Source organism: Lolium perenne, chromosome 5, assembly GCF_019359855.2.
Source record: "Lolium perenne isolate Kyuss_39 chromosome 5, Kyuss_2.0, whole genome shotgun sequence".
In the NCBI taxonomy this organism is placed as follows: Eukaryota; Viridiplantae; Streptophyta; class Magnoliopsida; order Poales; family Poaceae; genus Lolium; species Lolium perenne.
Window position 1 is genome coordinate 238,819,955 of NC_067248.2, and position 72,089 is coordinate 238,892,043.

Below are 72,089 nucleotides of genomic sequence, written 5' to 3' on the forward strand. Positions count from 1 at the left end.
CTCCATTGGTTCAGAACCATCCAATGCTTTCGCAGCTCTATCCCAGGCTGCTTGTGGAAGTTGAACTCTGACACGTGGTGTGGGCCCGACATATTTAGTGCCCAAACCTCTCCTTAGATCTGAGGGATCGACATAGGGGTTTCCCAAATCGTCGAAAGCCTCTGATGTTTCCTCTTGATCGCGACTTGCTTCTCCAATGGCATAAACTTGGTGATATTTTGGAGTTTTCACTTTGCTTGGTTTAGTGACACCATCATAGAGATTGGTGAAGACCTTCCCAATAGAGATGGATTTGTCGATGAAGTCGAAGTTGTCGGTGTCGCTTGAATCATCGCTTATATAGGAGTCCGCAGATGACTCGAAGGACATGTCGCTGAAGATCTTGGCGAGTTTTTCGCTTGCTCTGCTGCCGATGAAGCATGGCGACGAAATCTCCTTGTCGTTTGACTCGATGGATGATACTGAGTTTGAGAAATCAGTACCAACCGCCGATAATCCCGACGAGATCGGAACTTCGAGACGATACGCTCCTTCTTTCTCGACGCGGAAGTGGAACTTTCCAAACGCCATCTTCATGGGCTCCTCCAGATACGCATATGCATCCAAACGGGAGGGCGGTGACATAGGCACCCCAAATGGGCCTATCGAATATAGTACCCGGGGTTTACTGAAGGCCCACTACCCGAAGAATAAGAAGATTCGAGAGCCCAAGATGTATTTAAGGAAAATATGAGTTGTAATAGGAAGTGTTGTTTGTAATCTGGCGGGATGAGTTAGAAACCGTCTCGGACTCTGTAAACTTGTATAACACGAATCCCTCGGCTCCACCTCCTATATAAAGGGGGAGTCGAGGGACGAAGAATCAATCGAATCATTGTCTGCAAACCCTAGTTTTCATAATCGTCGAGTACTTTTCGGCTGAAACCTTCGAGATCTACTTACCCTCTACTTCTAACTAAACCCTAGCCTACAATCCATAGGCATTGACAAGTTGATACCTTGTCAATTGGCGCCGTCTGTGGGAACTAGAGGCGTAAGGAGCTGATCTCGATGGCACGCTCAAGATCTTCGACATCGTCAACCGCAAGCAACACAATGGATCGAGGTAAACAGATCGCTGCTGGTCTTGTCGATTTTGTTCCTCACCCACCCTCCCGTTTGGATGCATATGCATATCTGGCGGAGCCCATGGAGATGACGTTCGGAAGGTTTCACTTTCGCGTCGAGAAGGAAGGATCGTATCGTGTCGAGATTCCGATTTCGTCGGGATCGTCGGTGGTCGATTCCGATTTTTCAAACTATGCATCGTCCATCGAGTCAGGAGAAGAAGAAACCTCGGCGACACGCTACGTCAGCACCAGAGCAAGAGAGAAACTCGCCAAGATCTTCAACGACATGTCGTTTGAGTCATCTGCGGACTCATATATAAGCGATGGCTCAAGCGATGTCGACAGTTACGACTTCGTCGACAAATCTCTGACAGTGGGCAAGGTCTTCATCAATCTCAACGATGATGTCACCAAACCCAACGTAGATCTGAGTACAAAGTATCATCAGATTTACGCCATTGAAGATCAAGAGGAAACATCTGAGGCTTTCGACAGTCTGGGAAATCCATACGTCGATCCCTCCAATCTGCGACAAGGCCTGGGCAACAAATACGTCGGGCCAGAGCCGCGAGATAGAGTTCAACTTTCACAAGCAGCGTGGGACAGAGCTGCGAGAGCTATGAACGGCACAGAACCAATGGCTACCACAGCCACACCAGAAGAATTGCAAGCATATCAATATAGGCTCGCACGAGCTGCCAGGGAATTGGAAAAACAGACAGCTGAGTTGAACAGGAGAAAGGAGGCAGCTTCTGCATCCAGCAGGAGAAGGGCAGATCTAAGTCGACAATCTAGAACTACGGGTGATAGCCATCGGGAGGCGCGGAACAGAGCAAGATCAAGGCTGCAACACATACCCGAAGCAGAAAGAGAACACTTGGTCCAAAACCTCGACATGTCCTTTATGTCGATAGATACAAGAGGAAACATCATCCCTAAGACACCAGAGGCTGGGTATATGGCGACACATGCCTTTATCCTTGCATCTAAACCACCTCCAGGTGATCCAAGGGAAACACTGTATAATATGGCGGTAGCAGGAGTTGGAGCTATGGGGACAGCGTTTGTATCAACGCCTCCCGAAGGAGCGGCAAGGCAAAATAGTCCACGACCCGCAGCAGCAACAGCGGCAGCACCTGAAGGGCCAAGTGGAGCAAGAGACACAGCAGCACAAGCAAGAGTCGACAGAGCGCGGCAGAGCAGAAGGGATCATCGGCAATCCCCAGAACTTAACGACGAAGATATGTGCGGCTTACCATGCTTCACGAGGAGAGTCCGAAAAACCCGAGTCCCCTCAGGATTCAAGTTACCCGATAATTTCAAGAAGTTCGACGGCCTTCAAGATCCAGAGGATTGGCTAGTCGACTATCTAGAGACGGTGAAGCTGACAGGAGGAACTAGGGCAACAGCCATGCAAAGCATCCAGGTGCACTTGAGTGGAGCCGCACGATCGTGGATAAAGAAACTCGCTCCAGGATCCATCGACAGCTGGGAAAGTTTCGAGGACGTGTTCGTCAAGAACTTCAGATCCACGTGCAAAAAGCCCGCGTCATTAGAAGAGTTGAGAGCGTGTCGACAAAAGCCAGATGAGCCAATGAGAAAGTACATCCAGAGGTGGAATATCATCAAAAACTCGGCAGAAAATATATCTGACGAGAGAGCAATAGATGCGTTTGTCGCAGGAGTCAGGCGTGGAGATTTTGTCGAGGACTTGGGAAGGACCAATCCAAAGACAGTATCCGTGTTAATGGAGATAGCAAATAAATGGGCAGATGGAGAAGACGCTGTCCACAACAAACGACACAGGTCGCCAGAGGAGGACCGCGGTCGAAACTATCAACCGAGGCGAAGATTTCCTCGGCAGTACCAGAACTACGACGCTCCAGGACAAATTTCGGCAGGTTTTCGGACAAATACAGGAGGAAGCAACAGAGATGATTACCAGAGAAGCAGTGAACAGCGAGGTGATAACAGAGACGATTCACGCAACAGGCAAAATAGCGGGCCTAGGTTCCCAAGACCTTTCGTGTCCCCTGAAGAGATGATGAACGGACCGTGCCAGATGCATTTTTTCCTCGACAGCAACGGCAAAAGACAGTCAGGGCACTTGCAGAAGGACTGTCGAAATTTTCAAGCAATGTTGCGGTATGCAGAGAACGCTAATGCGCGAGCAGCACAGAGAAATCCTCGAGAACCCAGAAGCGAGATTCACTTGCCGCCTCCTCCCGCGATTACAGACGACAATCGGCATCAGCTCAGAATAGCGGCAGCACCTGCACCACCACCTTATGTTGATCCTAACTCCAATGGAGTAGTGTCGATGATTCAGAAGGGAAGGCCGTCCAATAGAGCTCAGAAAGTAATCTCACGACAGGTGTTTATGGCAGAGAAAATGCCTCCACCAACAGTTGAGTACCTTAATTGGTCAGGACAAGATATCGGCTTCACAATAGCAGATCATCCGCAGCAAGTCCCTCGACCAGGGCAGTCAGCACTTATTTTGCCAGCAGTTATCGCGGGATTTGATGTCTCTCGAGTGTTCATAGACGGCGGCAGCAGCTTGAACCTTATGTATGCAGATACATTGAGGAAAATGAACATATCCTTAGCAAACTTGAAACCAACAGACACAAGGTTCCACGGCATCACACCGGAGAAACCAAGCTATCCATTGGGAAAAATCAATCTTGACGTTCAGTTTGGGACCCGAGAAAATTATAGAATCGAGAGGCTCGAGTTCGAAGTCGTGGATTTTCCGTCGCAATATCACGCTCTGTTGGGACGACCAGCATATGCTAGATTTATGGCGGTGCCACATTATACATACTTGTTGTGGAGGATGCCTGGACCCAAGGGACCAATCACAGTCAAAGGAAGCTTCGCCTTAGCTGATAAGTGCGACAAGGATTTCCACCGGTTGTCAGAAACTTTCGGGATGCAAGCTGAGTATTTGGCGTCAAAAAGCATGACTGATTACGACGTACTCCCAGACGTTGGAAGGCCAAACAAAGAATCAACTTTCAGTACCGAGAAAAATTCAAAAGAGGTGCAGATTCACCCGACAGACCCAAAAAGACGACATCTATCGCAAACGACATGGATATCGCATAGGAAAGCGCTCGTCGAGTTCCTCCGTGAGACCTGGAAAATCTTCGCATGGTGTCCAGCTGACATGCCAGGAGTACCCAGGGAACTTGCCGAGCACCACCTAAACTTGGATCCACTAGCGAGACCAATCAAACAACCTTTGCGGCGTTTTTCGGAACCAAACCACAAAGCCATGCTGTCAGAAATCAATCGACTACAAGAAGCTGGTTTTATCAAAGAGATATTCACAGAAGCCACATGGGTAGCAAATCCTGTGTTGGTACCGAAGAAAAACACTAAGGTCCTTCGCATGTGCGTCGACTTTACGTGTCTCAATAAACATTGTCCAAAAGATCACTTTCCCCTCCCGAGGATCGATCAAATTATCGACTCCACGGCTGGATGTGAACGTCTTTCCTTCCTGGATGCATATTCTGGTTATAACCAGATCAGATTGAAAGAAGAAGATGAAGTAAAGACCGCGTTTATTACACCTTACGGCATGTTTTGCTACAGAACAATGCCCTTTGGTCTAAAAAATGCGGGAGCAACATATCAGAGGATGATGCAGAAGTGTTTGGCGACACAGATTGGGAAGAACGTCCAAGTATACATTGATGATGTCGTCATAACATCAAAAAAGGGGGCAACGCTGATCGAGGATCTCAAGGAAACCTTCGACAACCTTGATAAGTTTTGCCTCAAATTGAACCCGACGAAGTGTTCTTTCGGCGTCCCAGCAGGAGAACTTCTGGGGTTCCTAGTCTCAGCAAGAGGGATTGAAGCAAATCCCGATAAAATACAAGCTATCGTAACAATGAGGAAGCCAACAAAGTTGAAAGAAATACAACAGCTAACTGGGCGAGTCGCAGCTTTGAGCAGATTCGTCGCGAGGCTGGGAGAAAAAGCGTTGCCGTTCTACGCTTTGATAAAACAAGGAGACAAATTCCAGTGGAACGAAGAAGCCGACAGAGCTTTCGAGGATTTGAAGCGCACAATTTCGACACCACCAATTTTGGTGGCGCCAAAAGAAAGGGAACCTCTCCTGTTGTATATCGCAGCCACGCCCCAAGTGGTGAGCACGGTGCTAGTTGTCGAAAGGGAAGAAGAAGGAAAACTCCACGGCGTGCAGAGGCCAGTATACTTCGTAAGCGAAGTTTTATCGCCCTCAAAACAAAGGTATCCTCAGTACCAAAAGATAGCATATGGAGTGTTCACGACAGCACGAAAATTGCGCCACTATTTTTCGGCACATCCGATCGTAGTGGTCAATGAAGCTCCTTTGTCAAATATATTGAACAACCCAGAAGCTACGGGTCGTGTCTCCCTTTGGGGAATAGAACTTTCCCCTCGGGACATCACGTATGAAAAAAGAAAAGCAATCAAGTCGCAAGTTCTGCCGGACTTCATAGCAGAGTGGATGGAGTTGCAAAACACAGGACCCCCAGACTTATCGAGAACTTGGACAATGAACTTTGATGGGTCCAAGAGACTAGAAGGGGCTGGCGCAGGAGTAGTACTCATATCACCTGAAGGCGACAAGTTAAAGTACATCCTTCGGATGACGTTCCCTAACGCATCTAATAATGAAGCAGAATATGAAGCTCTCATACACGGGATGAAGATGGCGAAAGCCTGCGGTGCAACTCGACTAAAAATCTTTGGCGACTCACAGTTGGTGGCACAGCAAGTTATGAACCAATGTGACGCAGTCAATGATAGCATGATGGCATATAAGGAGGTGTACAACGAGCTCGAGAAGTTGTTCGATGGATGCGAAGTAAATCATATTAGTAGATTGAGCAACGACGAAGCCGACGTTCTTGCAAACATCGGATCGCAATGCCTTGCAGTGCCGCCAGGTGTATTACGGAAGAGATAACAGAGAGATCCACTAAGTCGACAAAATCAAAAAAGAAGGAGAAGAAACCCTCGGGGGCTACCAAGGAAAAGCAAGAAGATGAAGAAGAAGACCAGGACCTGGTCATGGTGATACAGATACCGTGGATGCAGCCGTACATATCATACATCCTCAGGAAAGAAATACCTGACGATCCAGTTGAGGCAAGACGAGTAATTCGAAGTTCCAAAGCTTTCACAGTAGTCAAGGGAGAATTGTATAAGCGAAGTATTTCAGGCGTCTTGCAAAGGTGCGTCACACCCGAAGAAGGAAGAATAATTCTGAAGGATGTACACGAAGGAATATGTGGCCACCACGCAAGTAGTCGAGCTATCGCAGCCAAGGTTTTTCGAGCAGGATTCTACTGGTTGACAGCAATCGAGGACGCCAAGGACATAGTAAGAACTTGCGACGCGTGTCAAAGGTTTGCCGCAAAACCTCACTCTCCAGCAGCAGAGCTAGCACCAATACCATTGTCATGGCCCTTTGCTCAATGGGGACTTGATATGGTGGGCAAGTTACACAAATCCTGGCCAGGAGGAAAGGAATACATGTTAGTAGCTGTCGACAAATTTACAAAGTGGATAGAAGCGAAGCCGATAAATTCACCAGACGGAGCATCCGCAGTAAAATTCGTAAAAGGCCTCGTCTTCAGATTTGGAGTGCCCCACAGCATCGTCACAGACAACGGCAGTAATTTCACATCCCATGAATTCAAAGATTATTGCGAAGAGGTGGGTATCAAGCTAAACTTTGCGTCAGTCGCACATCCTCAAACCAATGGGCAAGTCGAGAAAGCCAATGGCATCATCTGCAATGGCATCAAGAAGCGCTTGTTAGGACCACTGGAAAAAGCTCGACATACCTGGCCAGAAGAACTACCAAGCGTGTTGTGGAGCATCCGAACAACACCAAACACAGCAACACAGGAAACTCCGTTTTTCCTGGTTCATGGAGCAGAGGCAGTACTACCAATCGAGATAGAGCACAACTCTCCACGTGTCGCCGAATATGATGAAGAAACGTCGAGAAGAGCGCTAGAAAATGACGTCGACGCACTTGATGAAGCTCGAGATGAAGTATTATCTCGGGTAACTAAATATCAGCAGGACTTGAAAAATTACCACAGTCGACGATTGCGCCCAAGATCTTTTCAGGTGGGAGACCTGGTTCTTCGGCTCACGCAAAAAAGTCATGAAAAACTCGAGTCACCATGGCTTGGCCCTTACATTGTCACGGAAGTAATCGGAGGAGGAGCATACAGGATAAAGGATAAGAAGACAGGGGTGGAGGAGCCAAACCCCTGGAACGTGGCGCAACTTAGGCGGTTCTACGCCTAGAGTCGAAATATAGTCCTTGTAAAACTTCAATGTACTGAAACGCCCGCGAGTTTTCAGACGCACTCTTTTCCTTTTTCGGGGCACCGAGTGGGGCCGGAGAAGGTTTTTGATGAGGCGGGCTCGCGGTGCTGCAATATAATAAAGATAGTGATACTATAACTTTTCTTCTTTATCGACATGATCAAAGACTTTGCTCCGACAAATTTCAATATAGTTCGTCGACAAAAGAAAAGCCTTGCCTTGGTATTCAAATACCTCGTGAGTCAGCAAAAATACAAAATAGTATTCAATAAAAAGCTCGGGGGCTCATATTCCCCATAAATATATAAATGCTTTGCTTCAAAATCTCGCAAATATACAAATACAGTAAAGAGTCACCGAAACACTCGGGGGCTAGACAAACAGAGAAATATAATGATTGCTTTACAATATAATCATAGTCATGGGTTACAAAGAAGAAATATCTACAAGGGGAAAATAACTAGTCTTGATTCAATATATCATCAAGAGTAACTCTGTTTTCTTCAGGAGCAGCGCCAAGAAAATCGGCATAATGGCCATCGGCAAAAAAGTCGGCGTCCATCCGAAGAAGGTCCTCAATCATTTCTTCGGCTATAGGCGTAACCTTCGTGTTAATCCTGTCAACACCAACTCTTCGACGTTTTACCTTTTGATGCACTTTCGCGACAACTTCGGTAAGGTCAAGTTTTGAGTGGCAGATACGGAGCATGATAAGAGCAAATCGGCGCCGACTACCGGTTGAGCTTTGACAAAATCATGGATACTGCGAGCATCCTTGAATCTTTCCATCAATTCAGGAAGAGTTTTTGGTTGGACGTTCCGAGGAAACATGGAGTTGTAAACCATGGACAAGGTCTTGGTACAGAATTCAAGGAAGTCGCGAGTTTGAGAGGTGCGATCTTGAAATCTGACAATTTGGCGGGTCCTCTCTGGGGTAGCCCAAAACAACGAACCATGGTCCACGGAAAGATTAACAAGGAGGTTTGTCCTAGCATTTACCCTCTCTTCCTCGGCAGCAGCATCAATAAAGGCACCTATCAAAACAAAGAAGTGGAAACCTTTAAGAGACAATAGCACGAAGATGAAAGATATCAGAGGATGAAACAGGCATACCCGACATATCTGCACTGGCTTCATTCATTAATTCGAGCATGAAATTTTCTCGAGTAGTCGCCTTTTCAGTCTCGGAAGCAGCAATTTCCTTAGCAGCCACGGCCTCGCGAGCTTGCTGAAGAGCAACTTTTTCGGCTTCAGATGACTTACGAGATTGCTCCATCATTACAAGTGTTTGCTTCTTCGCATACTGAAGTTGCTGCCGAAGTTCATCCAGTTCTTGCGACAAGGTATCGTCGACAGGTGCAGTATCAGCAAAAGTTCTCCTCGCGCGAGAAGAAGAAGGCGAAACATTGGAAGGAGCGGAAGTTGGAGTATAGTTATCAAATATCAACTGAAATTTAAACAGGACAACATCAAACGACAATCAAAGATAGAGTTTTTCATTAATCTCGTGGAATAATTACAAGAGCATTACAGTGGAACTAAGGAAATACGTGTCGCCAAATGACTACTTTGGCGACAAGAGCAAAAGAAACAGAAAGAAAAAACAGAGGCATGCAACTAGACCTCCGGCCTTGACGAGCTAGGAGTCGACGATGGCTTAATCCCAAGATAGGCCAAGATCTTCTTTGTGTTGGGCTTGGCTGCCTTAATCAGCGACTTCCACCGTGATTGCTCTATCTGCTCGGTGTCGCCAACTTTCATCCAGTCGATAGTCTGTCGACTGTCAGCAACCAACGCGACAGTGCTCTCAATGGCAACCTTCATATTTTCTTGGCGCATCTTCAGTCCAAGGTCTTCCGATGTATTGAACATCTTGGAAAGGTTGAGGAAAGTCGCAAGCTCCTCTTTCTTCGGGAAGAAGTAGGGGAACAATGCCGACAATACCGCGTTAGCATTCGACACACCTTCACGAATCTCGGACCCATGAAGTTCCAGATAAGAAAGTGCGTCAAGGACAGGGTCATTGACAGGATTTGTCAGATCAAAATCTTGGTTTGTTTGGGCTGTTAAGGAAACAAAGCATTAGTGAAAAGACAAGAAACAACGATTCTCATAAAAATAGAAGAGATCAGCAAACTTCGAAAGTGCGGCGACTCTGCGTTTTCAGGCGCTTGAGGATTCCTTCTTCACGAGAAGCTTGCGCAGCCTTGTGCCCATCTAAGGCAGCTGTAGCATCCTCAAGCTTTTTCTGCAGTTCCTCGACACCAGCAGCTTTCGCCTTGGCTTCGTCAGCTTCGGCCTTGGCATTGCTAGCAGCGAGTTCGGCTTTCTTGCGAGCCGCCTCACTTTGCTCAAGTTTTAGAGCAAGTGCGTCGGCGCGTTCGTTGGCCTCTGCAAGTTTCTCTATCGGGATATGGAAAAGAAAGGGAAGAAAAGATCAAAAATCGCGACAAGTAACAGGAGCAAAAAATCAAGGAAAAACAGCAAGTATAAAAGTCGTTACCTTCGACTCTATTAGCATATTCACGGTACCCAATAAATTGGGAACCGATGCGGAGAAGATCCTTGATCATAGGCTGTTCAACGTGAACATAGCAAGAGAAACATCGGCATGAAAAAGAGAAAAGGTGTGAAAAAACAAAATAAGGAAAATATAGATGTCTACAAGCTTACATCATCTAGGAGTAGAGTCGACGAACTGCCCAACTGAGGGGCAGCTTCAACAATCTTTTCAACCCTTGTCCTTTTTGGTGAAGGAGCAAGGGGGCTTGATGGTGGAGTAGTGGTGACGACGTTTTGTTGAGGAGGCGACGTTTCTTCCCCTTCAACTAGCGTGTCTGAGGCAAGTACAGTACGTGACGTGCTTGTCCGAGGAGCCACGTCAGTAATTGGTACTTCTTCCTCGTCATCACTGTTGGTCAAAAAATCGGCAGCATAAAAAGCAAGACAGGATAAAAATTTCGAGTACAAAAATAGGGAGAAATAAAGGTGACTTACGAGCTGACGAGGGATTCAACATAAGGATCGTAAGCTGCCTTCGGATGAGAGGGAACAACTTCTTCAGCCTTAGAAGTGCCAGAATCCTCGGCATCAGTCCTTTTCCTTTTGTTCTTTGGAGAAACAGCAGGAGGAAGGGATTGCGTCGACTCACTGGCTTCAGACTCAACTTCTTTTTCATGAGAAGCCGCAGATTTGTGAGAACCCGCGACTTCACTTTCAGGAACAGAAGAACCTTGAGTATCTTCGGCAACGATGGCCTGTTCTTCGACTTCTCCACCCTCCGGAAGAGGAGGAAGGGAAGTCATAGTAGGATGGTTCTGAAAAAATAGTGACCAAAGGAAAATTAAAGAGATGACAATACAATGAGATGCAGAGAAAGTGCGGAATAAGATAAAAACTCGAGAAGACAAAATACCTCGGGAGTGGATTGGTGGAGCTGTATGGTTCCACGCGACAAGAGGAAGGAACTGGGTCCTTGCCCGGGCGAGAGAGTCTTGAACCAACTTCTCCAAGTCCTTGGTGGAAAGATCACCGGAGATTCTGTTGGCGTCATTTTTACCAGAATACGTCCAAAGGGGATTTTTGCGAGCCTGCAGAGGCTGCACTCTAATCCTAAGGAAGTAGGCAGTGATTTGAACACCAGACAGCTCTTTGCCTCGAGTGTTTTGAAGCTGGCGGATACGAGACATCAGTGCCTCTGTCGCTTTTTTCTCTTCCTCGGAAGCTTCGGCATCCCAGGAGCGGCGGCGCTGAATTCTGGCACTTCCGTCGAAAGGAACTATGTTGTGCTCAACGGAGTTGGCGCTTTCTTCGTGGATGTAGAGCCACTTTTTGCGCCATCCTTGGACAGAATCAGGAAACTTGACGTCGAAATAGTCAACATCAGTACGAACACAGATAACAACGCCACCTATGTTATAAGTGACGTTGTGGGAGCCATTGCGGCGGAGGCAGAAAATGCGCTTCCACAGAGCCCAATTGGGAGGGATTCCGAGGAAGCATTCGCAAAGCGTGATGAAAATAGAAATGTGAAGGATGGAATTGGGGGTCAGCGGTGCGGTTGAATCCCATAAACGAAAAGAAGGCCGCGGAGGAAATCGTGGATTGGGGTCGAAAGGCCGCGGATTAGATGATCAACAAAACTAACCCGGTACTCCATTGGAGGCTTGGGGTAGCTTTCTTCGCTGGGAAAGCGGATGGCGTCCTCCTTCTTCATGAGGCCGAGCCTCTTCAGCATGTTGGTGTCTTGGTTGGAGATTTTGGATCTCTCCCACTCAAGATCCTCGGCGGCCATCTTGGATTCCGGAGTGCTGTGGCGAGTCAGACGCACGCGCGGTGGCATCAATGGCAATGGGCAAAGCAATGTATGAGCGTGCGGAAGATCGAGAGAGTTGGGCGCAGGGAAGTTTTGCGAAGAGGAACAGATGAGCAGCGCAAGCGAGGGGATGAACGGAGGTTGAAGAAAGGTTTATATAAGAATTGGGTGAAGTAGTGTGCCGTTCGATGAAGAAATCGTGTGGTGAGACTAGATCTTCTAGATACAAGGGCAAAAAGTATTTTTCTTGAGATAGGCGTTACCGTACGTGCGCCAGAAAAAGCGGAGGACGTGTGTCCCCCACTTGCACGACGTGTCAACGTGGTGGAAGCAATGGACCCACAGGGCAGGAAAATCACGACTATTCAAGAAGGATGAAGTAAATTTGATTAACGGAAGCATGTCGATAAGAAAATAAAAGAAGATTGGCGACAGGAAGAATTATTCAATACTTCGGGAGCCTTTGATCAAAAACAAGTTTTTGCCCAAATGCTAGGGGGCTACTTCGACAAAAAGTAAGATTTCGACTATGGCAATATAGAAATTGCGGGAGCCTACAACCAAGCACAAGTTCTTGGCTGTAGCCTCGGGGGCTACTCCCATCGGGAGCGCTGTTCGCGCACCCGAGAGATAAAAAAAGAGAGAAGAAGAAAGAGATCATATTGGGAAGTAATGGCAATATAGTGACAAGGTGGACTAAAATGTTGAGCCTACAACCAAGCACAAGTTCTTGGTTGTAGCCTCGGGGGCTACTCCCATCGGGAACGCTGTTCGCGTGCCCGATGAAATTATCAAATAAAAAGTAGAAAAGTAAGAGAGTATATTTCGAGTTATAATTAACTCTACATATACTCCCATCGGGAGAGCAATATAAGTCATACTTGACTCGATAAAATGTGCCATTCCAACAGCCGGAAAAGCACTCGACAATATATTCTCAGAACGCCGAAGTTGCGATCAATTTCTGAATGCCGCAAATTTGCGAAGGTAAGACCCCAGATCCGTTCTGCTGGGCGTGGCATCGCCAAAGACTGCGCTCTGCTACTTTTATCCGTATCAACAGATACGAAGAAAAATCCTAACGGACGCGTTAGGTATCCGATAAATTTGACTGGGACTCGACAGAATGGTAAGACCTTAAGCGGCACCTGTCGACGTTTACACCAGTATCCCGAGATCATGTCCAGGGACGTGATTTTGAAGTAGGTTTTTGCGGATTGCCACTAGAGCAGTTAACTAGTACCTGATCCGTCAGATGAACTAGCCCCAACTACCAGTATCCCTGTATAATATAGAATTTTATGTGAAGAAATATAAAAAGTTAAAGCTTGCGAGTAAAAATAAACAGTGGAGATTTTCCCTGACTCTACGATTCAAGCAAAATCTCGGGGGCTACTGACATAGGCACCCCAAATGGGCCTATCGAATATAGTACCCGGGGTTTACTGAAGGCCCACTACCTGAAGAATAAGAAGATTCGAGAGCCCAAGATGTATTTAAGGAAAAGATGAGTTGTAATAGGAAGTGTTGTTTGTAATCTGGCGGGATGAGTTAGAAACCGTCTCGGACTCTGTAAACTTGTATAACACGAATCCCTCGGCTCCACCTCCTATATAAAGGGGGAGTCGAGGGACGAAGAATCAATCGAATCATTATCTGCAAACCCTAGTTTTCATAATCGTCGAGTACTTTTCGGCTGAAACCTTCGAGATCTACTTACCCTCTACTTCTAACTAAACCCTAGCCTACAATCCATAGGCATTGACAAGTTGATACCTTGTCAGGCGGGTGAGGAATAAAATCAACGAGACCAGTTTCGATCTGTTTACCTCTCTCCATGATGTTGCTTGCTACTGATGAAGTCGACGATCTTGAACGTGCCATCGAGATCAGCTCCTTGTCGCCTCTAGATCCCACGGTCGGCGCCAATTGACAAGGTATTAACTTGTCAATGCCTACGGATTGTAGACTAGGGTTTAGTTAGATGTAGAGGGCAAGTAGATCTCGAAGGTTTCAGCCGAAAAGTACTCGATGAATATAAAACTAAGGTTGTGTTGACAGTAGATTCGATGACTTCTTTGTCCCTCGACTCCCCCTTATATAGGAGGCGGAGCCGAGGGATTCGTATTGTACAAGTTACAGAGTCCGGGAAGGTTTCTAACTCCTCCCGCAAGATTACAAATAATGCTTCCTATTACAACTCTAGCTTTCCTTAACAATATCTTGGGCTTCCGAGTCTTCTTATTCTTCGGGTAGTGGGCCTTCAGTAAACCCCGGGTACTATCATCGGCAGGCCCATTGGGGATGCCTATGTCACCACCACTGAGAGGAAGACCTTTCAACAGGCAACTGAATCGGTGATAGAACAGCTGCAACCAAAAAAGAAATCTGCTTCTGCTACTAGACAGTCTCAGCGATTCATGGCACTAGTTGAAGAAAATAACGCAAATGCTAAGAGTACTGAAATAAAAAAAAACGTGGTGAACACCCCAAGCGGTTGAATCAGCCACCTGTTACCAATCCAGTCAACCAGCGACAATCGGCAGCAGAACCATTTTCCACAGCAACTTCTCAGCCACAATTGGCAGCAGAACCAGTTTCCACAGCAACTTCTCAGCCACAATTGGCAGCAGAACCAGTTTCCACAGCAACTTCTCAACCACAATTGGCAGCAGAACCAGTTTCCACGGCAACTTCTCAGCCACAATTGGGATCAGAAGTAGCTGTGGTAGGAAATACTGCCCAAGGGCACACTGTACCAGTCCCAGCTGACACAACCACAACTGGCCAAACACTGCTAGCACAACATCAACAAACTGTTGATGATCTCCCACTGACCCATATTAGTCCCGCCAATCCTGCCATAGACAACTCCAATGAGGATGAGCCCCACACCGAAGAAGGTACATTTTCCAATGCTTATAGTTTCATTCTCCGTTATAAAGTTATACTTTATAGATAAATATGTATATATAAAAAAAATATCTACCTTGATAGCTTGATGTAATGCTTAACTTTGTAGTTGCACCACGATCAAGAAAAACGAGGGGCCCAACAGTAGGGAAAATGTTCGTAGCTAAGCTTGCTGGGATGGAATCAAGATTTTGCCTTTCATCTATCGTAGGTGGCAGAAGGCCACTGGACCCAGAAGAATCTTGTAAATTAGCATCGGATGTAGGAATTTTCGTCAGGAATGAAATTCCTATCTTCCCAACATGGAAAGAGCACGTAGACACCTCTGCGCATTTTGAAAAATTAGTGCACAGGTTACACGTAAGTCATCTTTCTCTTGGTAATGTTACTCATACTAGTATACCACATTGGCACGTCCCGTTCCTTCTAGCTTGTTGTTGGCTCTATGCATATCGCACCAACGGTTTATATTGTTGTGAACAGTTAAGGTTCGAGTTCGATGATGACCAAGAGGAAGTAAAGCATGTTCTCAACAGTCTATTCTCAGGTATCGTCTGCGCCGATATCGCGACGAGGCTAAAGAAGAAATACTTCACTGGAAAGATTACTGGGAGTATTCCAACTAGATCTCCTCTTAAGCAAATGACTGACAAACAGTGGGGAGATCTTGTGAAACACTGGTCTGATCCAAAGAATATGGTATGATTTGTAAGACTGATACCAGATCACATCTTGGATTGTTATTTATAGCAGTGTCTCACTAGTCTCCTATTTGCAGAATTTGGCTTAACAGAATCAGAAAAACCGTGGTAAACTACTTTTACCTAGCCGTACGGGATCTCGTAACCTTATAGTGCACATTCGGCAAAAAGTAAGGACATGTTGTTTTATACTGCTATTTAGAAATATTTTAGTAAAAGATCATGCAGAGTATATACACCAGTGTGCAGCTTATATTATGATCCTCCATTTCAACCGCGTTATTCGATTTATAAATGGTAGTACTAAAATGCAGATGTTACATAATGCAAGTAAAAGGGAACCAAACAAAGAGATGACTCTGCAGAGATTTTTGAAGCATGCCAGAAGAACAAACTTGAAGTGATTGGAGAAGTCGCACAGAGTGTTCTTGTAAGTCTTCTCTAAGATTGAAATTTTGTGACGACTCACATCCCAACTTGTAGGAGTAGTAAAGTACATGTCAATATGATATTATAGATGTTTATTAAAATTCATGTGATGTGAATCAGACATGCCAAACTGTAGGAATAAAAGTAGGTCATACACATGATAAATCTACTATCAGCAAGTTTCTCTGTAGTAACTATCATGTTTACACATGTGTACGAACTGGATTTTTTGCAGGAAGATATGAAATTAGAGATGGCAAAACCCAGTAAAAACGGTCTGGAAAAAACCGATGAAGAATGTGTGAAGGCATTTTCCATGGCAATAAAAAAGAAAAGCATTGCCAAAAACACTTTCTTACGGAATGCTGGACTGGTGAAGTGCAAGTCCATGTCCAAGTCAAAGTATTTGCATGCTCAAGTTCAAGAGGAGCAACTCCAAGTAGAACGAGCTGCATCAGCTGCGCTAAGACTAGAAGTCGTCAATTTTAGAACGATATCAGCACAGAAGGAGGCCCTACTGGAGCAGGTTAGGAATGCTAGTAAGTAGTAAGAAGAGTATCTGCTAGATAATTGGAGATGAACGGGGACAGTGATAGGTTAGTATCTTGGTCTTGTAAAATGGTTCCTTAGTCTGAGCATATTTCGTAGGTGCATTTATCTGCAATTGATATGATCTTGGTGGTCGTTTCCTTGTTGTGATGTGGATTTTTTTTGAACCGGAACCCTGCCGATTGTTAATATTATAAGTGGATTACCTAGCCCTTTCCATCAGTTCTGACTTGTGGTTCCGTTGGCTTGTGGATGAAGCTTGACATGGTATCAGAGCCCATAGTCTCAAGTTCGAGTCGTCGCTTTCGCAAACCTTCTCTTCTCTTCTCCCGGTCTAGCCCTTTCTGTCAGTTTGGACTTTTTGTTGCGTTGGCTATGTTGAGATGTATAAAGTGGATTGCCGAGCCCTTTCCATCAATTCGGACTTTTGGTCGCGTTGGCTAGTGCATTAAAGCTTGACACTGATGATTTTCTGTGATCCATTGGTTTCCAGCTTTCTACATATAGTCCAGGTCTAGAAGCTTGTCAACTGGTCTGGTTCATTCATCGCTGTATTGAGGGCAATGAACGGAACAATGGCTTCTCCTTTGCGTTGTACTGCAACTCAACAGCTGTTCCTGCTTCTGTAGAGGCGAGTTGTGAACAGAGATACTTATGTATGCTACTCAAATACAATTATAATCAATAGCTTAACAACCATCTAATTCAAAATCTCAACACTGTAGCATTTACCTCCTGCCTATCGAATACAATTATTTCACACACTGAAATATTTTGTACGCGTTTTGAATTGGAGAACATGGGAACCGACTTTGGTTCTGATTATGACTTGATGTGACCCTAGGCCCTGGATTCCTGAGCAGAACGTATGTGTTAAAACAAAGAGATTACAAAGTGCTAATTCCCTTTTTTTGTAAGTCCTGGTGGCATTGACACTCCTTTCTTACTTGTTAATTTATTTTTTTGGTGTTTATATATAATAGAGAATTACCAGCTTATTGTCGAACCCGTTAGATTTTGGGCAATGATTGTTAAGTGGCTGCTTCCTAATTAAAGTTTATGATGTCATGTAGATGGATTTGTGAAAGATGCAGCGGGTCGTTCTTCAGATCATCTACATGGGATTCCCATCTACATGTATGTTCATGGTTTCATGGAGTACTTCAGCTCATAGGAGCCACATACGATCCTGCAATATTTGCATTTTTTTTGACCTTGCACGATATGCATTCAATGTATCGCCAAGGCGCGTCCGTGAGAACTCTTCGTCAGACTCATTTTGGCGCGCGCAGTTCCCGAGCGAATCAAATGAATTTTGACCGTTCTCTTAAAAAAATGGAACTTTGACCGTTGGATCAAGCGTTGGAGAACTGATGTGCCAACGGCCAATAATTGCTTGTGCATCATGGTGATGGCTTATCTGATTTCAAAAACTGAGTTTTTTTTTATATATAGTGGATAGGTGGACACATATAGATATAGATGGACAGATACAGATATAGCTTCGACTGTAGCCACACTCAAACTCAAAATCAGTTGAGCTGCAAAACCACTAGCCAATTAACTCCGAAATATTTCAGAGGCATTTTTGAATTGCAGTTCGGAGGACATGGGAGTAACTGATTTTGTTTGTGATAATGGCTTGATATGATCGCTGGGAATAAATGCCTGAGCAGAGCTACTTCGCATGGTCTACCATTTTTATATTAGACTAGTCATAGTGGTAAGTACTACCTCCGTCCCAAGGAATAAGGCCCACGCGTATTCCAAGACGAACTTTGACAATAAAAATTGAGCAACACAATCTTGATTATATTATACTCCGTATGTAATTAGTATCGTTGGATTCGTATTGAAAAGCACTTTCTAATGATGCTAATTTTCAACGTGATGATGACTTGATGTGACATTTGGCCGTACTAATACGGTCTCATATTTTTGTATTACTTGCACTGTAGCCAAATTCGAAATCTCATTCCAGCGGCAAAACTTCCCGCCCAAAAAATACAAATATTTCACACGCTTCTAACTTCCCATTCTACCCTCGTAAAGATGACAACAATGTCCATGTATAAGTCGGTTGGTGGGGTTCTACCCGTCATTTGTTTCGATCACCACCTCCCTAGCCCCGGAAACTAACCGAAAAAAATTCATTCCCCTCAGTCTCTCCTCTGAGACCACACCCACCGAAACTTCCCAAGTCTCTCTCTCTCTCCCACCTCCACGACCACCGCACCGGAACATCCCCGCCGGACTTCCCTGGCCTACCCGAGGCCTCGCGATCCACGTCATCCGGCTGCCTGCCGGAGCCGCTTCATCGACGCCGTCATCAACCGGACCGGATCATCCCCGCCGAACCTCGAAACCATATGCTCATCCAGCAGTCTACCACAGTCGCTTCAGCTGCGGTATCGTCCACCCCACCGGAGCCACTTCGCCGGATCCGTCTTCCACCGCATCGGATCTTGCTCACCGACACCGTTGTGCATGAACCGGATCTGCTTCACCGGCGCCGTGCATGATCTAAACTCTTCTACTGTCGCTTTTCTATTGCTTGCCTGCAAGTTCTTGTTTAATCTTGGGGGAACCTGTTTGTGCTAACGACGCGCCGTTACGTTTTTGCAGATGAGATGAGTAACCATGAAGTGTAATGGCCGTCTCTCCAACCCCAAGTAGCACATGTAGCGTACTTCATCACCGGATCTTTCAACCCCAGGAAGATCTGCTGTGACTCCCACAGAGTGCTTCTCCTAATGTAAGTCCCTTGTTTTAGCGCCATGTTCTGGGTTCAGATGCTTGTTTGTCTGAAGATCTTTTAGTTCATTCCTAGCTATGACCGTAACACCTTGCTATTTTCTAGTTCATTGCTAACTTTAAGCGATTGAACATTTTGGTTTGCATTCCCTGCTCTGTAGATGTAGCCATCATAACTTCTATCTTGCTCAGTCGTTGTTACGAAAATTATAGGTATTATAGTAACATCCTGCTATTATTTAGTTCATGGCCAATTTTAAGTAATTGCACATGTTGGTTCGCATTCCCTGCTCTATAGCTTTTGGCATCGTAACTTCTATATTTGGTTTACATTCCCTGCTCTGTAGATCTAGCCATCATAACTTTATCTTGCTCAGTCGTTGTTACAAAAATTATGGCATGCTACTATGTTGTTTGTGCCAATTTTTTACTCCATGAACATGTTGGCTTGCATTCCCTGTACTACAGGTGATGCCATTGTTTTGTATCTAGTTCATTGTAAGCTAACAAAGTAAGGACTTAGTTTGGCATGCTATCACTCTGCTATCTAGCCTGTAGTACAAATAAACTTGTCATACTACTAGATAATAATTTTGCGTGCCATCTTGTTCTTCAAAAGCTGCATTATTGACTTGTTTCTCTGACTTGGCATGACGCTCACATATGGAATGCTGAACATATTGGTTTGCATTCCCTCTTATACAAGTTCACAGGTGATCCCACTATATTCTGTATCTGGTCCATCCTAAGCTCCAGCATTAACTATCCTCTATGTGTTGCTCATTACAAGTTTATATCCCGAAACATCTTGATTTGCATCCCCTTCACTATAAGTTCAGGAGTATTATTTAGTTCACGGCCAAAATGAAGTAATTGCACTTGGCACATGTTGGTTCACATTCCCTCCTCTTTAGCTTTTGCCATCGTAACTTCTATTTTTGGTTTACATTCCCTGCTCTGTAGATGTAGCCATCATAACTTCATCTTGCTCAGTCGTTGTTACAAAATTTATAGCCTGCTACTATGTTGTTCATGCCAATTTTGTACTCCCTGAACATGGTGGTTTGCATGGGACTCGAAGTAGTAAGTCTATTGTTTCATTCTAACATGCTCTGTTATATTGGCTGTTGGTATGCGGCATGCACTCTTTGTTTGCTTATTGTGCGCATTACAATGATCTTGTTATAACGACGAAATGATGAGTTCCAAATTCTTTGGCAAACAATATTGTAGTGTCTTTGCCTTTCCATTGTTGCTGTCTTAACTTGTAATGTCTTTGTTTCAGATATAGGTGCTGCATGGACAACTTTAAAGATTGCCGGATCGCTTCATTGTATTGCTAGGTTTAATTACCATTCAATTTCTCTGGGTTCTGTAATATTTTTTCAAAGCCTTGCAGCTGATGTAATATTTAGTTAGTTTTTATAGTTCTTTCGCGCATATTTTCTTTGGTGCTTGTGGTAAGTGAGGCTATTTGACAGAAATCAATGCTGCATAAATATTCTCAGTATCTAAATCACGAATTCCCATCCCTTAAACGGTCCAATTAAGCGAAATCACATATGTGGCGGCCCGCAAAATCCTAAAGCGCCTATTATGTCGGCATATAAACAGCAACTAAACGGGCTGGCCCACTTACTTATTGGGCCAGCCCACTTGATTTACGGTGGACCCCACACTCTAATTGGGCCGGCCCACTTGCTTTAAGGTGGACCCCACCAACTACTGGGCCGGCCCACTAACTAGTTGGGCCAGCCCAATTGCTTTTGTGGTGGACCCCACATACTAAATGGGCCAGCCCTTTAAGAGGAAAGTGGGACCCACCTGTGTTTTTGGCCCGGCCCACTATCTTGCTGGGCCGGCCCACTTGCTATATGGTGGACCCTACATACTAAATGGGCCGACCCTTTAACAGGAAAGTGGGACCCACCTATGCTTTTGGCCCGGCCCACTATCTTGTTGGGCCGGCCCACTTGCTACATGGTGGACCCCACATACTAAATGGGCCGGCCCTTTAAGATGAAAGTGGGACCCACCTATGCTTTTGGCCCGGCCCACTAGCGTGTTGGGCCGGCCCACTTGCTATATGGTGGACCCCACATACTAAATGGGCCGGCCCTTTAACAGGAAAGTGGGACCCACCTGTGCTTTTGGCCCAGCCCACTATCTTGTTGGGTCGGCCACTTGCTATACGGTGGACCCCACATACTAAATGGGCCGGCCCTTTAAGAGGAAAGTGGGGCCCACTATTTTTTGGCCCGGCCCACTATCTTGCTGGGCCGGCCCACTTGCTATATGGTGGACCCTACATACTAAATGGGCCGGCCCTTTAACAGGAAAGAGGGACCCACCTGTGCTTTTGGCCCGGCCCACTATCTTGTTGGGCCGGCCCACTTGCTATATGGTGGACCCCACGTACTAAATGGGCTGGCCTTTTAACAGGAAAGTGGGACCCACCTGTGCTTTTGGCCCGGCCCACTGGCTTGTTGGGCCAGCCCATTTGATCTAATGTGGACCCCACGTACTAAATGGGCCGGCCCGATAGCAGGAAAGTGGGACCCACATGCTAATTGGGCCGGCCCAATAACTTCTTGGGCTGGCCCAGTTGCTTTAAGGTGGACCCCACTAGTTAAATGGGCCGGCCCGATAACAGGAAAGTGGGTCCCGCATGTCTTGTGGGCCGGCCCTTTTGCCTGTTGACCGGTCAAACGAGTGCATTCGGCCCCGCCCACATGCTTAGTGGGCCGGCCCATTAATGTTTTGACCAGTCAACCTTATAGGTTAGGCCCGACCAACGTAACTAATGGACCAGCCCAGCTATATAGTTGACCGGTCAAACTAAGTCAGCTGGCCCGGCCCGCAAACTTAATGGGCCGGCCCGCTTAAGACGTGGCAGGCCACGTGTGGGCCTACCATCTACCACGGGGTTTCAGCCGGTTAACGCCGTTAACTGCCAGTTAACGGCGTCTGCCACGTGGCAGTTTGCATGACGTCAGCAGTCAACGGGCTCCCGGAAACACTTGCGCAACGGTCCGATTTTCCGTGGCGGAAGGGCGCCCAAGCGCGACGGACCGAAAAAATCGTCGTAGGACTTTGCCTGACGCAGTTTCCACAACAGAACCCATATCGTCGGGTTAGGCCCATAGGCGACAAAAAATACCCCTTAGTGGACGATTTTGAGACGTTGTCTATCAGAACTTTTCTTGTAGTGACCAGGGATTCCGGCGCCAACGTGGAACCTGCACAACACAACCAAAGTACTTTGCCCCAACGAAACAGTGAGGTTGTCAATCTCACCGGCTTGCTGTAACAAAGGATTATATGTATAGTGTGGATGATGATTGTTTGCGAAGAACAGTAAAGAACAAGTATTGCAGTAGATTGTATTCAGATGTAAAGAATAGGACCGGGGTCCACAGTTCACTAGAGGTGTCTCTCCCATAAGATAAATAACATGTTGGGTGAACAAATTACAGTCGGGCAATTGACAAATAGAGAGGGCATGACCATGCACATACATGATATGATGAGTATAGTGAGATTTAATTGGGCATTACGACAAAGTACATAGACCGCTATCCAAAGATGCATCTATGCCTAAAAAGTCCACCTTCAAAGTTATCATCCAAACCCTTCAGTATTAAGTTGCAAACAACAGACAATTGCATTAAGTATGGTGCGTAATGTAATCAATAACTACATCCTCGGACATAGCATCAATGTTTTATCCCTAGTGGCAACAGCACATCCACAACCTTAGAACTTTCTGTCACTGTCCCAGATTTAATGGAGGCATGAACCCACTACCGAGCATAAATACTCCCTCTTGGAGTTAAGAGCAAAAACTTGGCCAGAGCCTCTACTAATAACGGAGAGCATGCAAGATCATAAACAACACATAGGTAATAGATTGATAATCAACATAACATAATATTCTCTATCCATCGGATCCCGACAAACGCAACATATAGCATTACAGATAGATGATCTTGATCATGTTAGGCAGCTCACAAGATCCGACAATGAAGCACATAAGGAGAAGACGACCATCTAGCTACTGCTATGGACCCATAGTCCAGGGGTGAACTACTCACTCATCACTCCGGAGGCGATCATGGCGGTGAAGAGTCCTCCGGGAGATGATTCCCCTCTCCGGCAGGGTGCCGGAGGCGATCTCCTGAATCCCCCGAGATGGGATTGGCGGCGGCGGCGTCTCAGTAAGGTTTTCCGTATCGTGGCTCTCGGTACTGGGGGTTTCGCGACGGAGGCTTTAAGTAGGCGGAAGGGCAGGTCAGGGGGCCACACGAGGGCCCCACACAACAGGCCGGCGCGGCCAAGGCTTGGGCCGCGCCGCCCTAGTGTGGCGGCGCCTCGTGGCCCCACTTCGTAAGTCCTCCGGTCTTCTGGAAGCTTCGTGGAAAAATAGGCCCCTGAGCGTTGATTTCGTCCAATTCCGAGAATATTTCCTTTGTAGGATTTCTGAAACCAAAAACAGCAGAAACAAAGAATCGGCTCTTCGGCATCTCGTTAATAGGTTAGTGCCGGAAAATGCATAAATATGACATAAAGTATGCATAAAACATGTAGATATCATCAATAATGTGGCATGGAACATAAGAAATTATCGATACGTCGGAGACGTATCAGTCATATAGCCCCGAAGAAATGTCAACGCACATGGCAGGCTCAAGCAGCACATAAATCTTTGCAATACTTGCACCAGCAACCTCGAGCAGGCAGTGAGCTAGTGACCCAGCCAGCAGGGCAGAGACACACCAAATCCTCTCATCCAACTTCACTTTACTCACTGTAAGACCTTTCATCAAACTATAGTTCACAGCATCATTTCAAAACTCAAAATCTCAATAGAAAATTCTGAAGAAATACAAGTATGGAGATGGCATTAAAATTTTCAGAAGCATATTCGATATAAAAGCTAATTTTCTAGTATGCAACAAATAAAATATAGTAGCTAGTCGTGATATTTATGCAGTGACTTCAGTGTTTAACCAGACACAAAGCAGCCATCTGAATGTTGGTTTGCTAACCCAACCGTCCGAAAATTTAAAAGAGTGCAGAGGTTTCAATATCTAACACCAGGCACAAAGCAGCTAGCTGATTGTGGTTTCGTTAGCACAACTGTCCCAAAATGTAAAATAGTGGATACCAACATGCTTAACTAATTAGAAATCACCAAAAGAATGTGCTTACGAAGAAATAAATGATCAGGTATGGAGAGAATACCTTCTCCCTCCCGCATCCGTAAAAGTATATTTACATCGCCGACGTACTGCTTGATTCATAAGGTTGCCCTGCACGGAAGTATAGCATGTTCCTAAATAATCTCAATGATAGTTGAGAGAGGCGACCAAATAGAAAAAAATAATTAACAATATGTAACATCAAAAGACAGAAGGGAGTAGATGCAAACCAGTCATATCAGAAAATAAAAGATTTCACTTACAAAAAAATTATGTATGTTAATATTCAGATTGACTACATCAAAGCCTGAGAAGATGCATCTGGAAATATATCGGAAAGCGGCAAAAAGAAGTAAATGTAGCAGCAGAATCGTGAATATGAAGCTACGAACAAATCTTACTGGGTTTGGGAGCCTTAGTAATGACCATGAATACGTAGCATATTTTATAATAGTTTGTATCTACCACTCGAAAGCAATCAAGTACCTATCAGTCTATCACAAGAAAAAATAGTTGCATCATATCTGTAGTTGGCCTAATAACTAACTATCACTGTCCAACAATACTATAAGATAGGATATGGTATACACCGATGTTCTTAGCATGCATGAAACTAAAAAGCGTCACTAAAAGCTGGAGAAGAGATGGGGAAGGCAGAAGTGGCCGAAACATAATCAAAATTGCTAACCCTAGTCCTAAAGCTCCTACAACACAAAATGAAACATAACTGCATTTCAGGCTCTTGTGGGACAAGCTGGCACAAACATCATCCAAGTTATTTTAAATAAATGAAAGAATCATCACATTCTTGTATAGTTGTATTCCAAAAATAGTTTAGTACTATAAAATCATGCGTAAAGTAATCAACATCAACTCATGTAGCTTGTTGCGGCAGTTTCAGAAACTGCTATTCTTTGTCCTTGCTCTTATAAAACAAATAGTTTAAGCTTGGATTCGTACTTGGGAAATAACCTAAGCAATGATATATCAAATGAAAAATCAAAGAGATGTATGCTACTATTCACATCACTTTCTTCTTATGTCTTCATTTTTCCATTGTGGAATATATCGTAACTAAAGAGGCATGTAGCCATCATCATCACGTTGAACAATGTTCACTTCTGTAATCAAGTACCATTACGTATCCCGTCTTATTTCATGTTACTAATAAAGGAATCAAAGAGCTAACAGTTTCGTATATTGCTCCTCATGCCGGGAATTAACTGTTCCATAATTTGCAGAGCTGATAAAGCATATCCATATTGCATATATTTCCTGAATTTTAAAAAGGGGAAGAAAAGCACCTGATTGTTGTAATTGGAACATTAATATTCAGTAACTTCAGTGTGGCCATGTTCAGTGCTTCCATTATAGTTCTTTCCCCGCCATCCTACGGGAAAGGAATATAAAGTCAAAATGGAATGAGACCAGTAGCGTAAGCACACTTCTTCCAGCTTAACAAATTGTAATCAAGAATTTTCAGAACGCGATCAAGGACCAAAATGAAAATGCCGTACTGTAAGCCAAAACTGTTCCAACGAAAATTGTGGTCACCTGACTCTAATGCTTGTTAGTTTTTCTTTATCCTGCTAGCTGGAGGTCATTACAGCTGAACGCTGCAAAAGAAAGAAATAGACTGGACAGGATCTCGACAGTGACAGTCTCAAGCTCAATAGTTCCATCTTGACAGTCTCCATTAGGCTGTAACAAAACAAAAGAATGCTTTAATCAGAGCAATATTAAGGAGACCAGAGAAAGGAAAATGTTTGAGAATAAAGGAAATGTTATACTCTCAACACCAGAAAATGATCTGAATTCTGTACTTGGCATACGTGAGTAAACACTATAAGTTCCCCTTGTACATGAAATACTTCTGTAAATGAAAAATCAGGCAGACATTTTTTATTCTGAAAACAAAATATAGGATATGCATCAGGCTGTTATGGTACTCAGCTTTATACATGGAAACACTTTTTAGTCCAGCTGCCATATTTAAGAATGGAAATACATGATGCCCAAAACTATTTAAGAATATATATATACAAAAAAGAATTTTTTATATCAATATTTGTAGATTGTAGAGAACAAAGAAAGCAATGCAGAGGGATATGGTGCAGGTAAAAGAAAATGTCAGGAACCTAGGATGCCCCAGTTCTTTAGATTAAACGATTGGGAGGTGAACAAAATCAATTCAAGTACTCACACAGTAGTGTGAAGTGCCACGACTCTCACTGCAAAGAAGCAAGATATGTAAAGAAACTAATGACAGCCTGCATAACTTTTTTTTTCGAGAATGGAGCCTGCATTACTGAATAACTATCATAACCATCAGCACCTATGCAAATGAAACAACATTGCAAGGGACTGAAAACTAATGCAGAGACAAAAAATTAATGTTGCTGTATTATGTCATTTAAAGAAAATATCTCCGCATGATTCACCTAAACCATGTTTATCTCATATTATTTTACAGAAGATCTTTAATATCCATGTAATTCCTCTGCACCATGAATGCTACATGTGCCTCGCAGATTCAAGAATAATTGGTACTGAATCTAAATAACTCCAGCCTGAGAATTAAATGACACATCACTATTCTTGAAAATGTTTCATTCATGAGCTGAAAATCAATGGAACCTATCACCTGCTCATCTTGCAATGCCAAGATAGAAATTAAAAACAACCAGATTACCCTTGCAAGCAGCTAAGAAAATTATGGCTGTGCACAAACCAAAAGAACACCAAAACAAAGGTGCAGCATGATGGCGCCCAAATTAGTATGGCTATGCATAAATCAAAATATCACCAAAACTTGCACCAATAACAAACTCAAAAATAAAATACCCAAAGTATTTATGGGAACTGAACAAAATCCCAATTAGTTGCATCGTAGATCCATACATCTGAATTAATTTGTTATAAACTTCTTAAATTTAGTTGCAACAAGAAACAAATTTCTGTAGCCTAGGGCCAAGAAAGATTGGAAGCTAAACAAAATTTTCTTAAATACATGTAAAAGATATATGAGGCATCTTATGACATCATGTTTAATTCAGCTGCACATGAAGACTGAAACATGCAGCAACAAAAAGACTGAAAGATGCGCCCAAAAAAGTTCAGATATATTCACCTCTATGATGTCAGAATGCATGGATCCTTCCAATAAGGTAATCACTAATTATAGCCAGATTACTCATAGGTATGATCAACCAACTCTTGTGTGTAAGACACCGTATCCAAGTCTTAAAATCAACCATAACAAAAGAAGGTTCGGATCTTTTCCCCTCATTAGATGAGAAATGGAATTTCAGAACGGTAGCAAATCTACAGGAAGGTCAGTAAAGCAAGAAGAAAAAGAAATTAGACACTATAAAAGTGATCATGGAAATGAGCTAGAATAAAACCGCCAAGAAATTGATCAGCGCACCTTGATTGCTTGCAAATACATCAACACAAGGTAGCTTGTAATCTGAAATTACAAACATGGAGAAAAATAGCACAGTCGAAGGCTGTAAACTTCAAAGAAAAAAATGCCACAACCTTGCTGGCTGGATTTATTTTAGATAGTGGACTATATGCCACCTACAAACTAATTTGCAATAAGTAGGATAATGACAATAAAATAAATCGAAATAAAGGCTAAATTATTTTGCCCATGCATCCATTCAACAAAGGAACCTTTTGAACTAAGCTACACTGAAAGTTTCTCTAGGAACAATCGAACTGACATCGAGAATGAGAAACCATCAGCTGCATATATAGATGCAAGTACTCATGAAATTTGCTTGGTACGCATAGAAAAAACATGACAAAAATTCCTTACCTCAATGTGGAGTAAGTATTGGCCATCTAAATTCTGAAGCAAATAATAATCCTTGCATACAAAAGGTAAAAGTTATCAGTTCATCGGAAGTAGCAACTTGGGGATTTATAAAGTCAACAACAGAGCCAATCCCGAGTGTAAAGTGTTCCATACAATACACGATTCAGTAGCTTAGAGATGTATACTTGAGTTGAAAGAATGCGTAACTGACATATATGATCAGCTGGAGGCTACCATGTCGCTTCCTTCCAGTAAGAATTTTGTTGTGCTCTTCAGCACACACCAGTAACATGATATAGTACAGAAATAAAAAAAAATACATATTGTAGAGATAGTTCATGCGAGTCATGGATCATCTTTATTTTCAAGAACTGTAGTAACCATTTTCTACACAATATGCAAGACAAGATTGAGGCAATACCTATACTGACGATGACGATGGATCCAGCGGCAGCCACGCCCTCCCAACGCAAAGCGCCCGACGCAGCAGTTCCTCTCGCTGCTCACCCTCCGTGCCACCCATTGTCATGTCCATCGAGTACGAAATGTCCTTCGCCGCCGGCTTCCAGTACGTGCCGCTTACTATGGTTGGTGGACCAGTTGCTTATCTGCTTCTGGTCCAGCCCCGTTGACTCGCTTCGGCCATGACAAAATATGAGAACGACCTGCTTGGAATTCTATCAAACACCTTCTATGCATAGGTAAGCAGAATCTACATAAACATAATTTTCTTGGATTAATCAAGAGTGTGAGAGAGAGGAGGAGGAAAATCATTACGAAGAGAAGATCTTGGGTACCTAAATCGAAAATCATGCCATTCCCGTTGTTGCTCCCGTTGAGTGTTTGGGAAAGAGGGATCAGTTGGAGGTCTCCTTTCCACCGCAGTACCTACGTTCGAAGCCAACACTTTTGTTGGCCCTGGGTGATGGCGTCCTCCATGGCCAAGAAGAGGCAGATGAGGAAGAGATCGAAAAGGAACAAAATAATCAAATGGAGCACTCAAAGAGAGAGAGAAAATAAAGAACCGGAGAGATCATATCCCAAAACACCACCAAGAAGCACAGGGAATAAGAACGGAAGAGAAAACCACCCAAATGAACCAAGAACCAAAACGAAAAAGGCTCTAGCTCGCCCAGACGCGCGCTTGCCGCCTCCGCCAACGCCCACACGCGTGGTCACCTCCACCGACGCCCAGGCACACGCTCGTAGCCGCCGCCGACGCCAAGGCGTGCGGTCGCCGCCACCGACGCTCAGGCACGCGGTCGCCGCCGCCGCCGCCCTGGCGCGAAAGATGACGGTGTGTGGAGGTCGCCCGACTGGCTGGGCCGACCCTTGCTCGCGCCGGCGGCCCCTGCCGGAGGTCGGCCACGCTGCCCGTCGCCCGTGTCGGCTGTTCCAGAGAGGACCGCGTGGAGGCAGAGGGGTGGAGAGGCTGCGAGGTGAGCGATTGGGGGAGAGGCGTGCGGGGATTGGGAGGAGTGGAGATTGGGGGCAGAGGACGCGCGACAACGAGCCGGCGGCTAGGGTTTCCGTCCTGGATGCTCTTCTCTTCTTTTTATATGTCCGCGGTGAAATACCGAAAATACCCTGCGGGTTGAGATCCACTGCCTGGCGCCAATGCATACCGACGGAGATCCCAGCCGCAGTCGCCGACAGGCGGGCCCGAACGATGGTGGGGCCCACCAGCAGCCTCAGGCAGGTAGCACAGGGCCATTACATGTCTTTATCTAGTGGGAGGAGAGGCAAGAACGAACGGCTGAGATACGCTGATGAGGTGATCCGACGGCTGACATGCGCTGAGCGCTATGAGTCTCCCATGGGGGGCAGCTATTATACCTTTAGATGCTTTGGAACGTGAGAAACAAAATGACTATTGAGAAAAAAGTTCATTTCGCAATCGGCTGACTATATCTTTAAAATGATATTAGAAGTTAAAGAGGATGGGGTGAGGTAATGTAACCACATGAATCTAAAGTGAAAGAAGATAATACTCCCTCCGTTCCTTTCTATAGTGCCTATATATTTTTGGCATTTGTTTCACAATATAAGGTTGTAGCTTGGCTTTTTTCAATTACCCCCTCCACCGGTCAACTCCCACATGACATGCATGGAAAAAAATCCCTACAAAATAGGAAACAGTTAATTGAGATTCCTAATACATGGTCCCAAGGATTGCTTAGATTTAGGAAGTAATGTTTTTTTCTTTCCTTAATTAAACCTGGCTGCACATATATGGAGAGTCAACCAGACAGATTTGTGAGATTTGTTACGGTAAGTTAGGAGGCTATCGATTTCCCTAATTTTAGTCTGATCTCAAATCGTTTAGCCAGGGGGTCTTGTGTAAAAAATACTCCTGCGCTAATTTCCGTGCAGAAAATCTATAGGCACTATAGAAAGGAACGGAGGGAGTAACAAAGAAGAAGAGCGTGAAGATGGTAACTCCTTGATTAACTCCCCCTTGTTCATCATTGATGAACTTCCCTTTTCTTTCCATAGAATTGTAAGGGCACGTACAAGAGGTGATGTCAGCCTTCCCTTAGAGATCTCATGTTAGGTTTTTTGCTTAGTTGGAGGAGAGAGAATGAAGAGAGAGAAGGTTGTCTTCCCTTATCTAAGGGATCATCTCTTAGAAAATAAGGGAAGACTATTTTATCCATTGTATCACATATCTCATCCCTTAGCAACAAATTTCCTACCAAAATTTAATTATTCATATTAATTGCTAGCTATGGCTGTAAGATATAATGCATTGTATGACTTATATCTAATGCCTTCTCTAACTGATGTGGCGTGATAAGAGAATGCATACCTTCTCTACCATTGTACATGCCTTAACAATCAGTTATTTGGTAGTTAAGACTACCATCAATATAGTAATTTTATTGGATTGTCGATTCCTATCCTATTAAACCTATGTGTGGTTGTGTACTTTGTTGTTAAACTCACTGCAAATGGCAAGCGCTGCATAGGATACAATCAACCAAACATTGTACGATTGCATTGGTATAGCAATTCCTCCTCAGATGCAGACAAACAAACACGCATATTAAATGATAAAACCATACCGATAAACTATTCATCCCAAGAGGATTATATCCGTCGATAAGTTGTGAAGAGCAACACAATGTAGACAAACAAACGGAATACATGACCAAGATGGAAAGTTGGCCCAGCCGAAGAAGGCTAGTTAGGCGAATTCGAGACCTTTTCAGGAAACCAAACACAACCCAATATCATCGATAGAGTATTTCTTTCACACGTACACGTATCATTTTCCCCATAAAAAGTAGTAGTACAAGTAATATTTTTTTTCCACAACTACAAGTATTTTCTACGAGCCCAGAACACAAACAACCCGGTACAAATGTTCCCCGTGTGCACACAAGAAACATACTCCAGTTGACGCCAGCGACCGTCTTTTTTTCTTGTGTCATTGGACGTCGGATTTCTGGGAGCGAGCAACCGGCCGGAGCTCACCGCCACGGAGGAATCCGGAGTACCAGCGGGCCGAGTTCCTGACGTACCTCGTCCTCGCCTGGGCGCCCATGTCGACGCCGCACAAGCCGAAGCGCAACCTGTAGCCAAACAGGTACTCGAACACGTCCAGGAAGGACCACACGAAGTATCCGCGCGCGTCCGATCCGTTCCTGCAACACAATTGTCAACGTATATGAGAAGATGAGATGAGTCCTCCGAGTTGGACCGATTTCCTGAAAAATTTCGGGCAAGTAGCACGCAGAAATGCCAGGGAAAAGAAGAAGGTGCGTGTCTGCAGTCTGCACTGCACGTACCGCATGGAGAGGTAGAGGGCTTCCACGTAATCCTGCAGGAACTCGGCTCTGTCGTCGTCGTCGTAATCGGCCTCGCTCAGGGTGCCTGTAGCATCTGCAGCAGCATCTGCGTATCCTGAACCAAGAAATTGAAAACAATTCAGTGAGATTGTAGATACAGTACTTCAGATTGTAGTTTTTTCTGTCCTTGCGTGCCTACCATTTTCGTGGATCCACACCGGAGGGTTCCCGTAGCTCAGTTTCAGGTGCTCCAGCAGTTTCCTCAGAGACCATGGAGCAGTCTCCACCTCGCTCTGCACGAATGTTGTACTGAACAAGTCAGACCATCACGGCTACCTTGGAGGCTTGGATATGCTGATGAAACAGTCATATATATGCTTCATGCTTAGCTATACCTTGGATATGTCTTCCGAAGGATCTACATGCATGATCAGGAGATCAAACATAATGGTAGGCAAGTCAGCAGATATATTCGCAACAACTTATATATATCTGCTATTTGGTCAGGGATCTTTACTTTGAACGGCCGCATCGCCGTAGTAATCCACCGGGTTCTGGCTGGAACCGGTCTCGATGGATCGTACCCGCATAATGAGATAGTGGTTGAAGCCAACGAAGTCGAACGCTCCACGGACCTTTTCCGACTCTTGCGCCGTCAGTGCCGGCAATCGAGCACCCACCCTTCTCCTCATCACCGGAGGGTAGTCACCGTACACCAAAGGATGCATAAACCTATCTCACATGAGGATACTATTCCGTAAGTCACATTATATTTTTCCTTTCAACATTTTGGAGCATTGCATTGTCAACTTTTATACGGTTTAGGCAAAAGGTAAAAAATATGTCCCTGGAATATAAACAGTTTTACCTATACCAGTAGTAATAATAATATAACTAATTACCATCCAATATGGAATTCAGTCATCCTCGTAGCAGCAGCTGCATCCTGTGCGGTGTTAGTAGCAGGCTCATGCCACCATCCAAGCAGAGTTACTCCTATCTGCCCTCCTTGAGTTTCCTGCAGGATGATCGATTGAACTCATTGGTCAACCAATGATCTTGCCATGTGTGGCATGTATCCGAGCGTGGAGACTGAAGAGACCTTGTACTTCTCTCTGTACAGGGACACTGCTGAAGCGTGTGCAAGCAGGAGATGGTGAGCAACTATGTATGGCTCCGTCGAAGAATTTCCTCCCTTGCAGTTTGTCCCGAATGGGTAAGAGCAGCGGCGCGGCGGTTGGAAGCCGGTGTCGTAGCCGCCGATGGGTTCTATGTTTGGCTCGTTGACGGTGACCCAGTGCTTCACCCTGTCACCGAAACTCTCGAAGCACACGCCTGCGTAAGCGGTGTAATCCTCGCTGCAACACATGCTAGAAGTTATAATAGCTAAAGAATTGTGACTCCTTCTGGTGGATTCTCTCTGAGTTCTGTCTCGTGGACATGATTGATGCACTGATGCTAGCTAGCATTTGATCTGTAACACATTGTGCCGAAGTAGCATTCCGGGCACTTACATGAATCTGGGGCTAAGTAGTCCACCGTACTCGTCCTGCAGAGCCTGAGGAAGATCAAAATGGTAGATGGTGACATGAGGCTGTATTCCTGCCAAATATGACATAACAAGTAGCTGGATTAGTCAGTATTTGAGAGAAACAAACAAATATTTGTACACTTCAATCTCACATCAACAAGAAGGGGGTGCATGAACATGTCATATCTCAGAGAGAAATTTCTATGTATACCGTGCAGTATCAGCTCATCTATCAGATTGTTGTAGTACTCCAAGCCCTCTGGGTTGGTCTGTCCTCTTCCATCTACACGGTTCGTCACCAAGTATCAGAATTTTTTTTTTTCGCATAGAATATCGGGAGCTTTACTAAATATGGTTTCCAATACAATCAGCCCTTAGGCTGCTGGACAAGAAACTAGGATTTTCATCAAGCCAGCTACAGGTTTGATCAACTGTACAAGCCACGTTCTACCTGTATTTGTATACACCTTCGTACCTGGAATAAGCCTGGGCCAAGCAATGGAGAATCTGTACGCGTCCAGACCCATGTCGTGCATAAGCTTTACATCTTCCTGAAACCATAGAAACATATTTTCTTGATTTGCACTCTGTGTTAGAGTTCTTTTTAGAGTACAATTTCAGAGGTAACTATGCGAAATCAATCCTTACCTTGTAATGATGGTACTGATCTGCCGAAACGTCTGCTGTGGATCCATCAGGCGAGTAACCTGTCGCCACGGACTGAAACCTTTAGAACCTCGAATTTTACCACCCAGATAAGGGTTCCTGTACGAATTGCTGAAGCGCGAGCTCTACAAAAGAGGCAGCTAGAGGTGCATGGTCCGTACTGGACGGACCTTGGTGGGTGAAGGTGTCCCAGATGGAGGGCTTCCTTCCATCCTCTGCAGCTGCGCCTTCCACCTGACGTTCTCAAGAAATTGAGATCCTCGGACGGTGCAGAATTAACCACGTGCTAGACACTAGTACCTGGTAAGCCGAGGTGCCTGCGCCCAAGACGAACCCATCGGGGAAGTCGTGGCGGGTGAGCGCGGAGGCGTGCTTCGGTGCTAAGACGGTGGCGGCAAAGACGACGACGACCGAGATGGAGAGGCGGAAGATCATCAGCGAGAGCACCGCCATAACAGTGGCTTCTCTGCTCTGTTCTGCTACCGAGGCCCCGAAGCTGGCGGCTCACTAGCTGGACATGGACGTGGTGTCGCCGAGTGAGCTAGAGGGATTCTCCCTTCCTGGCCGCTCCTGTCTCTTTCTCTTTGTCCCTCTTTACGTCGACCAGCGACTCGTACGTTCAGCTTTCGAGAGCCCCGCTTCGAGCACGACCTCCTGACGGGACGGGAGGCCAAACCTCTGCTTTTTTATATATATATTTTTTTTCAAGATAGTCTTCAACGACATTATGTAATATATTCTTCTTCTATGCATAACGCATAGTTTTTGTACCTATGGAACTTTTCCTGATAGAAATATGTTCTATAAATGAAATAAAATGTTCAACAATCATCGGTTGCCGTGGTCAGGTGTGAACTGTCAAGACGGCGGCGCCCATGCTTGGACATGGAGATGAAGGTGACCATGAGACTTCTTCCCAGGGTCTCGAGAAGACGAGAGGGAGTATAGCAAGGTAGCCTAAATGACTCGGCACATAGACATGTGGTTATTTTGGATGGACGGCCTAGGCCAACAGAAAAACATGTGATGTTTTGGCTCCTGAGGCATACAAACTTATATTATAAAAAAATACATAAAAAGTAAATTTTGTAATTTCAAAAAAAATCCGTGTATAGGGTCGGACATTCTATGTTCCCACATGAGTTTTGAGAAAAATGAACAATTTGTGTGCCAAGTCATGCGGCACCATAGGCTTTCCAGGAAGGCGACATCGGCCGCAGTTCGCCGCCATTGAGGAAGCCAGAGTACCAGCGGGCAGAGTTCCTCATGTACCTCGTCCTCTCTTTGGAGTTCATGTCGACGCCAAACAGGCCGAAGCGCCTGACATTGCCATAGAGGATTTCAAACACATCGAGAAATGACCATACAAAGTATCCCCGTACATCCGATCCGTTCCTGCAACCAGAATACTGACTCTCTCAGAAACTATATCAAGAATAACTAGATCTCAAGAGTTTTAGGTGAATTCGTATCTTTTTCCCTTTTCTGGTTATGACTTCAGTTGGAGTTTATGATGGGCATTTTGATCACTATAAGCAAACACCATATATATGTAGGAAGATGTACAAACCGTATGGACAGGTATAGAACTTCCAAGTAATTTTGCAGGAACTCTGATCTATAGTCATCATCATACCCGATCTTGCTAGGGATCTTGGGGATGTCTCCGTATCCTGAATCATGAAACAAGAGATTTTCCATGTCTTTGCTTTTGTTTTACAGAGGTCAACATGTTTTGCTTTCCAGTTCATGTGTCAGTGCCAGCTTGCCCTCAGAAAACAAGACAATACATGCAACAAGAGAAGTCAAGTAGTACTTGATAATTTAGATTTTTCGTTTCTTTTCTTTTCTTTCCACCTACTTATTTTTCGATGAACTCCCAGACTGAGACATCAATATGTCAAAGATAATCGAACAGTGGCCTACCGTTTTCATGGATCATGACTGGAGGATTTCCGTACTTGACTTTCAGGTGCTCCAGTAGCTTCCCTAAAGCACAAGGAGGCTCAGCGTAGCCCTGCACATGTTACATCAACAAAATTTACAAACCTTACAATTCAGAAGATAAGGAAGGAAATCATCACCATAGCTCGGTTGATGTGATGTGTTTGCTGGAATAGTTTGCTTCATTGCAGTATATATACCTCTTGAATATCTGCAAGCGGATCTGATTCCAGGCAAGAAAGTGTTGCATAACGCAAGCAATGCTGATTTGGATTGACAGTTAGAGCAGATGCTTAATTTAATTACCTAAAATTACGGCTGCGTCGGCGTAGTAGTCCCTCTGCTCCAGATTGAAGGCGCTATTGTCGGCTCGTGCTCGAATATCAGGGTAGTGGTTGAAGCCGATGAAGTCGAACGATCCGGACAGTTTCTTCGACTGCTCCACTGTCAAACCTGGCATCCGTCCACTGGCCCTGCTCCTCATTAATGGTGGATAATCACCATACACCAAAGGATACATGAACCTGCCCAGCAAGTGCATTAGAACTTACGACTAAATTATGCTTTGAAGACATTGTCGATGACAGCTTTTCAGCAAACCAAAAGACCACTAGTACTAACCATCCAATGTGGAAGTCATTCATCCTGCTTGCGGCAGCTGCATCCTGCAATGTATTGGTAGCAGCCTCATACCACAAGCCCAAGAGGGTAATTCCTATATGTCCTTTTTGAGTTACCTATGGAGTGAGCATAATAAAGCACGGTCATGTTAATTACTCGTATCAACTACAATATCTATTGTGACGAACCTGGTAGGTGTCTCTATACAGTGATACTGCCGAGGCATGTGCAAGCAGGAGATGGTGAGCGGCTATGTAAGGTTCGGTTGTGGAGTTCCCTCCAGTGCAACTCGCGCCGAACGGATAGGAGCAGCGCCGTGGTGGGAGCGTGCCGTCGTCAAAGCCACTTATAGTCTCGATGTTGGGCTCATTGACGGTGACCCAATGCTTCACCCTGTCCCCAAAGCTCTTGAAGCAGGTGTTCGCGTATGCAGTGTAATCGTCTCTGTATCATAGCACATTCAAATTAATTAAGAGCATCTGAAAAATATGCATCTTTCATCTACAAAATTATGGATCTTCATCATAATTCAGTCTTGTTTTCCAGGTATTCTGTGGTGCCAAAATGGTTGCACCTACATAAATCTGGGGCTGAGTAGTCCGTTGTATTCGTCCTGAAGACACTGAGGGAGATCTAAATGGTAGATTGTCACATGAGGCTGTATGCCTGCAAGACGTGAGGAATCAAGATCAGAGTGAAGAACATGTCCTTATCTGTTTGAACTTGCAGCAAGCAGGGTAGTTTGACACTACTGCAACATGTTTATGCCATGTCAGATAGACAAATTAATCTTTACCATGTAGTATCAATTCATCTATTAAGTTGTTGTAGTACTCCAAGCCCTTCGGATTGATTTCTCCTCTTCCATCTACACAATGTAGCATTAATTGTCATAACATGTGAAGATATGCTACTCAGCTATTACAAGGTTATTATACCTGGAATAAGCCGCGGCCACGCAATGGAGAATCTGTACGCATCTAAACCCATCTTGTGCATAAGTTTTACATCATCCTAATTTTGAAAAAAAAAATTAAATAGTTAGCATCAGCTCATGTCCTATTTGTATCGTTTCAATTAACTAACACAGTGGCCCTCGCAAATATGAGGGCTGAATGAAAGTGTCTAAAGATTTTATGGTTCCTTAACAAAATTATATTATGCGCTTAGAACTTCAAAGGTTTTATGTCACAATAAATATTATGCTAATAGAATATTACTTGTGGGGAAATCATCTTTAATTTGTAGGAGAATAATTAACCATGTATGAAAAGAAAGAACATATGATGACCAAAGTGACTTTTGTAAGAAGTCATATTAAATAAGTATATATAATAAAAGTAGTAGTCACATATTTGTCCATTTGATCTCTTTAACCCACTCGTCGGTATCTTCCACCCTTCGATTCATATGTTCTATATTCCTATTCACATATATCTTTGTATCATATAACTGGTTATGTCGTCATCTTATTGACCGATTTTTTTCGACATAGAGCATATATTAATATCGCTGAGACACCAATTACACCCAACCTCTACAATAACGCACTGCCCTAGCGGCATTACGGATACACATGGCCAAAAAAAGAAAGAAGAATTAACAAAAAAAAAAGTCCCGCTATAGTGATCTAATCCTTTAAAACGGCAGCACTAACACCTTCAATACAGCACCAGAAGTTCAACTTCTCCAAAAGCGCGCCCCCAAGAAGGTAACTGTGCCGTCACCCGATTATAGATATTAGGTTTTCACCCTGAAAAAAGTTCTCACTCTCAAAACAATGCCTTCAACAAAAACATTGTCAGACACAACCAATTAAAGCGATTTTATCGCGTGCCTTTCCCCCCATGTCATTTTTTTAAATCCAAGTATCCTACTAAAAGATATTACCCTAGTCCTCTATTAATTTGGATCCTTATGCGCACCCAACACACTTATGAAAATTCTTCATACCGACACCTTCTTTTGCTCTCAAAATTAGTAGTCCTTCCGTTTCTCAAGATTTGTCACTAAGGTGTGAGCCATGTCTAACTAAACATCACTCAATGCTTAACACTTTTTATAGCAACGTTCATGGTTTAACCATAGTTTTCATGTTAGAAATTTGGTTAATATTTACCACATTTTTTGCTAACCATTACAAACTAAATTACGATCTAAGTAATTTGTCTTCCCATATAGGTATACCGATAGTGAAATACATATGTCTTCAAATAGTTCAGTTTATTATGCCTTCTTGTGCGCCGCACAATATCTGAGAAGGAAAATTTTAATATATTAGCGATGTATCTCAAGACTAACCTTATAATGATGATACTGATCTGCGGCAATATCCCCGGTGGATTTATCAGGGGAATAACCTGTCAATGACATATATCGATAAATCCCAGAAATTAGATCCTAGAGGAGGCATCACAAGATATGCTCAGGTGCTGAATTATTAACTGATGCACCATGGCGCGCATGATGATGAAGAGCAAACATAAACTGAATCGACCTTGATGTGTGAAGGTGTCCCAGATGCTTGGCTTCCTTCCATCTTCTGCAGCCGCCCCTTCCACCTAAGGCATCCATCCAATCCAAGAGATTAGTGTTTTGACGTTGACAGCGACTATACAGAGGGAGGTATGTACCTGGTAAGCCGAGGTGCCGGCGCCGAAGATGAAGCCGTCGGGGAAGTCGTGGCGGGTGAGCGCGGCGGCGTCTCTCTGCAAGGCTGCGAGGCAGAGGAAGCGGAAGAGAGAGAACAGCAGCAGCGCCATAGTCTCAGCACCTGGATCCACGTCTGATCTTGGCCATATAAGGCTTCTCATCCTATCTGATAAGGACGCACCAAACATGTGGAATGGAATGGAATGGAAGATGTGTGTTACGTATTACCGTGTGTGCACACTACGCCGGGATTCGTTGAAGCTAACAGTGAGAGAGAGAGAGAGAGAGAGAGACAGTGACGCTCGCCATGTGAAGAAACCTCGTCTGCTGCAGTGTTGCCGGCGGCGGTTCATCACCGCGACCGCGAGAGTGATCCCAGAGTTCCTCGGCCGCTATCAGAATCGTCAAAATGGTGGCCCGGTAGCGGTAGGTAAGGACGGGCTAACAAAGTGACAAATCGGGTTTAAAATTTCGATTTTGTATTTTTCTCCCCCATACATCTCCTTTCGTGGCTCTTGTGCTCTACTTGGAACCGACAGCAGTACTCGTACTTCTGATCATCAAGGACACTACCTGACTTACCTAATCAACCTACTCCTACCAAAAACCCGATTCAAAGCACGATTCAGATTTTTTTCCTAACTCCTAAGCATAATCCGGCTCGACCCCCAACTCAGTTATATGATATTTCACTTAGAGCATCTCTAAGAGCCCGAACTTGCGGCCGAAACTGAAAAAATCCGGCGAGATTAGGGGTTCGGTTCGGAGATGGGCCAGAATGGAGCCCGAACTCGCGACCTAGCCCGTAAAACGAGTTCGGGGCCCCGAGAAATCGAGCGGACAGCCCGTATTAAAAGGGGCCGCGGAGGGGAGTTCGGTTCGTAAACCCTACTCCACTCCGCCGCTTTCACTCTCGCCGCCGCCGCCTGCCTCTGCTCCGGCGAGCGATTCCGCCCCCTCCGCCGCCGCTCCGCCGCTTCGGCCACCACCCCTCCGTCCGAAATGGGGCGTTTAAGACGTGTGGGTAGGGGAGGTGGCCGAATCGGCGGCGGAAGATCACCTCGGCTACGACGGCGCATGGAAGCAGGCCGGCCGGAAGTGGCCGGAACTAATGGCGCGCCGTCAAGCGCACGAGGAGGCGGCTGAGGAAGGAGAAGCGAAGGCGCCCCCCGCTGCTGCCTTGTGCAGCCCGCCGCTGATGGCGCTGCCCCCGCGCGGCAACGACGACGACACCGACGGGCTGCCTCTAGCCTGCGGGAGCACGTCCGAGGCGGTGGCCTTCGAGGTGGCGGCGCTAATTGTCGCCTAGGAAGAGCCGGCGACCAAAAACCCTCCGACGACGACATTAAGCGCTCCGGTGACAGTATAGTCACTCCGAGGACTAAACTAGTATAAATTAGGCCCCTAGTATCGAATGTAGGTCGAAGATGCATATATTTTACCTCTATTATTGTAAATTATGAACGAATTCAGCTTGATCGGATGAAATCGAGTGCAATCGCGAGTTTCGATTTCCCGCGACGTTTGATTTCCGCGTTTTCGGTTCACGTTTTCGGTTTCTGTTATGTGCCTTGACTAAATCCGCTCGCAATTTATTTTTTCGGGAGACTAAACTCATTTTTTTCGGTTCCGGAAAATAGGCCAAAAATAGGGGCTCTCCTAGAGATGCTCTTATACAGTACGACCAACGTCGAAACGTGCTGGGGCGCTTTAGCTATGTTGCCGTGGCACAGGAGCACGTACGCTGGTATATCTTCTCGTCGGATCGGTGCATTTCTCTTTGTACTCTTCTATGTAGAATCATAGATCAAGCGTTTTGCTGGGGACAACTTGGGTGGGATCTTGCTTTAGATAGGATCAATGAGATCAAATTTTTGAAGATAAAAAACATGTTCAAAAATTCTCAAAAAAATTTGACTACATACATCTATGTTATATATGCAACACTAAAAAATCGCTGCTTCAAATTCAACATACATTTAGAGAGCCAAAAAAGATAAATCTGGGAATGAATAGTGTGAAATACTATTCACCCAAAGCTGACACTATTCACAATAGAATTTATCTTTTTTGTTTCTCTAAAAGTAGATTGAGTTTTGAGCTAATTTTTTTTTGGAGTTGTAGCTACAGTCCATAAGTATGTTGTATAATTTTGTTTGATTTTTTTGTGTTTCGTAAATATGCTTTTTATGATCTGATCTTACAATCTCACCTAAGAAGAAGATCCTATACAAGTCTTCCCCGCGTTTTGCTACACCCCACCTCTTCCACACCCATCTAGCTAGGGTATTCTTGCTAGTCTTTTTGTTTCTATAGCAGCGGCGCAAGATGTCGGCAAGGGTGAAGGGAACCGTGAAGTGGTTCAACATGACCAGGGGGTTTGCCTTCGTCACCCCAGATGACGGAAGCGAAGACCTCTTCTTTCTCCAGCTTGTCATCAATGCAGATGGCAGCATCATCCAGAATGGCGCCGTTGAATTCACCGTCGGCACCAGGCCACCAGCAACGACGAACGCACCAGAACCTACGATGTAACCACGGTAGGAGGAGGCCCGCTCTCCGGCGGTTCCTGCCCTAATGATGATCGCAGAGTACGCAGCTGTGGCGGCTAAGTGAATAATCTAATAAAAAAGCCGTGTGCATCCTTTGGGTGCAGAAGCTGGGGCGATTTCCCCCATTTCGAAAAAAAAAAGCTGTGGCGGCTATGACGGCGGGGGGCGCAAGATGTCGAAGAGGGTGAAGGGAACTATGAAGTGGTTCAACATGACCAGGGGTTCAGCTTCATCACCATTTTGTCATCAAGTCCGACAGCAACATCATGCAGAAGGGCGCCATCGAGTTCATCGTCGGCACGACTAACGACGGACGAACCAGGGCCTACGATGTAACTACGCCAGGAGGAGCAGCGCTCTCCGTTGACTCATGCCCCGTCGATGATCGCAGAGTGCACAACGGCTATGGCGGCGGAGTGGGCTACGGTGGTGGTTGCGGCGGCCATGTGTGCTACAAGTGCGGCGAGGAGGGCCACATCTCTAGGTACTGCCCTCTGGGCAGCTACGGTGGCACGGAATGCTACGATGGTGGTGGAGGCGACCGTGTGTGCTACAAGTGCGGCGAGGAGGGCAACATCTCCAGGTACTCAGGGCGCCTACGGTGGCATGTGGCTCTACGGTGGTGGAGGCGGCCGTGGGAGCTACAAGTGCGGCCACAAGGGTCACATCTTAAGGGACTGCCCTCAAGGCACCGGCAATGACGTACGCACCAGCGCCTACGATGTAACCACGGTAGGAGGAGGCCTGATCTCCGGCGGTTCCCACCCTAATGATGATCGTGGAGTGCGCAATGGGGCGGCTACGATGGTGGGGGCGCAAGATGTCGGAGAGGATGAAGGGAACTGTGAAGTGGTTCAACATGACCAGGAAGTTCGGTTTCATCACCCCAGATGACGGAAGTGAGGACCTCTTCTTTCTCCAGTTTGTCATCAAGTCTGATGGCGTCATCATCCAGAATGGCGCCGTCGAGTTCATCGTCGGCACAGGCAACGACGGACGCACGATGGCCTGCGATGTATCTACGCCATGAGAAAGTGTACTCTCGGGCGGTTCCCGCCCCAGTGATGATCACGGAGTGCGCAACAGCTATGGTGGTGGAGGGGCCAACGACGGTGGTTGCGGCGGCCATGTGTGCTAAAAGTGTTGCAAGAAGGGTCACATCTCCAGGTACTGCCCTCGGGCGGCTACGGCAGCGGAGGGACGCTACGGTGGTGGTAGTGGCGGTGGTTGTGTGTACTACAAGTGCGGCGAGGAGGGCCACATCTTCAGGTACCACCCTCACGGCGGCAGGGTGCGCTACGGTGGTGGTGGCAGTGGCCGTGTGTGCTACAAGTGCCGCAAGAAGGGCCACATGTCCAGGTACTGCCCTCAGGGAGGCGGCAGTGGGTGCTTCTCCTGTGACGAGTACTAGGTGTTATTTTGTGATCCAAATTCCAAGAAGAGGCTAACTTCTGACGAGCGGAGCGAGGCCCGTCGCCGGTAGGCTTGCCACCATCTATATATATATTCCCTGTAAGCCACCGCTAGTGTTTAGTTGCATCATTGTACACCCACGGCGTTTGTAAACACCACCGAAATAGTGAAGTTTTGCTGGCTGGCGCCCGTGGTTTTTCCCTTGTGTGTTGCAAGGGTTTTCCACGTTAAAATCTCGTGTCCCCTGCAGTGTTTTACTTTTCGTTCTTCGTTTATTGTGCATCTCGATTATAACACTAGGCCCGTTAGATTTTTTTAGGTTTCTGATACCTTTTATTACTCAATCTCCAGAGTTACAATTTGGATATCAAGTGATTCTAGCAACCACAAACGGCGTTCATGTTCTAAATACACAAAGAACCGGACTAAGTTATGAGCATGAGTATTTGAACATCTACTGTCTGTTGAAATATTGGGCCCACTTTTTGTGGCCCAAATTAGATTTCAGTTTTTCCTATAAATCTTAAAACCCACATAGTGGCAGCCTTGTGAGTTTGAGCCCAAGTTGGTGGCAGCTCACTAGGGAGTGGCAAGAGGTGGGAAGTTTAGTCCCACATGGAAAGTTGGGAGGAAGTTAGACCACCTTATAAGGTGGGTTGTTCCACCACTAGTAAGTGAGTGAGAATAGGAGTGCTACACGCGCGGGCTCCTCCTCCTCCTCGCTCGCTCGTCTCGACTCGACACGACACGTCACTACGCGCGCGCCGCGCTCGTGGTGAGTGGATTGAGCCTCGAGCCGAGACTTTCCTTACACGTTGCCTAGGGTTTCCCGAGCCTATATAATCTCCTGCCCGGCTACCGCAGAAATATATCATACACACGAGTTAGGGTTTCCACCTCTCTCTGCTTGCGCCGCCATCGTAGCCTACTCCATCCCGCGCGCCGACGTGCATCGGCGAACGGGAGAGCAGGTCTCCGGAACCGCTCGTCCTTGCGATCCTGTACGGGAGAGGGCGAATTAGGTTTTTTGGAAGCGCTCTGCGCGACTGCTCAAGCTCTTCATCACGGGTCACCTTCCGTCCAAGTCGGGCGGTGCTGCCTACCGTCGTCTTCAACGCCGTCTACTTCGACCCGTCGTCCCCGTCATCAACAACGTTGTCATCAACAACGTTACTGCTGCGACATCGTCTGCTACACCTTCACCGCCACCTCCACCAGATCGGTACGTGCGACATATCTCAATCTGTTTAGCGATGGATGTTGTACTGTTTGCTCTGCTACTGTTCATGTTGATCACTGCATCTAGTATGTTCGAGTTTCACATGTTAGTAGTTATTGTCGTCATGCTTAATATTCTGGAATTAATCATGGAAATTGTGCCTAATTATCCAACAATCCAAAAACCTAATTGTAGGCAATTTCCTGAGTTAACAATGGCTGGTTTTGCTGATGCACTGAGGCCGGATAAGTTTACCGGTGTGCACTTCAAGAGGTGGCAGGTTAAGGCCACACTCTGGCTTACTCATCTGAAAGTGTTCGAAGTTAGTAATGGTTTACCTGAAGGAACTATATCTGACCAAGATCAGAACAAGTTCAAGGAAAACAATACTCTCTTCGTCGGATGCATTCTGAGTATTCTTGCTCATCGTCTGTGTGATGTGTACATGCACATAACAGATGGTAAAGAGCTCTGGGATGCACTGAATGCTAAATTCGGTGCAACCGATGCAGGCAGTGAACTGTACATCATGGAGAGCTTCCATGACATCAGGATGGTAAACAACCGTTCTGTAGTCGAACAAGCTCATGAGATACAGTGCATTGCGAAAGAGCTTGAACTCCTTAAGTGTGCCTTACCTGACAAGTTTGTGGCTGGATGCATCATCGCTAAGTTGCCCCCTTCATGGAGGAACTTTGCCACAACTCTCAAACATAAGAGACAGGAGATATCAGTTGAAAATCTGATAGCATCTCTTGATGTTGAGGAGAAAGCTCGGGCTAAGGATACTACAGAGAAAGGAGAGGGTCAGTCTAGCGCCAACATGGTGCAGAAGAAACCCTACAGCAAGAATAAAGGGAATAACAAGCCCTCCTTCAATAAGCCTATGAAGACTACAACCTTCAAGAAGAAGAAGATGATAAATAAAGCAGATCTGAGCTGCTTTACCTGTGGAGAGACTGGCCACTTTTCTAAGGACTGTCCATAGAGGGCAGACCGCAAGAAAAAGGCGAGGCAAGTCAACACGGTGACCGCTAGCAATGTTGATGGGTACGGTAATCTCTTTACTGTTCTTTCGGTATTTCAATCTCCATGTTGGTGGATTGATACAAGTGCTAATGTTCATGTGTGTGCTGACATATCCATGTTCACTTCTTACCAGGTCGCCCGGGATTCTTCCGTCTTGATGGGGAATGGGTCACATGCTTCTATTCGTGGTGTTGGCACGGTAGATCTGAAGTTCACTTCGGGGAAGATCGTGCAGCTGAGGAACGTGCAGCATGTCCCTACTATGAACAAGAATCTCGTTAGCGGCTCCCTTCTATGCAGAGATGGGTTTAAGGTTGTTTTAGAGTCGAATAAAGTAGTTGTTTCCAAGTTTGGACAATTTATTGGTAAAGGCTATGAGTGCGGAGGCTTGTTCCGCTTTTCGCTTTCTGATTTCAGTAATAAGTCTGTGAACCATATCTGTGGCAATGTTAGTGATGATACCAGTGTTTGGCATTCTCGTTTATGTCACATTAATTTTGGTTTAATGTCTCGGCTATCCAGTTTAAGTTTAATTCCGAATTTCACCATTGCCAAAGGTTCTAAGTGCCATAGTTGTGTGCAATCGAAGCAACCTCGGAAGCCTCACAAGGCGGCCGAGGAGAGAAACTTGGCACCTCTAGAACTCATACATTCTGATCTATGCGAGATGAATGGTGTGTTGACAAAAGGTGGAAAGAGATATTTCATGACATTGATTGATGATGCGACTAGATTTTGCTATGTTTATTTGTTGCGAACTAAAGATGAAGCTTTAGACTACTTTAAAATTTATAAGGCCGAAGTTGAAAATCAACTAGAGAGAAAGATCAAGCGTCTCAGGTCGGATCGTGGTGGCGAATATTTTCCTAAAATCTTTGATGAATTCTGTGAGGAACATGGTATTATTCATGAGAGGACGCCTCCCTATTCACCCCAATCAAACGGGGTTGCCGAGAGGAAAAACCGCACGCTGACTGACTTGGTGAATTCCATGTTAGCCACTGCTGGTTTATCAAAGGCATGGTGGGGGGAGGCTTTGTTGACTTCATGTCATGTCCTGAATAGAGTTCCTAACAAGAATAAAGATAAAACCCCTTACGAGGAGTGGGCTGGGAGAAAACCATCACTTTCGTATTTGCGCACATGGGGATGTTTGGCGAAAGTCAATATTCCAATTACTAAGAAGCGCAAACTTGGACCAAAGACAGTGGATTGTATCTTTCTAGGTTATGCTCCTCGGAGTGTAGGATATAGATTTTTAGTAGTTCAATCCGAGGTACCTGATATGCATGTTGATACTATTATGGAATCTCGTGATGCAACATTTTTTGAGAATATGTTTCCTATGAAAGATATGCATAGCATTGCTAGAATTTCTACTGAGATAATTCCTGAGTCCAGTACATCTAATGAGTATTTTGAACAATCACATGAGAATGTTACTGAGAAGGATGACAATGAAGCTCCTAAACGGAGCCAGAGACGAAGGATTGAAAAATCCTTTGGTGATGATTTCATTGTGTACCTTGTGGATGATACTCCCACGTCCATTGCAGAGGCATATGCATCTCCAGATGCAGATGACTGGAAAGAAGCTGTCCATAACGAGATGGACTCGATTCTTTCTAATGGAACTTGGGAGCTATCAGAACGACCCCATGGATGCAAGCCTGTGGGCTGCAAATGGGTGTTCAAGAAGAAGCTAAGACCTGATGGTACTATTGAAAAGTACAAGGCACGGCTTGTAGCGAAAGGCTACACACAGAGAGAAGGCGAAGATTATTTCGACACCTATTCACCTGTCGCTAGACTTACCACCATTCGAGTACTACTATCCATGGCTGCCTCCTATGGTCTTATCGTTCATCAAATGGACGTAAAGACAGCTTTCCTTAATGGAGAGTTGGAAGAGGAAATCTATATGGATCAGCCTGATGGGTTTGTAGTAAAAGGTGAAGAAAGAAAGGTGTGCAAGTTGCTGAAATCTTTATATGGCCTGAAACAAGCACCTAAGCAATGGCATGAGAAGTTTGACAGAACTTTAACTTCTGTAGGCTTTGTTGTCAATGAGGCTGACAAGTGTGTTTACTATCGCCATGGTGGGGGCGAAGGTGTTATACTATGTTTGTATGTGGATGATATTCTGATCTTTGGTACAAACATGAGAGTAATACACGAGGTCAAGTCTTTCTTGTCAAAGAGCTTTGATATAAAAGATCTGTAGGATAACGTTGCATAGAAAACAAAAATTTCCTACCGCGAACACGCAATCCAAGCCAAGATGCAATCTAGAAGACGGTAGCAACGAGGGGATTATCGAGTCTCACCCTTGAAGAGATTCCAAAGCCTACAAGATGAGGCTCTTGTTGCTGCGGTAGACGTTCACTTGCCGCTTGCAAAAGCGCGTAGAAGATCTTGATCACTGGCGCCACGAATGGGCAGCACCTCCGTACTCGGTCACACGTTCGGTTGTTGATGAAGACGACGTCCACCTCCCGTTCCAGCGGGCAGCGGAAGTAGTAGCTCCTCTTGAATCCGACAGCACGACGGCGTGGTGTCGGTGGCGGTGGAGAACTCCGGCGGAGCTTCGCTAAGCGTGCGGGAGCTATGGAGGAGAGGGGGGTGATACGTCTCCGACGTATCGATAATTTCTTATGTTCCATGCCACATTATTGATGATATCTACATGTTTTATGCATACTTTATGTCATATTTATGCATTTTCCGGCACTAACCTATTAACAAGATGCCGAAGAGCCAGTTGCTGTTTTCTGCTGTTTTTGGTTTCAGAAATCCTAGTAAGGAAATATTCTCGGAATTGGACGAAATCAACGCCCAGGGGCCTATTTTCACACGAAGCTTCCAGAAGACCGAAGAGTCAACGAAGTGGGGCCACGAGGCGGCCAGATGGTAGGGCGGCGCGGCCCAGCTCTTGGCCGCGCCGACCTGTCTCCTGGGCCCCTCGTGTGGCCCCCTGACCTGCCCTTCCGCCTACAAATAGCCTTCGTCGCGAAACCCCCAGTACCGAGAGCCACGATACGGAAAACCTTCCAGAGACGCCGCCGCCGCCAATCCCATCTTGGGGGATTCAGGAGATCGCCTCCGGCACCCTGCCGGAGAGGGGATTCATCTCCCGGAGGACTCTACACCGCCATGGTCGCCTCCGGAGTGATGAGTGAGTAGTCTACCTCTGGACTATGGGTCCATAGCAGTAGCTAGATGGTTGTCTTCTCCTTATGTGCTTAATTGTCGGGTCTTGTGAGCTGCCGAACATGATCAAGATCATCTATCTGTAATACTATATGTTGTGTTTGTTGGGATCCGATGAATAGAGAATACCATGTTATGTTGATTATAAATTTATATCTATGTGTTGTTTATGATCTTGCATGCTCTCCATTACTAGTAGATGCTCTGGCCAAGTTGATGCTTGTAACTCCAAGAGGGAGTATTTATGCTCGATAGTGGGTTCATGTCTCCGTGAATCTGGGGGAGTGACAGAAACCCCTAAGGTTATGGATGTGATATTGCCACTAGGGATAAAACATTGATGCTATGTCCGAGGATGTAGTTATTGATTACATTATGCGCAATACTTAATGCAATTGTCTGTTGTTAGCAACTTAATACTGGAAGGGGTTCGGATGATAACCTGAAGGTGGACTTTTTAGGCATAGATGCATGTTAGATAGCGGTCTATGTACTTTGTCGTAATGCCCAATTAAATCTCACTATACTCATCATAATATGTATGTGCATGGTCATGCCCTCTCTATTTGTCAATTGCCCAACTGTAATTTGTTCACCCAACATGCTATTTATCTTATGGGAGAGACACCTCTAGTGAACTGTGGACCCCGGTCCAATTCTCTATACTGAAATACAATCTACTGCAATACTTGTTCTACTGTTCTCTGCAAACAATCATCATCCACACTATACATCTAATCCTTTGTTACAGCAAGCCGGTGAGATTGACAACCTCACTGTTTCGTTGGGGCAAAGTACTTGGTTTGTGTTGTGCAGGTTCCACGTTGGCGCCGGAATCCCTGGTGTTGCACCGCACTACATCTCGCCGCCATCAACCTTCAACGTGCTTCTTGACTCCTACTGGTTCGATTAAACCTTGGTTTCATACTGAGGGAAAACTTGCCGCTGTACGCATCACACCTTCCTCTTGGGGTTCCCAACGGTCGCGTGTTGTACGCGTATCAAGACTGTTTTCTGGCGCCGTTGCCGGGGACCTGAAGAAAAGTTAAACCACAGAGATCTCTAACTCCCACGTCAACTTTGCGCCAGCAACTGTTTTCTGGCGCCGTTGCCGGGGAGATTAAGACACGCTGCAAGGGGAGTCTCCACATCCCAATCTATTTACTTTGTTTTTGTCTTGCTTTACTTTATTTACTACTTTGTTTGCTGCACTAAATCAAAATACAAAAAATTAGTTGCTAGTTTTACTTTATTTGCTATCTTGTTTGCTATATTAAAAACACAAAAAAATTAGTTACTTGCATTTACTTTATCTAGTTTGCTTTATTTACTATTGCTAAAATGGGTACTCCTGAAAATACTAAGTTGTGTGACTTCACAACCACAAATAATAATGATTTCTTATGCACACCTATTGCTCCACCTGCTACTACCGCAGAATTCTTTGAAATTAAACCTGCTTTACTGAATCTTGTTATGCGAGAGCAATTTTCTGGTGTTAGTTCTGATGATGCTGCTGCCCATCTCAATAATTTTGTTGAACTTTGTGAAATGCAAAAGTATAAAGATGTAGATGGTGACATTATAAAATTAAAATTGTTCCCTTTCTCATTAAGAGGAAGAGCTAAAGATTGGTTACTATCTCTGCCTAAGAATAGTATTGATTCATGGACTAAATGCAAGGATGCTTTTATTGGTAGATATTATCCTCCTGCTAAAATTATATCTTTGAGGAGTAGCATAATGAATTTTAAACAATTAGATACTGAGCATGTTGCACAAGCATGGGAAAGAATGAAATCTTTGGTTAAAAATTGCCCAACCCATGGACTGACTACTTGGATGATCATCCAAACCTTTTATGCAGGACTGAATTTTTCTTCGCGGAACCTATTGGATTCAGCTGCTGGAGGTACCTTTATGTCCATCACTCTTGGTGAAGCAACAAAGCTTCTTGATAATATGATGATCAATTACTCTGAATGGCACACGGAAAGAGCTCCACAAGGTAAGAAGGTAAATTCTGTCGAAGAAACCTCTTCCTTGAGTGATAAGATTGATGCTATTATGTCTATGCTTGTGAATGATAGGACTAATGTTGATCCTAATAATGTTCCGTTAGCTTCATTGGTTGCTCAAGAAGAACATGTTGATGTAAACTTCATTAAAAATAATAATTTCAACAACAATGCTTACCGGAACAATTCTAGTAACAACTATAGGCCATATCCTTATAATAATGGCAATGGCTATGGTAATTCTTATGGGAATTCTTACAACAATAATAGGAACACACCCCCTGGACTTGAAGCTATGCTTAAAGAATTTATTAGTACACAAACTGCTTTTAACAAATCTGTTGAAGAAAAGCTTGGGAAAATTGATATACTTGCTTCTAAAGTCGATAGTCTTGCTGCTGATGTTGATCTTTTGAAATCAAAAGTTATGCCTAATGAAAATCATAATAATAAAATTGTTACTACAGCAAATGCCATCCAAGTTAGAATTAATGAGAATATAAGATTGATGGCCGAATTGCGTGCTAGGTGGGAAAGAGAAGAAAATGAAAAAGAAGATAATATAGCTAAAGTTTGGACTATTACCACCACTAGCAATGCTAATGCTCCACATGTTGCTGCACCTCCTACTATTAATAATAAAAGAATTGGTGTTAGTAATGTTTCCACTTCTAATGCAAAGCGCGAAAAACTGCTCAAATCGCTAAAACTGCTGAAACTGCCTGTGATAAAACTGCTGAAATTTTTTCCAACATTGGGGATGATGATCCCATTGCTTTAGATTATAATGGTTTGAATTTTGATGATTTTCATATCTCTGAAGTTATAAAGTTCTTACAAAAACTTGCTAAGAGTCCTAATGCTAGTGCTATAAATTTGGCTTTCACGGAACATATTACAAATGCTCTCATAAAAGCTAGAGAAGAGAAATTAGAACGCGAAGCTTCTATTCCTAGGAAGCTAGAGGATGGTTGGGAGCCCATCATTAAGATGAAGGTCAATGACTTTGATTGTAATGCTTTATGTGATCTTGGTGCAAGTATTTCTTTTATGCCTAAGAAAATCTATAATATGCTTGACTTGCCACCGCTGAAAAATTGTTATTTGGATGTTAATCTTGCTGATCATTCTACAAAGAAACCTTTGGGGAAAGTTGATAATGTTCGCATTACCGTTAACAATAACCTTGTCCCCGTTGATTTTGTTGTCTTGGATATTGAATGCAATGCATCGTGTCCCATCATATTGGGAAGACCTTTTCTTCGAACTGTTGGTGCTATCATTGATATGAAGGAAGGTAATATTAAATATCAATTTCCTCTCAAGAAAGGTATGGAACACTTCCCTAGAAAGAGAATGAAGTTACCTTTTGATTCTATTATTAGAACAAATTATGATGTTGACACTTCGTCTCTTGATAATACTTGATATACACTTTCTGCGCCTAGCTGAAAGGCGTTAAAGAAAAGCGCTTATGGGAGACAACCCATGTTTTTACTACAGTACCTTTGTTTTTATTTTGAGTATTGGAAGTTGTTTACTACTGTAGCAACCTCTTCTTATCTTAGTTTTGTGTTTTGTTGTGTGATACGTCTCCGACGTATCGATAATTTCTTATGTTCCATGCCACATTATTGATGATATCTACATGTTTTATGCATACTTTATGTCATAATTATGCGTTTTCCGGAACTAACCTATTGACGAGATGCCAAAGGGCCAGTTGCTGTTTTCTGCTGTTTTTGGTTTCAGAAATCCTAGTAAGGAAATATTCTCGGAATTGGACGAAATCAACGCCTAGCACCTTAGAATCCCCGGAAGCATCCAGAACACCCGAGAGTCGCCAGAGGGGGGCCACAGGCCCACCAGACCATAGGCTGGCGCGGCCTGGGGGTGGCCCGCGCCCCCCTATGGTGTCGTCGCCTCGTTGACCTTCTGACGCCGCCTCTTCGCCTATTTAAGCCTCCTCGACCTAAAACTTCGAGACGGAAAAGCCACGGTACGAGAAACCTTCCAGAGCCGCCGCCATCGCGAAGCCAAGATCTGGGGGACAGGACTCTCTGTTCTGGCATGCCGCCGGGACGGGTAAGTGCCCCCGGAAGGCTTCTCCATCGACACCGCTGCCATCTCCACCGCCATCTTCATCACCGCTACTGTCTCCCATGAGGAGGGAGTAGTTCTCCCTCGAGGCTAAGGGGTTGTACCGGTAGCTATGTGGTTAATCTCTCTCCTATGTACTTCAATACAATGATCTCATGAGCTTCCTTACATGATTGAGATTCATATGAGTTTTGTATCACAATTCATCTATGTGCTACTCTAGTGATGTTATTAAAGTACTCTATTCCTCCTGCACGGTGTAATGGTGACAGTGTGTGCATCGTGTAGTACTTGGCGTAGGCTATGATTGTGATCTCTTGTAGATTATGAAGTTAACTATTGCTATGATGGTATTCATGTGATCTATGCCTCCTTTCGTAGCGTGAAGGTGACAGTGTGCATGCTATGTTAGTACTTGGTGTAGTTGTGTTGATCTATCATGCACTCTAAGGTTATTTAAATATGAATATCGAATATTGTGGAGCTTGTTAACTCCGGCATTGAGGGTTCGTGTAATCCTACACAGTTAGTGGTGTTCATCATCCAACAAGAGAGTGTAGAGTCTAGCATCTATCTATTTATTCTGTTATGTGATCAAAGTTGAGAGTGTCCACTAGTGAAAGTATGATCCCTAGGCCTTGTTCCTAAATACTGCTATCGCTGCTTGTTTACTGTTCTACTGCATATGTACTGTCGCAATATTACCACCATCAACCACACGCCAGTCCTGGACAGCAAAGCACTTTTCTGGCGCCGTTACTACTGCTCATATATATTCATACCACATGTATTTCACTATCTCTTCGCCGAACTAGTGCACCTATACATCTGACAAGTGTATTAGGTGTGTTGGGGACACAAGAGACTTCTTGCTTTGTGGTTGCAGGGTTGCTTGAGAGGGATATCTTTGACCTCTTCCTCCCTGAGATCGATAAACCTTGGGTGATCCACTTAAGGGAAACTTGCTGCTGTTCTACAAACCTCTGCTCTTGGAGGCCCAACACTGTCTACAAGAATAGAAGCACCCGTAGACATCAAGCACTTTTCTGGCGCCGTTGCCGGGGAGGAAAGGTAAAAGGCTCTCATACTCCGGTCCCAGGTAAAGTACTTTTCTGGCGCCGTTGTGTGAGTGCTCGAAGCTATTTCCTTTAGATCCTGCAATTGCATCTTTTTGTTTCTTGTTTACACTAGTTAGGCATAATGGACAACAATGAGCTTCTTATTCTATTTCCTGATTTAAGACATGGATGGTTTGATGCGAAAATTAAAAAACCCATGGAACATATTAGTATGAACACTTTGAACACCATTGTTGCTAATGATATGGAAAATTCTAAGCTTGGGGAAGCTGGTTTTGATGAGCATGCTATTTTTAGTCCCCCAAGCATTGAGGAGAAAATTTACTTTGATGATACTTTGCCTCCTATTTATGATGATTATAATGATAATAGTCTTTTGGTACCGCCTGTTATGGAGGATAAATTTGATTATGATTACAATATGCCTCCTATATTTGATGATGAAAATAATAATGATAGCTACTTTGTTGAATTTGCTCCCACTACAACTAATAAAATTGATTATGCTTATGTGGGAAGTAATAATTTTATGCATGAGACTCATGATAAGAATGCTTTATGTGATAGTTATATTGTTGAGTTTGCTCATGATGCTACTGAAAGTTATTATGATAGAGGAAAATATGGTTGTAGAAATTTTCATGTTACTAAAACACCTCTCTATGTGCTGAAATTTTTGAAGCTACACTTGTTTTATCTTCCTATGCTTGTCACTTTGCTCTTCATGAACTTGTTTATTTACAAGATTCCTTTTCATAGGAAGCATGTTAGGCTTAAATGTGTTTTGAATTTGCTTCTTGATGCTCTCTTTTGCTTCAAATACTATTTCTTGCGAGTGCATCATTAAAACTGCTGAGCCCATCTTAATGGCTATAAAGAAAGAACTTCTTGGGAGATAACCCATGTGTTTATTTTACTACAGTACTCTTGCTTTATATTTGTGTGTTTGGAAGTTTTTACTACTGTAGCAACCTCTCCTTATCTTAGTTTTGTGCATTGTTGTGCCAAGTAAAATCTTTGATAGTAAGGTTCATACTAGATTTGGATTACTGCGCAGAAACAGATTTCTTGCTGTCACGAATCTGGGCCTAATTCTCTGTAGGTAACTCAGAAAATTATGCCAATTTACGTGAGTGATCCTCAGATATGTACGCAACTTTCATTCAATTTGAGCATTTTCATTTGAGCAAGTCTGGTGCCTCAATAAAATTCGTCTTTACGGACTGTTCTGTTTTGACAGATTCTGCCTTTTATTTCGCATTGCTTCTTTCGCTATGTGGGATGGATTTCTTTGTTCCATTAACTTCCAGTAGCTTTGAGCAATGTCCAGAAGTGTTAAGAATGATTGTGTCACCTCTGAACATGTGAGTTTTTGATTATGCACTAACCCTCTAATGAGTTTGTTTCGAGTTTGGTGTGAAGGAAGTTTTCAAGGGTCAAGAGAGGAGGATGATATACTACGATCAAGAAGAGTGAAAAGTCTAAGCTTGGGGATGCCCCGGTGGTTCATCCCTGCATATTTCAAGAAGACTCAAGCATCTAAGCTTGGGGATGCCCAAGGCATCCCCTTCTTCATCGACAAATTATCAGGTTCCTTCTCTTGAAACTATATTTTTATTCCATCACATCTTATGTACTTTACTTGGAGCGTCTGTATGTTTCGTGTTTTTGTTTTTGTTTGAATAAATGCTTGTGTGAGAGAGAGACACGCTCCGCTGGTTAATATGAACACATGTGTTCTTAGCTTTTAATTTTCATGGCGAAGGTTGAAACTGCTTCGTTAATTGTTATATGGTTGGAAACGGAAAATGCTACATGTAGTAATTGGTAGAATGTCTTGAATAATTTGATACTTGGCAATTGTTGTGCTCATGATTAAGCTCTTGCATCATATACTTTGCACCTATTAATGAAGAAATACATAGAGCTTGCTAAAATTTGGTTTGCATAATTGGTCTCTCTAAGGTCTAGATAATTTCTAGTAAAGAGTTTGAACAACAAGGAAGACGGTGTAGAGTCTTATAATGTTTACAATATGTCTTTTATGTGAGTTTTGCTGCACCGGTTCATCCTTGTGTGTTTTTCAAATAGCCTTGCTAGCCTAAACCTTGTATCGAGAGGGATTACTTCTCATGCATCCAAAATCCTTGAGCCAACCACTATGCCATTTGTGTCCACCATACCTACCTACTACATGGTATTTCTCCGCCATTCCAAAGTAAATTGCTTGAGTGCTACCTTTAAAAATTTTATCCTTTACCTTTGCAATATATAGCTCATGGAACAAATAGCCTAAAAACTATTGTGGTATTGAATATGTACTTATGCACTTTATCTCTTATTAAGTTGCTTGTTGTGCGATAACCATGTTCCTGGGGACGCCATCAACTACTCTTTGTTGAATATCATGTGAGTTGCTATGCATGTCCGTCTTGTCTGAAGTAAGGGAGATTTACCGCTAGAATGGTTAGAGCATGCATAATGTTAGAGAAGAACATTGGGCCGCTAACTAAAGCCATGATCCATGGTGGAAGTTTCAGTTTTGGACAAATATCCTCAATCTCATATGAGAAAATTAATAATTGTTGAATGCGTATGCATAAAAGAGGAGTCCATTATCTGTTGTCTACGTTGTCCCGGTATGGATGTCTAAGTTGAGAATAATCAATAGCGAGAAATCCGATGCGAGCTTTCTCCTTAGACCTTTGTACAGGCGGCATAGAGGTACCCCTTTGTGACACTTGGTTAAAACATATGCATTGCAATGATAATCCAGGTAATCCCAGCTAATTAGGACAAGGTGCGGGCACTATTAGTATACTATGCATGAGGCTTGCAACTTGTAGGATATAATTTACATAACACATATGCTTTATTACTACCGTTGACAAAATTGTTTCTTGTTTTCAAAATCAAAGCTCTAGCACAAATATAGCAATCGATGCTTCCCTCTGCGAAGGGCCCTTCTTTTACTTTTATGTTGAGTCAGTTCACCTATTTCTCTCTACCTCAAGATGCAAACACTTGTGTGAACTGTGCATTGATTCCTACATACTTGCATATTGCACTTATGATATTACTTTGCATTGACAACTATCCATGAGATATGCATGTTACAATTTGAAAGCAACCGCCGAAACTTAATCTTCATTTATGTTGCTTCAATACCTCTACTATGAATTATTGCTTTATGAGTTAACTCTTATGCAAGACTTATTGATGCTTGTCTTGAAGTACTATTCATGAAAAGTCTTTGCTATATGATTCAGTTGTTTACTCATGTCATTTACATTGTTTTGATCGCTGCATTCATTACATATGCTTACAATAGTATGATCAAGGTTATGATGGCATGTCACTCCAGAAATTATCTTTTTTATCGTTTACCTGCTCGGGACGAGCAGAAACTAAGCTTGGGGATGCTGATACGTCTCCGATGTATCGATAATTTTTTATGTTCCATGCCACATTATTGATGATATCTACATGTTTTATGCATACTTTATGTCATAATTATGCGTTTTCCGGAACTAACCTATTGACGAGATGCCGAAGGGCCAGTTGCTGTTTTCTGCTGTTTTTGGTTTCAGAAATCCTAGTAAGAAAATATTCTCGGAATTGGACGAAATCAACGCCCAGCACCTTAGAATCCCCGGAAGCATCCAGAACACCCGAGAGTCGCCAGAGGGGGGCCACAGGCCCACCAGACCATAGGCCGGCGCGGCCTGGGGGTGGCCCGCGCCCCCCTATGGTGTCGTCGCCTCGTTGACCTTCTGACGCCGCCTCTTCGCCTATTTAAGCCTCCTCGACCTAAAACTTCGAGACGGAAAAGCCACGGTACGAGAAACCTTCCAGAGCCGCCGCCATCGCGAAGCCAAGATCTGGGGGACAGGACTCTCTATTCCGGCACGCCGCCGGGACGGGGAAGTGCCCCCGGAAGGCTTCTCCATCGACACCGCTGCCATCTCCACCGCCATCTTCATCACCGCTGCTGTCTCCCATGAGGAGGGAGTAGTTCTCCCTCGAGGCTAAGGGTTTGTACCGGTAGCTATGTGGTTAATCTCTCTCCTACGTACTTCAATACAATGATCTCATGAGCTGCCTTACATGATTGATGTTCATATGAGTTTTGTATCACAATTCATCTATGTGCTACTCTAGTGATGTTATTAAAATACTCTATTCCTCCTGCACGGTGTAATGGTGACAGTGTGTGCATCGTGTAGTACTTGGCGTAGGCTATGATTGTGATCTCTTGTAGATTATGAAGTTAACTATTGCTATGATGGTATTGATGTGATCTATGCCTCCTTTCGTAGCGTGAAGGTGACAGTGTACATGCTATGTTAGTACTTGATGTAGTTGTGTTGATCTATCATGCACTCTAAGGTTATTTAAATATGAATATCGAATATTGTGGAGCTTGTTAACTCCGGCATTGAGGGTTCGTGTAATCCTACACAGTTAGTGGTGCTCATCATCCAACAAGAGAGTGTAGAGTCTAGCATCTATCTATTTATTGTGTTATGTGATCAAAGTTGAGAGTGTCCACTAGTGAAAGTATGATCCCTAGGCCTTGTTCCTAAATACTGCTATCGCTGCTTGTTTACTGTTCTACTGCATCTGTACTGTCGCAATATTACCACCATCAACCACACGCCAGTCCTGGACAGCAAAGCACTTTTCTGGCGCCGTTACTACTGCTCATATATATTCATACCACCTGTATTTCACTATCTCTTCGCCGAACTAGTGCACCTATACATCTGACAAGTGTATTAGGTGTGTTGGGGACACAAGAGACTTCTTGCTTTGTGGTTGCAGGGTTGCTTGAGAGGGATATCTTTGACCTCTTCCTCCCTGAGATCGATAAACCTTGGGTGATCCACTTAAGGGAAACTTGCTGCTGTTCTACAAACCTCTGCTCTTGGAGGCCCAACACTGTCTACAAGAATAGAAGCACCCGTAGACATCATTGTGCCAAGTAAAGTCGTTGATAGTAAGGTTCATACTAGATTTGGATTACTGCGCAGAAACAGATTTCTTTGCTGTCACGAATCTGGGCAAAATTCTCTGTAGGTAACTCAGAAAATTATGCCAATTTACGTGAGTGATCCTCAGATATGTACGCAACTTTCATTCAATTTGAGCATTTTCATTTGAGCAAGTCTGGTGCCTCAATAAAATTCGTCTTTACGAACTGTTCTGTTTTGACAGATTCTGCCTTTTATTTCGCATTGCCAGTTTTGCTATGCTCGATGGATATTTCGATTCCATTGACTTTCAGTAGCTTTGTGCAATGTCCAGAAGTGTTAAGAATGATTATGTCACCTCTGAACATGTATATTTTGATTGTGCACTAACTCTCTAATGAGTTGTTTTGAGTTTGGTGTGGAGGAAGTTTTCAAGGATCAAGAGAGGGAGATGATACAACATGATCAAGGAGAGTGAAAGCTCTAAGCTTGGGGATGCCCCAGTGGTTCACCCCTGCATATATCAAGAAGACTCAAGCGTCTAAGCTTGGGGATGCCCAAGGCATCCCCTTCTTCATCGACAGCATTATCAGGTTCCTCTAGTGAAACTATATTTTTATTCCATCACATCTTATGTGCTTTGCTTGGAGCGTCGGTTTGTTTTTATTTTTGTTTTGTTTGAATAAAATGGATCCTATCATTCATTGTGTGGGAGAGAGACACGCTCCGCTGTAGCATATGGACAAATATGTCCTTAGGCTGTACTCATAATATTCATGGCGAAGTTTCTTCTTCGTTAAATTGTTATATGGTTGGAATTGGAAAATGATACATGTAGTAATTGTTAAAATGTCTTGGATAATGTGATACTTGGCAATTGTTGTGCTCATGTTTAAGCTCTTGCATCATATGCTTTGCACCTATTAATGAAGAAATACATAGAGCATGCTAAAATTTGGTTTGCAAATTTGGTCTCTCTAAAGTCTAGATAATTTCTAGTATTGAGTTTGAACAACAAGGAAGACGGTGTAGAGTCTTATAATGTTTACAATATGTATTTTATGTGAGTTTTGCTGCACCGCTTCATCCTTGTGTTTGTTTCAAATAGCCTTGCTAGCCTAAACCTTGTATCGAGAGGGAATACTTCTCATGCATCCAAAATACTTGAGCCAACCACTATGCCATTTGTGTCCACCATACCTACCTACTACATGGTATTTCCCCGCCATTCCAAAGTAAATTGCTTGAGTGCTACCTTTAAATTTCTATTCCTCTACCTTTACAATATATAGCTCATGGGACAAATAGCCTAAAAACTATTGTGGTATTGAATATGTACTTATGCACTTTATCTATTATTAAGTTGCTTGTTGTGCGATAACCATGTTCCTGGGGACGCCATCAACTACTCTTTGTTGAATATCATGTGAGTTTCTATGCATGTCCGTCTTGTCTGAAGTAAGGGCGATTTACCACCTAATGGTTAGAGCATGCATATTGTTAGAGAAGAACATTGGGCCGCTAACTAAAGCCATGATCCATGGTGGAAGTTTCAGTTTTGGGCGAATATCCTCAATCTCATATGAGAAAATTAATTGTTGCTACATGCTTATGCATTAAAGAGGAGTCCATTATCTGTTGTCTATGTTGTCCCGGTATGGATGTCTAAGTTGAGAATAATCAATAGCGAGAAATCCAATGCGAGCTTTCTCCTTAGACCTTTGTACAGGCGGCATAGAGGTACCCCTTTGTGACACTTGGTTAAAACATGTGCATTGCGATAATCCCGGTAATCCAAGCTAATTAGGACAAGGTGCGGGCACTATTAGTATACTATGCATGAGGCTTGCAACTTGTAAGATATAATTTACATAACACATATGCTTTATTACTACCGTTGACAAAATTGTTTCTTGTTTTGAAAACCAAAGCTCTAGCACAAATATAGCAATCGATGCTTTCCTCTTTGAAGGACCATTCTTTTACTTTTATGTTGAGTCAGTTCACCTATTTCTCTCCACCTCAAGAAGCAAACACTTGTGTGAACTGTGCATTGATTCCTACATACTTGCATATTGCACTTGTTATATTACTCTATGTTGACAATTATCCATGAGATATACATGTTACAAGTTGAAAGCAACCGCTGAAACTTCATCTTCCTTTGTGTTGCTTCAATGCCTCCACTTTGAATTATTGCTTTATGAGTTAACTCTTATGCAAGACTTATTGATGCTTGTCTTGAAGTACTATTCATGAAAAGTCTTTGCTATATGATTCATTTGTTTACTCATGTCATTTACATTGTTTTGATCGCTGCATTCATTACATATGCTTACAATAGTATGATCAAGGTTATGATGGCATGTCACTCCAGAAATTATCTTTGTTATCGTTTACCTGCTCGGGACGAGCAGAAACTAAGCTTGGGGATGCTGATACGTCTCCGACGTATCGATAATTTCTTATGTTCCATGCCACATTATTGATGATATCTACATGTTTTATGCATACTTTATGTCATATTTATGCATTTTCCGGCACTAACCTATTAACAAGATGCCGAAGAGCCAGTTGCTGTTTTCTGCTGTTTTTGGTTTCAGAAATCCTAGTAAGGAAATATTCTTAGAATTTTACGAAATCAACGCCCAGGGGCCTATTTTCACACGAAGCTTCCAGAAGACCGAAGAGTCAATGAAGTGGGGCCACGAGGCGGCCAGATGGTAGGGCGGCGCGGCCCAGCCCTTGGCCGCGCCGACCTGTCTCCTGGGCCCCTCGTGTGGCCCCCTGACCTACCCTTCCGCCTACAAATAGCCTTCGTCGCGAAACCCCCAGTACCGAGAGCCACGATACGGAAAACCTTCCAGAGACGCCGCCGCCGCCAATCCCATCTCGGGGGATTCAGGAGATCGCCTCCGGCACCCTGCCGGAGAGGGGATTCATCTCCCGGAGAACTCTACACCGCCATGGTCGCCTCCGGAGTGATGAGTGAGTAGTCTACCCCTGGACTATGGGTCCATAGCAGTAGCTAGATGGTTGTCTTCTCCTTATGTGCTTAATTGTCGGGTCTTCTGAGCTGCCGAACATGATCAAGATCATCTATCTGTAATACTATATGTTGTGTTTGTTGGGATCCGATGAATAGAGAATACCATGTTATGTTGATTATCAATTTATATCTATGTGTTGTTTATGATCTTGCATGCTCTCCGTTACTAGTAGATGCTCTGGCCAAGTTGATGCTTGTAACTCCAAGAGGGAGTATTTATGCTCGATAGTGGGTTCATGTCTCCGTGAATCTGGGGGAGTGACAGAAACCCCTAAGGTTATGGATGTGATGTTGCCACTAGGGATAAAACATTGATGCTATGTCCGAGGATGTAGTTATTGATTACATTACGCGCAATACTTAATGCAATTGTCTATTGTTAGCAACTTAATACTGGAAGGGGTTCGGATGATAACCTGAAGGTGGACTTTTTAGGCATAGATGCATGCTGGATAGCGGTCTATGTACTTTGTCGTAATGCCCAATTAAATCTCACTATACTCATCATAATATGTATGTGCATGGTCATTCCCTCTCTATTTGTCAATTGCCCAACTGTAATTTGTTCACCCAACATGCTATTTATCTTATGGGAGAGACACCTCTAGTGAACTGTGGACCCCGGTCCAATTCTCTATACTGAAATACAATCTACTGCAATACTTGTTCTACTGTTCTCTGCAAACAATCATCATCCACACTATACATCTAATCCTTTGTTACAGCAAGCCGGTGAGATTGACAACCTCACTGTTTCGTTGGGGCAAAGTACTTGGTTTGTGTTGTGCAGGTTCCACGTTGGCGCCGGAATCCCTGGTGTTGCGCCACACTACATCTCGCCGCCATCAACCTTCAACGTGCTTCTTGACTCCTACTGGTTCGATTAAACCTTGGTTTCATACAGAGGGAAAACTTGTCGTTGTACGCATCACACCTTCCTCTTGGGGTTCCCAACGGTCGCGTGCTGTACGCGTATCAAGACTGTTTTCTGGCACCGTTGCCGGGGACCTGAAGAAAAGTTAAACCACAGAGATCTCTAACTCCCACGTCAACTTTGCGCCAGCAGGGGGCGGCTAGGGTTTGGGAGAGGGGGGCGCCGGCCTCAAGGGGTGCGGCCACCTTGGTGGTTGATGGGGTGGCCGGCCCCCTCTCCTTGTCCCTCATTATATAGGTGGAAGCCCCAAGGGTTGGACTACAAGTCTCCAAATAAGACCCGAACCCAAAACCTTCCATATGATAGGGAAACCTACCCAAGCTAGGACTCCCACTAGAGGTGGGAGTTCCACCTTCCATGGAGGGGGTGGCCGGCCCCCCTTGGGGGAGTCCACTTGGGACTCCTCCCCTTCTAGGGTTGGCCGGCCATGGAGGTGGAGTCCCTTCGGGACTCCACCTTCCTTGGTGGTTTCTTCCGGACTTATCTAGAACCTTCTAGAACCTTCCATAGAACCTTCCGAATCATTTTAAATCACATAAAATGACATCCTATATATGAATCTTATTCTCCGGACCATTCCGGAACTCCTCATGATGTCCGGGATCTCATCCGGGACTCCGAACAAATATTCGAACTCCATTCCATATTTCAAGTACTACCATTTCAACATCCAACCTTAAGTGTGTCACACTATGGTTCGCGAACTATGCGGACATGGTTGAGTACTCACTCCGACCAATAACCAATAGCGGGATCTGGAGATCCATAATGGCTCCCACATATTCAACGATGACTTTAGTGATCGAATGAACCATTCACATACGATACCAATTCCCTTTGTCACGCGATATTTTACTTGTCCGAGGTTTGATCTTCGGTATCACTCTATACCTTGTTCAACCTCGTCTCCTGACAAGTACTCTTTACTCGTACCGTGGTATGTGGTCTCTTATGAACTTATTCATATGCTTGCAAGACATTAGACGACATTCCACCGAGAGGGCCCAGAGTATATCTATCCGTCATCGGGATGGACAAATCCCACTGTTGATCCATATGCCTCAACTCATAATTTTCGGATACTTAATCCCACCTTTATAACCACCCATTTACGCAGTGGCGTTTGGTGTAATCAAAGTACCTTTCCGGTATAAGTGATTTACATGATCTCATGGTCATAAGGACTAGGTAACTATGTATCGAAAGCTTATAGCAAATAACTTAATGACGAGATCTTATGCTACGCTTAATTGGGTGTGTCCATTACATCATTCATACAATGATATAACCTTGTTATTAATAACATCCAATGCATGATTATGAAACTAATCATCCATTAATCAACAAGCTAGTTTAAGAGGCATACTAGGGACTCTTTGTTTGTCTACATATCACACATGTACTAATGTTTCGGTTAATACAATTATAGCATGATATATAAACATTTATCATAAACATAAGATATAAATAATAACCACTTTATTATTGCCTCTAGGGCATATCTCCTTCAGTCTCCCACTTGCACTAGAGTCAATAATCTAGATTACATTGTAATGTACCTAACACCCATGGCATTCTGGTGTTGGTCATGCTTTGCCCTAGGGAGAGCTTTAGTCAACGGATCTGCTACATTCAGATCAGTGTGTACTTTGCAAATCTTTACTTCTCCATCTTCGATATGCTTCAGCCTCTTGTGTGACCTTGGCTCTTGTGCATTGGCGATGGCACCCATGTTATCACAGTAAATGATTAATGGGTCCAATGCACTAGGAACCACACCGAGCTCTACAATGAACCTCTTCATCCATACCGCTTCTGATGAAGCCTCTGAAGCCGCTATGTACTCTGATTCTGTTGAAGACTTTGCCACCGTGCACTGCTTCGAGCTTGCCCAGCTTACTGCAGCACCATTCAATATAAACACGTACCCAGATTGTGACTTAGAGTCATCAGGATCAGTGTTCCAACTTGCATTGGTGTAACCATGTAACATCCCAATATTTCCAAAAAAAAGAGCATGCATACATACCATCTTTGCATTTTTAAACCTCTCATGAATTAACAAACCCTAAAAATGCCCAAACCCCAATTCATTTTCCCTATGCCATATTACCCAATTACTAAACTTATTTTATTTTATTTTTAAACAAGAACTAAATACACATTTTATTGTATTGAAACAATATTTTGAATTTTACAAAATTTTAGAATCTGGTTTGAGCTCATTTGGAGCTATGAGTAAAAAGTTAGAGCAAAAACAATTTTCTGAAAATCGAAAAGGAAAAAAAAAAGTTAAACTGAGCCGACCCGGCCGACACGGGCCGAGTCAGCCCAGCACCGCGCCAGCCCAGCCGCCCCCTGCTCTCTCTCTCCCCCACGAGCTGACAGGTGGGTCCCACCCGCAAGTCATCTTCAACCTCCATCACTGCCATCAACAGCCATCAAACGCCATCACTGCGTACGTTTCTAAAAACCGGCGATCGCCGGAGTAACGCCCCCATCAATTCCGAGCCGTTCCCCTGCCCCTCCTTGGCCCTATAAAATCCCCCCGACCCTTCGTCCAGTTTCCCTACTCCCCCTCGCAAATCACGCCCCCAGGTCGCACCAATTGCTCGCCGGAGCTAACCGCACCATCACTCTCTCCGGCCGCGCGCCACGGCCGCTCGAGCCCACCCCCGGCCACTCCGCCCCCACCTACACCTCTGCCTCTTTGCCTCGCAGCTCGTCCGCCCCTTGACGTCGTCGGAGACGCACCGTAGCCGCCGCCCCGTCGTCGACCGGGCCGGCCACCGCCTCCGGCCACGCGCCCCGGCCGCCCTAGGCAGGCCCCGGCCGCGCCGCCCCCATCCGCGCCTTGGCCGCGCCGAGGCAAACCTCGTCCGCCTCCCTCCGCCCCCCGACGCCGCCGGGAGCCGCCCGCCGGAGCCGCCCGCCGCCTTCCTCCATTGCTGGCCGGTAGGTGAGCTCCACCTTCTCCCTTTTCTTTTTATTTTGTTTTTCATTTTAGACTTGTACCGTTAGATCTAGATCTGGTGGTTTATAATAGACCACTTAAACCGAACGGGTATCGACCAATCAGGTGCCGCCACGTGGCCTGCACGGTCAGCACGCCCAGTCAGCGCCCAGTCAAACAGAGTTTAAATTTGAAATTTAAATGCCAGATTTGCTGTCCAACTTGTAAAATCCGTATAAAATCAACCGTAGGTTCAAATTTAGCAAATTGTATACCGTTGGAAAGCTTGTATTATGTAGAATACAACCATGCAGTAATATGTTATAGGTTCTGTATAAAGTTGTGCACCATAATACAAAACAGAGAACTCAATCTTGAACACTATAAAAATTGTGTAAATTAATATAGTGGGCCAAATTTTACAAATTTGTAGTCTCTGGAATCCTTAGAACTTTTAGAACACCATGGAACCAGAGTTGATCAACTTTGATACATGCACAAACTTGCTTTATCAAATTATGTGCAAATCAGTATTTTGTCAATAATTCAAAATCTATAAATTATTTTTGAGTGAATCCAATTGCTATGGCTTTGTATTACTGTAACCTATCCATATATGTAAATATATGATTTTACAAAACATAAAACTTGCTGTAGCAATTTGTTAATGGTCTATGTGCTATGCAAATCACTAGTTTTAATAATTAAGAGAAACCCAATAAAACTTTTATTTTCCAGAGATTTATACCAACCTCCAAAACATCAGAGAACCACTCTTACCACATTTTCACTTTAACTAATTGAGTGAAATTAAATCGTGCATATCATACATGCATACATGTCTATGGTTGTTCATCTGGAATACTATGTTTATTTTTGTTTGTTTGTTTGTTTGTTTGTTTGTTGGATGGATTGTTTAGATTGTGAAGAAGATCAAGGTTACGCTTGCGGTTGCTGTGAGTGTACCGGTTGTTTTGATCAAGGCAAGTGGCATTCAAATCCTACTTATTTTTATTTATGCATTAGTGTTTTGAAACCTAGTATGCATGGTAGGATTTGATTTCAAAGGTAAAGTATTATGCTATGCGTAGCAAACCCTAGTAGTGTGTAGCTACTCCTGAACCTATTGCTAGGATGCCTTACTTTTGCCTGCAAGATCAAATGCCAAGTGCTGTTTTGTTGTTGAATGAGAATGTTTGAAAATTAAAAAAATTAACAACCTTAATGAAACACCTGGGTGGATTGGTTGATTGGTGGGCGGCTGCTCAGGCTCACGCGCCCTAGGGACTAAAGTGATGAATTCCTCACGCGCCCTAGGGACTAAAGTGATGAATCCCTGAGAGTTCGCATGTTGTAGAGTGGTCGCTTTGGACTGCACACCTGGTTTTCACCAGGGGATCGTGTGGGAGTTTACTACCTGTAAGGTTTTAAGCTTGTAAGTTCCACTTGTGGTAGGCCACCCAGGATTAAAGAGATTAATATGTCGTCCATGTTTTAGATAGCTTCCAGTGCATCCTTATGGTATTATGGGCTCTGCCGGGATTAAGTAAGTTGTGAGGTCCAACTTGTTGCTAGACATGATGATGTGGTGACGGCCAAACGGGAACGGGTCTAGCTGGTTATGGTTGAAACCTTCTTCTGAAAGATCTTGTCTCATTCTTCTCTTGGGAAGGGTGAGTCGTAAGGTGAAAGTGCACAACCTCTCGAGAGTTAAACCTAAGATCTTAGCCGTGTCCCCGGTTATGGACAATTTGAGCTTCTAGGCAAGGAATGTACGGAAGAATCTCATCACCTTTTCTGAATGTATTTAAAATTTGATCAACCTTATAAAACTCATGGGAGATGTAACCATGTGATTATTCTAAAACCCATGGAGGATTTAACCATGGTGTGATTTCATAATATCATTCAAAGTTTTTTCAAAATGTTTTGTTTTAAATAAAATATAGGATAAAATTGGCTTTATGCAAATTTGCCCAAACTCCACTAGCCAAATATCATGTAGATAGTCATGCCTAAAACTGCCACCAAATAAGTGTCATTTGCCAGTACATCATTGTACTGACCTCCATTCGTGGGGCTGCATATTCAAACGTGCAGGTTCTTCGGAAGATGAGTACTATTAGGATCTCGAGTCTACATTCCAACATGTCTGCCTGTGGCGCATGAAGATGATGGAGGCTCATTGAAGTTTACCTTTCCGCTGTGTTTGCTCGAACTCTTTTATGTGAGCTAGTCCAAGTGACTATGCAGTTTGTAAGACTTTGTTTATCTCCTGAGGATCTACGTTGTAATAATTTGATACTATTGCGATGTTTACCATATTTTGTAATGTGTGTGCTATCAGTGATCCCGGGAATAGCACTATACACAGGTATCTTATCTTTATTAAAAGGTAGGGTGCTACAAAATGGTATCAGAGCATAGTGTTGCCTGTAGGATCGAGACCCTAGGTTTGGATTAGAAATAGTGAGACCCTAGGTTTGGATTAGAAATAGTGAGACCCTAGGATGAACATTTTGCCTAATCCTATTTCAATTAAAAGGATGTTTGCTTTGTAAACTTCTAATACTCTTATCTATTCCAATTTCAAAAATGTTTTTCCTCTTACCTTAGATGACCTACTTCATGAAAACCATCAAGGAAGAAGAGGAAGACGGACAAGTAGCCATAATATATAGCCTGTTTAGAATGTAGTAAAGAGGCGTTAGATGACCCTTAAGTCCCATGTAATCTATTACGCTCTCCTGTATTGCCCTACAATCTGATGTATGGCAGTACCAACTGTCCTAAAACGTATTTTCGAACCTTGTTGAGTTTAAAGTTTGAGTTTTGCTTTTGGAATATTTTTGTTTGGTTGTGTGAATTGTTTGTGCATGGGTAGGAAATTTTACTTCCTAGATCTATCTATCTTGTTCTCATCTATGCTAAAACTATCACAGATGCCGCCGAGACGTGATCCAACTCAGGAGGCATTACAACAGATGATGACAGCCCAAGCACAGCTCATGCAAATGATGACTCAGTTCATCCAAACTACCCAGAACAACAACAACCCACCACCGCCACCTCCACCACCTCCACCTCCACCACCACCACCCCCACCCCCAGTGGACAGACTCGCCAGATTTTTGAGACTCAGGCCAGCAAAGTTCTCAAGTGCCACGGAGCCCATTGTAGCAGATGATTGGCTTCGTTCTGTCAGCAAGGACCTAGTCACCTGCGAGTGCATAGAAGCTGAGAAGATAAGGTTCACGGCACATCTGCTGGAAGGACCTGCTGCTAGGTGGTGGGAGACCTATCAAATCACCCACCCTATTGATGACCTAGACTGGGAAACGTTCAAAGAAGGTTTTCGTACTGCTCATATCTCATCGGGCATTATGAACCTGAAGAGGGATGAATTCCGGAGTCTGAGACAGGGAGGAAGGACTTTGAAAGAGTACATGGATGACTTCTGTGCTTTGGCGAGGTATGCCCCAGAAGACATTAACACTGATGCTAAGAGGAAGGAGAAGTTCCTCAATGGGCTTAAAGGTGAACTGAAGATTCCATTGTCTGTGGCTTATGCGCCCAATTACCAGTCCCTACTTGATCAGGCTATCACTCTGGACAATAATATCAAGAAGGAGGAGAACCGCAAGAGGAAGTTCAGCAATAGCAAGAACCACAGTGAGCCATTCCACAAGAGGCACCATTCTTCTGAGGGAAGTGGAAGTCACAGTTCACACAAGCATAATGGTCATTTCAGTAAGGGTAATGGCAACAATCACAATGGACATAAGTTCAATGGAGGATTTAGGGGAAACCATTCTCATGGTAATCACAATGGAAACAATGGCCAGCACCGTCACAAATCAGAAGACAGGAGAGACTTGTCCACTATCACATGCTACAAGTGTAAGAAGACGGGACACTTTTCCAATAACTGTCCGGAGAATAAGTCGGTTGAAGCCACCAAACCGAATACCTTCCAGAAGGGACAGGCGAACCACCTCAATGTGGAGGAAGTGATGAATGAACCTGACGCTGTGATGGGTATGTTTCCACTCAACTCGTTTACAGCATTAGTTTTATTTGATACTGGTGCATCGCATTCATTCATATCAAGAGCTTTTGTGAATAAAAATGGGCTACCCACTGAAACGATAGGGAAAACAATTAAAGTAAGTTCTCCAGGTGGAGAAATGATAGTCAACTCTGGATGCCCTCTCTTGGTCTTAGAAATTGGTCCATATAAGTTTCCAACCCAATTAGTAATCTTGGAATCCCAAGGATTGGATGTTATCCTGGGAATGGACTGGATGACTACCCATAGAGGAGTCATAGATTGTGTTAGTAGATCAATCACACTCACTACTCCTGAAGGGAAAAGGATTCGATTCAAATCCCAATTGAAAGTTGGTGATATTAGGCTAAACAATCTTAAGGGGGTTAGCCTAGATCAAGTGCACATAGTGAAGGAATACCCCGATGTCTTTCCTGAGGAGTTACCAGGAATGCCACCAGATAGAGAGGTGGAGTTTCTTATAGAATTGCTTCCGGGCACTGGCCCTATAGCAAAGAGACCTTACCCTATGTCTACTGATGAGTTGAAGGAACTCAAGAAACAGCTGAAGGAGCAATTAGTAAAGGGTTTCATTAGAGAAAGTTCGTCCCCGTGGGGAGCGCCAGTTTTGTTTGTTGAGAAAAAGGACAAGAGTCAACGTCTGGTTATGGATTATCGTTCGCTGAATGAAGTAACCATCAAGAACAAGTACCCATTACCCAGAATCAATGATCTGTTCGATCAGTTGGTTGGAGCTAGTGTGTTTTCCAAGATCGACCTTCGGTCTGGATACTTTCAACTAAAGATTCGGGAACATGATATTCCCAAGACCGCCTTCGTCACTAGATATGGTTCATATGAGTATACGGTGATGCCTTTTGGCTTAACCAATGCTCCCTCATACTTCATGAATATGATGAACAAAGTGTTCATGGAATTCCTTGACAAGTTTGTCGTAGTCTTCATTGACGACATACTTATCTATTCTAGGAGCAATGAAGAGCATGAGCAACACCTTCGCCTAATCTTGGAGAAACTTCGAGAGCACAAGTTATATGCCAAGTTTAGTAAATGTGAGTTCTGGCTGAGTGAAGTGGGATTTCTTGGACACATCATATCCAAGGAAGGGATAGCTGTCGATCCAGCCAAAGTAGCTGCGGTGACAGAATGGGAACCGCCCAAGAATGTCGGAGAAATTCGTAGTTTCCTGGGATTGGCAGGCTACTATAGGAGATTCATTGAGAATTTCTCCAAGATTGCGAAACCAATGACTGAGTTGCTGAAGAAAGAAAAGAAGTTTGCTTGGTCGGAAGCATGTGAAGCTAGTTTTCAGGAATTAAAGAAGAGGCTTGTGTCTGCACCAATTCTGTGTTTACCGGATCTAGAAAAGGAATTTCAAGTCTACTGTGATGCTTCTCGTCAAGGACTTGGAAGCGTGTTGATGCAGGAAGGCAAGGTAGCAGCTTATGCTTCCAGGCAACTCAAGAAACATGAAATCAATTACCCCACACACGATATAGAGTTGGCCTCGGTGGTCCATGCACTGAAGACCTGGAGGCACTATTTGATGGGGAAACGATGTGAAGTATTCACCGACCACAAGAGTTTGAAGTACATCTTCACCCAGAAGGAATTGAACATGAGACAAAGGAGATGGTTGGAACTTATCAAAGACTACGATCTGAGTTTGCAATACCATCCTGGTAAAGCAAACATAGTGGCGGATGCCTTAAGTCGTAAGTCTTATGTAAATTGTCTGTCGACCGAAGTTTTGCCTGAAGATTTGTGCAAGGGTTTGAAAGACCTCAATTTGGAGGTTGTACCAGAAGGTCATGTAGCATCACTGATAGTGCAACCTACACTGATGGATAAAATAAAAGAAACCCAGAAGGGAGACGAAGATATAGAGAAGATAAAGGAAAACCTGAAGGAAGATAAGGCCAAAGGTTTTAGTGAAGATGAGCAAGGTACTGTTTGGTTCGGAAAACGAATTTGCGTTGCCAATGACCCTGAACTTAGGAAGCTGATATTCCAGGAAGCTCATGAGACCCCATATTCCATTCACCCCGGTAATACCAAGATGTACATGGATTTGAAGGAGAGATTCTGGTGGAACAACATGAAACGAGACATCGCGGAATATATAGCCAAGTGCGATGTGTGCA

At 44.2% G+C, this 72,089-nt stretch overlaps 2 protein-coding genes and 2 pseudogenes across 8 annotated transcripts; 2 read left to right on the forward strand and 2 right to left on the reverse strand.

The window, feature by feature from the left end:
- Positions 1–31,329: 31,329 nt before the first annotated feature.
- Positions 31,330–34,748, reverse strand: LOC139829714 (beta-glucosidase 32-like). The gene is made up of 13 exons (XM_051332828.2): positions 34,431–34,748; positions 34,301–34,364; positions 34,113–34,171; positions 33,940–34,015; positions 33,676–33,747; positions 33,448–33,535; positions 33,036–33,291; positions 32,836–32,951; positions 32,451–32,665; positions 32,329–32,351; positions 32,133–32,226; positions 31,934–32,048; positions 31,330–31,789 (listed from the first exon to the last, which is right to left on the reverse strand). Exons 1-13 carry the CDS (start codon positions 34,581–34,583, stop codon positions 31,573–31,575), a joined length of 1,548 nt encoding a protein of 515 aa, XP_051188788.1. The 5' UTR covers positions 34,584–34,748; the 3' UTR covers positions 31,330–31,572.
- A 404-nt stretch (positions 34,749–35,152) lies between these two features.
- Positions 35,153–39,747, reverse strand: LOC127302383 (beta-glucosidase 32). Of its 7 annotated transcripts, XM_071820371.1 has the most exons (14): positions 39,576–39,747; positions 39,329–39,480; positions 39,193–39,256; positions 38,997–39,055; positions 37,634–37,709; positions 37,492–37,563; positions 37,274–37,361; positions 36,884–37,139; positions 36,696–36,811; positions 36,381–36,598; positions 36,275–36,297; positions 36,057–36,147; positions 35,701–35,803; positions 35,153–35,525 (listed from the first exon to the last, which is right to left on the reverse strand). In XM_071820371.1, the coding sequence occupies exons 2-14, from the start codon at positions 39,455–39,457 to the stop codon at positions 35,306–35,308; spliced, it is 1,515 nt and encodes a 504-aa protein (XP_071676472.1). In that variant the 5' UTR covers positions 39,458–39,480; positions 39,576–39,747; the 3' UTR covers positions 35,153–35,305. The 7 variants fall into 7 exon arrangements, 6 of the variants coding, with proteins under 6 accessions (XP_071676472.1, XP_051188791.1, XP_051188789.1 ...); XM_051332831.2 differs by lacking the exon at positions 39,576–39,747 and having other exon boundaries at positions 36,696–36,739; positions 39,329–39,557; XM_051332829.2 differs by lacking the exon at positions 39,576–39,747 and having other exon boundaries at positions 35,767–35,803; positions 39,329–39,557.
- A 1,928-nt stretch (positions 39,748–41,675) lies between these two features.
- Positions 41,676–42,647, forward strand: LOC127304220 (cold shock protein 1-like; annotated as a pseudogene).
- A 72-nt stretch (positions 42,648–42,719) lies between these two features.
- Positions 42,720–43,310, forward strand: LOC127304221 (uncharacterized; annotated as a pseudogene).
- Positions 43,311–72,089: the final 28,779 nt, after the last annotated feature.

Bases quoted from the DNA above. Each gene is read 5' to 3' on its own strand.
- LOC139829714 (XM_051332828.2), bottom strand. From the start codon at position 34,583: ATGGCGGTGCTCTCGCTGATGATCTTCCGCCTCTCCATCTCGGTCGTC. The intron at 34,365-34,430 runs GTACTAGTGTCT...TGAGAACGTCAG, and splicing joins CAGGCACCTCGGCTTACCAG to GTGGAAGGCGCAGCTGCAGA. The intron at 32,352-32,450 runs GTAAAGATCCCT...TCATGCATGTAG, and splicing joins CGGCGATGCGGCCGTTCAAA to ATCCTTCGGAAGACATATCC.
- LOC127302383 (XM_051332827.2), bottom strand. From the start codon at position 39,535: ATGTTTGGTGCGTCCTTATCAGATAGGATGAGAAGCCTTATATGGCCA. The intron at 36,599-36,695 runs GTTAGTACTAGT...CTTGCTGGGCAG, and splicing joins AATGACTTCCACATTGGATG to GTTCATGTATCCTTTGGTGT. The intron at 35,526-35,700 runs GTTTGTACATCT...TTCTGGTTGCAG, and splicing joins GTTCTATACCTGTCCATACG to GAACGGATCGGATGTACGGG.